The 60,578-nt window shown below is 44.8% G+C and overlaps 2 protein-coding genes and 1 non-coding gene across 3 annotated transcripts; 2 read left to right on the forward strand and 1 right to left on the reverse strand.

Moving 5' to 3' along the window:
* Nucleotides 1-1,589: 1,589 nt before the first annotated feature.
* On the reverse strand, nucleotides 1,590-30,259 carry rcl1 (RNA terminal phosphate cyclase-like 1). Its single transcript, XM_055632214.1, has 9 exons — nucleotides 30,070-30,259; nucleotides 23,670-23,741; nucleotides 20,919-21,094; nucleotides 16,207-16,281; nucleotides 14,430-14,554; nucleotides 11,169-11,294; nucleotides 9,820-9,976; nucleotides 6,859-6,962; nucleotides 1,590-2,122 (listed from the first exon to the last, which is right to left on the reverse strand). Exons 1-9 carry the CDS (start codon nucleotides 30,221-30,223, stop codon nucleotides 1,975-1,977), a joined length of 1,137 nt encoding a protein of 378 aa, XP_055488189.1. The 5' UTR covers nucleotides 30,224-30,259; the 3' UTR covers nucleotides 1,590-1,974.
* Nucleotides 30,260-36,568: 6,309 nt separating this feature from the next.
* trnal-uaa (transfer RNA leucine (anticodon UAA)) lies at nucleotides 36,569-36,651 on the forward strand. Its single transcript has one exon. It is a non-coding gene; the product is annotated as a tRNA-Leu (tRNA).
* A 4,686-nt stretch (nucleotides 36,652-41,337) lies between these two features.
* ak3 (adenylate kinase 3) lies at nucleotides 41,338-59,721 on the forward strand. Its single transcript, XM_055632216.1, has 5 exons — nucleotides 41,338-41,667; nucleotides 48,572-48,691; nucleotides 51,742-51,914; nucleotides 53,601-53,719; nucleotides 55,702-59,721. Exons 1-5 carry the CDS (start codon nucleotides 41,520-41,522, stop codon nucleotides 55,799-55,801), a joined length of 660 nt encoding a protein of 219 aa, XP_055488191.1. The 5' UTR covers nucleotides 41,338-41,519; the 3' UTR covers nucleotides 55,802-59,721.
* The last annotated feature ends 857 nt before the right edge of the window (nucleotides 59,722-60,578 follow it).

Genomic DNA, 60,578 nt, shown 5'->3' on the forward strand with positions numbered 1-60,578 from the left:
ATTAAAGTGAGTGGTATTGTCGATAGTGAAGGTTGTCAAAAATTGCAGCAGTATCTTGATCGGTTGGGCAGGTGGGCTGAAGAATGATTGATGGATTTTGATACAGAGAAATGAGAGGCGTTACATTTCGGGAAGACTAACAAGGGCAGGACCAACACAATGAATGGCAGGACTCTGGGGGTGTTTGAGAGCAGAGGGATCTAGTACAGATACATTGTTTGTTGAATGTGGCGTTACAGGTACTTAGGGTGGTCAAAAATGTTTTTTGGCACATTGGGCTTCAATGGAGTATTGATTTATAGAAGTTGGGAGGTCATGTTACAGTTATACAAGACATAGCTGAGGCCACATTTGGAGTATTGTGCTCGGTTTTGGACAACATGTTAGGTTTAGGACAAAGATGTTGCCAAGCTGTAAAGGGTGCAGAGAAGATTTATGAGGAGGTTTGCGTAGGAAGGAAAGAACTGCAGATGCTGGTTTAAACCGGAGGTGGATACAAAATGCTGGAGTAACTCGGCCAGCCACAGCGCGCCGCTAGCCTGAGTGGATCTTCGAATCTTAGTGGATCTTAGTGGATATTCTGCCGGCGGATGTCACGCGGCAATTGCTGCAAGTAGGTGTACTCGAAGCATCGAGCATCTCGCTCATGAGGGCCAAGGGCTTCCGGTTGCCGAGCCCGCCCATGTTGAGAACCCTCGCCGCTCGCTCCATGCAGCTCGGCCCGTAGATCCCGAGCAGCAGCTCCTTGAGGCCTGCATACTTCCCCACAGCTGGCGGATTATCCAGGTACAGCACGACCCGACCGGCTGTTTCTTGGTCGAGAGCGCTTACCACGTAATGGTAACGGGTCCCGTCGACCGTTACGCCGAGGACGTGGAACTGTGACTCGACCTGACGGAACCATACCCCCGGCTGCGAGGTCCAAAATGTAGGCAGCTCCAGGGCGACTGCGTTGAGTTCGGCCTCTGAATGAAGTACAGTTGAGGTCCATTGCAGTTGTGGGTGAGTGAGACCCGGAGCTGCGGGAGTCAGAGCGAGGGCCTGCTGGTGCCGGCCCATCGCAGCCAGTGTAGAACGCCGGGCATGGAATGAGAACTTGTGAAAAATGGCAGAGCGACTGTCAGAACCTGGAGTCCGGGTTGGGTCCGAACTGGGAGGTCTGGAATCCACAAAGTGACAGATGGAGGCACAGGCAAGCACCTAGAAAACACACGTGGATGTGATAATGGGCTAAGATGTAGTCATAGAATCAGAGGGAAGGAGGAATTTTATGAGGAAGTTGCCAGGACACAAGGGACTGAGCTATAGGGAGAATTTGAACAGGCTAAGACCTCCTTGAAGCACAGGAGAATGAGCGCTTTGCCCAGCGTAGCGGAAATAGAGAACCAGAACAGAGGGAAAGATTTAATGGGAACCTGAGGGGTAACTTATCTTTTATTTTACACAAAGGCTGGTGGGGTATATGGAATGCGTTGCCGGTCTCTCATTGCTGGTTTTTAAAGACAAATTAATTCACTTTCACCATGTTTTATTTTTTTGATTTGGACAAAGGGAAAAAGGATTTTAAAAAATGAGAGAATTGCCATAACTTGAACCAATTCTGTTTACTTCCGATTTGCCAAAAACAGTGCTTCACATTCTCACAAGTGGCTGTGTCTCCATTGAATGATTTGTAATCATTCCAATGTGATTAAAACAAACAGTTTGAAGAGGTTCCACTCAATGGCAAGTACAGCATGATGCAAACATTCTTCATCTAAGATTTAACTGCTTTGGAAAAAAAATGTTGGCTTCGGTCCAGAAAATATCGTATTGAGCACTTGCATTTTGCACACGTCAAAGAGAAAAGGAATGTCAATTTCAGAGATTTTTAAGTTAATAAAATTTTAGAAAAATATTTCCAAGTGAAGGTTTTCCAATGTTTTGATGTAAAAATAACAATTCCAAGCGCATCTAAAGTGGCAGTGGTCATTTCTATGTGACAATCTTGCTGATGTTAGAATAGCCAACTCCAATGCAAGTCATTAATACTTTGTCTCCACCTTTCCTCTCTTCCATGGACTGGGTTTCAATCTTGAACATAATTTGGAAAAAGCTCTTCAGATGACGCAGAAACTCAATCCTTAAACAAATTAAGAGTTACACTTATCAGGTATGACATCTTCACTATCATATAATCACAGAATATGTATCTCAACTTTTCACCCAAGTATGGATGGGTAATGAGTATGAACTTTAGAACCATTTAAAAGTGAACAACACGAGTAAGGACGTCAGCAGGGCAATAAGGCAAAGATAAATGCATTAAGACAAAATAAAAATCATCTTCTTTTACTGCTCAAAAAACAAACTTCTATCTCCATTATATTTTAAGCAGCCCTTCCAAGTATTTAAATGTTCAACATTGTTCAATGTTTCTACTGAAAGACAGCAGAATTAACCAGGCAAACCTTCCTTTGCACAGACATGGACAATTTCAGAAAGCAGGTTTCCTCACACATTCCAAAGACGTGAAGGTTGGTTGGTTAATTGGCTTTGGTAAAGATTATAAATTGTCCCTAGTGTGTAGGATAGTGTTTGTGTAAGGTGTATGGGGATCGCCAGTGGGGCGAAGGGCCTGTTTCCATACTGTATCTGTAAACAAAACTAAACAGCTTTCACAATGAAATAGATATTTCAGCTCTGAGGCAGCACAAATGTTTGCCGCTATAAATCACTAGATGATTAAAAAAAATAAAGGCCTGAAGATGGATCTTTTTCCTCCTGAGATGCTGCCTGACCCGCAGGGTTACTCCAGCACTTTGTGTCTATCTTTAGCATAAGCCAGCATCTGCAGTTCCTCGTTTCTACTTCTGGATAAATAGAGTGTTTGTTAAGTAATGAATTTCTCACCTCCTAGTGGTGAACCTGAAATGAGAACTCAACCATCTGGTCAAGAACAAAAGGCAACTTTGTAGCCCAACATGGATAGCAATAGCAGAAAAAGACTGACATTAGATGGAAATCTTTCATTTGTACCCACAGTAGAGAGCAGAGTCACCTCATCTTGGGCCTGAGCAGAGGGAAGATTGTACAACAAGACCAGGTACATTAGGTTGTTGTCTATCAACTACAGCTCAGCGTTCAACACCCACCCTATGGGGTCTCAGCACATCCCTGAGCAACTGGGTTGTTAACTTCTTCATGATCAGTCGTCAATTAGTATGAATTAGCAACACACCTTCTCCTCTTCACTGATCAGCACAGGAACAGCTGAAGGTTGTATGCTCAGACCCTTGCTCTATTTCGTCAATGCCCATGATCGCCTGCTTATGTGCTGCATTGCTCTATGACGCACAAACTCTGTAACCAAATTCACCGCATTAAACTTCCTTAAACTTCCATTAAAATTCCACCGTGGTTGGGTGAATCATGGGCAACATTGAGTTTGGTACACAGGAGGGAGATGGATATTCTGGTTGAATGTTGCCAGAACAACGTTAGGGTGGCATGGTGGTGCAGCGGTAGAGTTTCCGCCTTACAGCGCCGGAGACCCGGGTTCAATCCCGACTACGGATGCTGTCTGTCCGGAGTTTGTACGTTCTCCCCATAAACTGAGTGGGCTTTCTCCGAGATCTTCGGTTTCCTCCGACACTCCAAAGACGTACAGGTTTGTAGTTTAATTGGCTTGGTATGAATGTAAAAATGATCCCTAGTGTGTGTAGGTTAGTGTTAGTGTGCGGCGATCGCTGGTCGGTGCGCACCCGGTGGGCCTGTTTCCGCGCTATATCTCTAAACTAAACAATCTTGCTCTCAATATCACCAAGCTGATTGGTGACTTCTGGAAGGGTAAAACTGAGGATCTATGAACCTGCCTTCATCAGTGAGATGATTGTGGAGTGTCAACAGCTTCAGGTTCTTGGGTGTGCACGTCTCTCCTGGGCCCAGCACACTGATGCGATCACACAGAAAGCTCATCAATGTCTCTACTTCGTCAGACGTTTGAGGAGAGCCAGCATGTTGCTGAATACTCTTATCGGATTTCTACAAGTGTATGGTAGAGAGCATACTGATTGTTTGCCTGGATTGGTAATGAAAACATGAATGAAAGAGGCTGCAGAACCTGGTGAACATTGCCAGGTCCATCATGGGTGTTGACCTCCCCACCGCTAATATCAAAGACCCACACCACCCTGTCTACACTCTCACCTCACTGCTACTATTGGGAAGGCACAGGGGTCCGAGAACCATCAGTTCCACGTTCAAGAACATCTTCTTCCTATCAGCCATTAGGCTCTTGAAACACACTGCACAATCCTAACCACAACCCAACCTCAGCACCAAATTATGGACTTCATTTAGGCTGGACCACGTACTTTGGCTTGCACTATTGTCGGGTTACACTACTATAACTGACAATTTATTGTATTATTGTATATTTATTTCCGGCGCTCTTGCGTTATAGTGCCTATAAAGATGCAGCAAGTAAGAATTTAATTGCTCCCAGTGCATATGAAAAACAGTCTTCACAATGTTCATAAGATCATAAGTGATTGGAGCAGAATTAGGCCATTTGGCCCAACAAGTCTACTCCGCCATTCAATCATGGCTGATCTATTTCTCCCTCCAAACCCCATTTTCCTGCCTTCTCCCCATAACCTCTGACACCCGTACTAATCAAGATGTATGTAACCGATCAATAATGTTGTAACCTGCACCCATTTCCTTCCTCATTTCTCAATTAAAACACTTGCAAACTGCTGCTATTTGTCGTAACAAAACTGCAGATGCTAGTTAATACACAAAAGGATACAAAGTGCTGGAGTAACTTAGCTGGAGAACATGGATAGGTGATGAATTTGCTGGAGACCCTTCTTATGTTCCCGATGTTGGGGGAGTCCAGAACCAGGGGCCACAGTTTAAGAATAAGGGGTAGGCCATTTCGAACAGAAAAGAGAAAAAACCTTTTCACCCAGAGAGTTGTGAATCTGTGGAATTTGCTGCCTCAGAAGGCAGTGGAGGCCAATTCCCTGGATGCTTTCAAGAGAGAGTTAAATAGAGTTCTTAAAGATAGCGGAGTTAGGGGATATGGTGACAAGGCAGGATTGGGGTACTGAATGTGGATGATCAGCCATGATCACAGTGAATGGTGGTGCTGGCTCGAAAGGCCGAATGGCCTACTCCTGCACCTCTTGTCTATTGTCAATTCAAGGATCTGAAGAAGGGTCTCGACCGAAAACTTTGACCTGCTGAGATACTTGAGAAATGTGTAACATGGTTGCAATGTGTTCCTTTATAATGCAGTAGAGTCTGGCCTATCTTCATTCCAATGAAGAGCTAGATGAATGTAGCAAATTAAAGCATAAATGTATGATCAACTAAGATATTTAACGACACATTAGTGGGTAAAATAAACGGCATGACACTTCAAGGTTCTAACGCAAGGTTCAGTGTTAATGTATGATAGTAGATTACAAATTTCATAATTGCACAGAATATTTAGTTTGAATTTACCAATGATTAACACTGTAATGTGATATGGATTTCACCACAAATGGACTTTTGGCTTTATTTCATTTGGAAGTGTACTGGGAAATAATTTACTCCTTGGTAACGCTTGAGGAACAATGTGTGATCTGACAGTGAATGTTACATATGATTGCTTCGAGCAATATACTGGAACAAAGATCCAAAAATCCTAAAGCACAGATCAAGGGCATGTGGCAAAACGGATTCTTTGAAAAGCTAACCGAATGTCAATATTGACCAGCGTTTTGAATGTTCATTTCTTTCCATTTACCCCATAACTCTTTCCTTTTTAAGCACGTATCCAATTCCCTGTTGCAAGTTACAACTGGCCCTACTTTAATCTCCCTCTCAGGTGGTACATTTTTGTTCAGACTCCTTGCAAAAAAGCAGCTCATTTCTCCTCTGGTTCTCGTTGGGGGGGGTCACTGCATCTCGAGATTTAGTTTAGTTGACTGGGCTCTTTAAGAAAATGAATGCCTATACCCTGCACCTTTGGCTGATCCAGAAATGGTAAACCAACGGTGAGGTTGCCCCAGACTGCTTACGACGAGTGTGAAATCCTGAAGCAACTGGCATACGTGTGGTGTGTTTTGCCATCTCAAAAACAGGGAGGAGAAACTGCTTCATGTGCGTCACTCAGACCAACCTCCCTTCCATTGACCCCATCTATACTTGACGCTGCCTCGTCAAGGCCACCAGCAGAATCAAGGGTCTGCCTCACCCCAGTTACTCTCTCTTCTCCCCTCTCCCATCAGATAACAGTTACAGAAGTTTGCAAATGCGTACCTTCAGATTCAGGGACATTTTCTTCCCAGCTGTTATCAGGCACCTGAACCATCCTCTCACCAACTAGAGAGTGGTCCTAATCTCCCATCTACACCATTGGAGACACTCGGACTATCTTTAATTGGACTTTACCTGGAACTAAACGTTATACATTTATCGTGTAGCTGCATTGTGGATGGCCTGATTGTGATCATGTATAGTCTTTTAGTTGACTGGAATGCCAAAAAACTTTTCATTGTGACACCCGACAAAAATAAACTAAATTAAATGGCTACCACGTCGACACTGCTCCATCATGAGGTGCAGGTTGAGTAACCCAGCAGGGTCAGCAGGCTTGTGTTGGCCCTGTCACCCTTCAGTTATCACAGTACTGTACCTCTTGAAGAAACAGCACCGGTACCATGATAACTGAAGGAGGACAGTTCAGATTGCTGAACCTTCCCATCTCCAGCTGAGGGAACATTTTGAAAATCAACATGACAAGAACACAACAGAAGCAAACTGAACCTTTTGCACAAAGTACACGGCCATATCATGCTTGTGCACTGTTAGGCATTCACTTACGTATAAGGAGACAATGGACCCATTTGAACTTTTGAAACATCCTGCTGACCAAGGGTCATGTACAGCAGAGCCAGACTCTGATTTATTGAATCTACACAGCCACCCTGTACAAGCAGAGAAAAAGAAAGTCAGTCACAAACAACCAATGCTTCTCTGGCAATAAATCAACATTCAAAACCATACGCAGAATCCCACGCTCGATTCTACAGAAAACACACTGCATTAAAACAGACACCAACCCCACTTCATCATCGTTGAAAACATTAGCGACGCAGTGGTGCTGATTTCCAACGGGAACGGTGACGGACGCACCACACATTTCAGTCCTCCAGTTCCTGTGGAATTCCGCCACTGGAAGTATAGGATTTTGGTGTGTGCGCGCTTTTTTTCATCATCCCTTACAATGCTACGTACGACAGTGATAGCAACTTCTACTGAAGTGTGGATGGCCGTTGGTTCACTAGAAGCTCATCCGCCCTTTGACAGGTCCTGCTGGGGCTCCACAGCCCCCTCCTCACCTGGCAAACCAGGTGGGTCCGACTATCCGACCACGGAGCAGGTAACACGGGGATTACATATTACCCATGGCGGGGGGGATCTCCCCTCCCCCCGACATGACCACTCCAACCCTCATCAAAACAGACTCTCCCGGCATTGTTTACTCATGCTGTCAATTCCAGAGATGATAATCAGCAAGTAATACTATAATCAAAGCTACTACCCCCACACCCAATATTGAGGGAGCACTTCTTCAAAGATTCCTATGTTTAGGTGAAAATTGAAGTCAAGGCCTTTAATAGGTTCTAGATAAAACATACCATTGCACAGATGAAGATGCACAAATTCCTCCCAATGGCCACTTCACCCTCTCCTAACAGATTACTGAATAACAGCAAAGTCACTGCACCTGAGGTGTGATAGTGGTGTAGCTGTTATTACCAAATGAGCAACTAGCAACCTAGCAACAATCGAGAGATGCAACCAAATTTCACCATGCAAAGGTGACATTGAAATTCAGAGAATAAACTGGAATCAAAAACAAACCAGAACTAGTCTCAGTAAAAATGACCGCAAGCCGACAAGATTGTGGTTAAAACGGCACTTGCTTCACTCATGTTCTTCAGGGAAAGGGTTCTTGACATCCCCACATAACAAAAGGTGAACTAATAATAAAAAGAAAATCAGTCTGGGTGGCTAGGAATTCTTCCTTACACAGGTAGCTGATCTCAAAAGAGTCCATCAAAGCCCTCTTAGTTCTCAACAAAATATCTGTTCGGATGAGTTCAGATAACTAAAGGACCTGTCCCACTTTCACGACCTCTGCCGAGTTTGCCCTTGACTCATACTCGCAGCATGGTCGTCATGAGGTCGTAGGTGGGTCGTGATGCTAGTCGTAAGTACTCGTGGCATCAAGTAGGTCGCGGCGTTTTTTCTAGCCTGATGAAAAATGTCCATGAGTAAAAAAGGTTGTGAATTAGGTTGTGAAAGTGGGACAGGCCCTTAAATCCTTTGTACAGTTTTTGTCTTCTGACCACAAGGCTCTGATCTCCTATCCACTAATCATCAGATAAGACAATCGTGAAACACCTGGATACATAGCTAAAGTTATGAATTGTAGTGTACAATACTGCGCTCTTAAATTAAAGTGTATACAATGGATGCCACACAAAGATGACTCGCTTTTATCATAACCCCAGAAGAGTAACTGGTTTAAATCTCAAGTTGTAAAAGCAGAGGGGATGAAAACTAAAGGAGGGTGAATGATCTCTTTAGAGGGACACAGGGCAGGCTATACAACACCAGCCTTGTCTGCAATGCCCACAACTGTAGTAATCCACAAAAAAAATCAAAGCACTGCCATGTATAACAGCAAAAAAAACAAAAAAACAAGTCATTCTATACAATTAAACAAATTCTAGTCTGGATCTCTGCTTCAACCTGGAACTAAAAATGTTCTTGAAAGGATCAAGTGCTGGGTTAACTCAGCAGATCAGGCATCTCTGGAGAACATGGATAGCTGAATAATGAACATGGATATGATGACCTATCCTCGTTCTCCAGAGATGCTGCATGACCTGCTGAGTTACTCCAGAACTTTGTGTCCCTTTGTGTATTAGCCAGGATCTAGTTTCTTTCTTCTACTAAAATGTTCTTATGGAAATGCAATAAAATAATTTGAAAGCAAGTCTAGTTGGTTGATTGGATCCAACAGCTTTGCACTCTATGAAATTCCTTTCATAAGGTCATAACAAATAGGAGTAGAATTAGGCCATTTGGTGCACAATTCTACTCCGCCATTCAATCATGGCTGATCTATCTCTTCCCTCCTAACCCCATTCTCATGCCTTCTCCCCATAACCTCTGACCCGTACTAATCAAGAATCTCTCTCAGCCCCAAATATATCCACTGACTGGGCCTCCACCGCCTTCTGCGGCAAAGAATTCCAGATTCTCCACCCTCAGACTAAAGAAATTTCTCCTCATCTCCTTCCTAAAAGAACGTCCTTTAATTCTGAGGCTGTGACCTCTAGTCCTCGACTCTCTCACTAGTGGAAACATCCTCTCCACATCCACTCTATCCAGGCCTTTCACTATTCTGTATGTTTAAATGAGGTCCACCCCCCTCATTCTTCTAAACTCCAGCGAGTACAGGCCCAGTGCCGACAAACGCTCATCATAGGTTAACCTACTCATTCCTGGGATCATTCTTGTACATCTCCTCTGGGCCCTCTCCAGAGCCAGTACATCCTGCCTCAGATATTGTGCCCAAAATTGCTCACAATATACCAAATGTGGCCTTACCAGTGCCTTATAGAGCCTCAGCCTGATTGAGTACAAGCCCTCTGGAAATAAATGCTAGCATTGAGTTTGCTTTCTTAACTACCTTGCCAATATTTAGCACCCACTCCCCTCGCTAATGGCTATCCTGAAAGCCTCAAAGTATTTTTCGCAGGAACTTACCCTGTAGATTTCCTCTAAAAGCAGCTTTGCACAGTTCTTGCCGAGATCCTCAGGCAGGAGCGGGGACCCTTGGCCGGTGGGGTTTGAGGCCAGCTCCGCACTCAGCAGTGTCCCAGTGGTTGTTTCTGCCACCAAAGACAAGCCAAATCCCGGAGACCTAAACATAATCACACACATACATACTGTCAGGGGTTTCAGATGGCACTTCACCTCAACATGAAAACTCAACCACAAAGCACACACAGTTCCGAGAGACAGAAAGGTTTTTTTTTTAAAGTCAAATTAGTTGGAGTATTATATCATTCTATATGTCACAAGAAAGTGAGCATTAATTATCAAATAACATTCTCAATTTAAAGCTTAGTTGAAGACAATGTCAGTTAGAGAATCAATTATTTAATTTTATATAACCTACTTCTCTCTAAATACTCCTCGATCAACATTGATATGTTAAGCTGCTCAGGAGGAAATGCTTTCTAGAGCTTCTCAATGTAAATTACACAGATATGGCAAAGCAGCAGGGATTTAATCCTGCATTTGATTGTTTTCAATTTCCACCACCTCCCCGAATGTCACTATTTTAACAATCTAGACAAAATGGATAACACAAATGCTTTAGACCGGCAGCATTGGAAGTTGATAAGAGATTATAAAATCAGGTTTGAATTGCAAAATCATGTAAATTGGGTTGCAGTCTGCTTCCCATAGGATCAAAACATTGGCTCTGAAGTGATGTATGAAAGAGCTGTTGTCATTTAAGCAATGGAATTAAATAAAGCCAGGGAATGCCTATACACTGAGACAATAAACTGATCCACCTATTTTGGGTAACATACCACCAGAGTACAAATAAAACATGTGAAAATATATAACCAAGTGTTTAAAATCTGTCACGTCAGCAAAATCAGGGAATGATTCCAGTGTAAACTAAAATAACACACAAAACCAAATGAAAAACAGAAGATTTGGAGATAGTAAGTAAGACATGTGTAGTGAGAGGAAAGCATGTTTAATGCTTCAGCTCAATGGCCTTTCATTAGAATTTACACAAAGAACATTGACCAACATTGACATTGACTCAATTTCTCTCTCAAGGATGCCATCTAGTCTGCTCATTATTGCCAGTATTTTCTGCTTTCACCTCAGACTTGCAATATTGGTAGCTATTTTCAGTATTAGATCAAAAGCCATTTGACGTTTCAATTGCACTCCTAATGCGATAATCAGCGGGCATTTTAGTTGTATCATCCACTATATTTTAACAAAAGTCACAAGATACTTTAAAGCATATTTAAAAAAAATCAAACATAGTTGTCAGACCAAGTCCTCACCGCTCCAGATTGACTCACTTTCCTGAATTTGCTCCTTTCATGTGATCAGTGTAGATATAGATGTCTGGTATGAACTTGTTTAAAATGCTTCTGGCTGCATCAACAATTCTATTGGCCATCTGTGGAGATACTCTGGTGCAGTACCTGCGGTTCTCAGTGAAGGAAAATTAAATGGCAGCAAACACTGAAGTAAACCCAGAAGAGATCATTACTTTGATTCGCTCGGGGTAACAAAAGGCTCATCTGTACTCTAAAGTAGTTGATGGTAAGCAAGATATGGTTAATCAAAAAACACTTTGACAGGTACACAGTATAGGGGTATACAGCATAATTGGTACACAGGATAAATATACACACTATGTCTTTCCCAAATCTCTCTGTTCTGCAATACCCGACGGCTCTTACAAGGTTAATTCCCGGGGTGGCGGGACTGTCATATGCTGAGAGAATGGAGTGGCTGGGCTTGTACACTCTGGAGTTTAGAAGGATGACATATATGATTGTTAAGGTTTTGGACACACTAGAGGCAGGAAACATCTTGGTTTTGGGGGAGTCCAGAACCAGGGGCCACAGTTTAAATATAAGGAGTAAGCCTTAGACGAGGAAACACTTTTTCTCACAGAGTTGTGAGTCTGTGGAATTCTCTGCCTCAGGGGACGGTGGGGGCCGGTTCTCTGGATGCTTTCAAGGGAGAGCTGGATAGGACTCTTAAAGATAGCGGAGTCAGGGGATATGGGGAGGGAGGAACAGGGTACTGATTGGGGATGATCAACCATGATCACATTGAATGGCGGTGCTGGCTCGAAGGGCCGAATAGCTTACTCCTGCACCTATTGTCTATTGTCTCTTCCATTTACTGCGAAAGTCTTGCCTTGCTTTGCCATACCAAAATGCAGCACCTCACATTTGCCATTCGTTGGTCCACCTTCCCAACTGATCTAGATCCTGTTGCAAACTTCCATACCATTCCTCACTGTCCACTAAACCACCAATTTTGATGTTATCTGCGGATTTACTAACATCCAAATCGTACAGCGCACCCTGCACCAACCCCTGCGGCACCTCACTGGTCACAAGCCTCCAATGTGAAAAACAACCCCTTGACGCCTTCCTCCAAGTTAATTTGAATCGAAGGTGGACCCAAAATGCTGGAGTAACTTAGCGGATGGGGCAGCATCTCTGGAGAGAAGGAATGGGCGACGTTTCGGGACAAGACCCTTCTTCAGACTGAAGGAGGTCTGAAGATGGGTCTCGACCCGAAACGTCTCCCATTCCTTCTCTCCAGGTGCTGCCTCACCCGCTGAGTTGCCCCTATATGGTTCTTACTTTTTGTCTTAAAAATCTCTGTGTACACACCTTGGCTGAGAGGAAAGGTTTACCACTGTCTATCCCGTCTATGCTTCCCAACCCCCACCCCACCCTCTTCCCCCCTCCCCTCCAATCTTTTCCACTCCCAGGAAAATAAATGCAATCTCTCCGAAAAGACCCAAAGAGCTGGAGTAACCCAGCAATTCAGGCAGCATCTATCTCTCTATCTATCCAGACATTCTTTCTATCCAGGCATTTTGGGTTGAGACCCTTCTGCACCGGCTGCAGTCCCTTGCGTCTACAACCTCTCTCCAGAACTCAAACAATGCATCCTGGTGAACCTCCTCTGCATCCAGCGTAATCTCATAACGCTGATAACGAAGTTGAACAAACGGCACACAATGTTCCAGTTGTGACCTCAATGTTTTACAAAGCTGCGTCAAAACCTAATGGTCCTGTCCCACGATGCGAGTTCATTCAAGAGCTCTCCCGCGTTTAAAAATAAAATCAAACTCGTGGTAAGCACGGAGAATGAAAGTAGCGGGTACATCGGAGCTCGGGGATGTCTCTTAGCGGCTCGTAACGCTAACGGCAGGTACTCGGGAAGACTCGTGAAGATTTTTCAACGTTGAAAAATGTGCACGAGAGCCCTGAGTACCGACGAGCGGCCATTGCCGTAAATCTCCGAGGTCGAATCAGGGCAAACTCGGGAGAACTCTTTGAATTAACTCGTACAGTGGGACAGGGCTTTTAAAGTCTGAAGAAGGGTCTCGACCTCGAAACGTCACCCATTCTTTCTATCCAGCGATGCTGCCTGTCCCGCTGATTTACGCCAGCATTTCGTGTCTATCTTCGGTGTAAACCAGCATCAGCTGGTAAACCTACACATCATAAGTTTCCAGCCCTTCTATTATATAACCCAAATAATGAAAGTGAACATTCCTCCTGTCTTCCTCACCACACCACCTACACGAGCTGCCACCTTCAAGGATCTGTGGACTTCTACGCCACTATAATTCAACTCTCCCTCAGGTCCTATCAGTCATTGTGTGCGTGCTACCTTTATTTAAAATCCCAAAACGTATCACTTTACATTCACCAGGATTAAATTCCATCCATCCTTCATCTCGCCACCTGACCAATTGATCGATAGTTTTCTGCTGCCTAATGTTATTCTCCTCACCATCCACAACACCAGCAAAGTTTAAAGTCATCGGCAAACTTACTAATACCTCCCACATTAACATCAAAGTTGTCACTTCCACTCTAAGCCAAGGTTGGATCCAATATGCCTTGGATGCCACAGGCTCTATCCCTTGGAACCAGCTTTCACATGAGATCGTTTCAATTGCCTTCATTACGTTATTGTTAAACTGGGACCATAATATTGAGGTATGGATGGATATAGTCAGCTGGAATTGCATCGGTGCAGTTGAAATTATCTTGTTTAATGCAAATTAGCTATGTTAGACTTTACATTAGTCTTTAGATACAAGGTTGAATCAGGCCCGACGGTCCACGCTAAGCAGCGATCACCCCGTACACTAGCACTATCCAACACAATAGGGACAATTTACAGAAGCCAATTAACCTACAAACGTCTTTGGAGTGTGGGAGGAAACTGGAGCACCTGGAGAAAGCCCATGCGGTTAAAGGGAGAATGTATAAACTCCATACAGACAGTACCTGACGTCCCGTCAGGATTAAACCCGGGTCTCTGGCGCTACAAGGCAGCAACTCTATCTATTGTGTTGCCCTAAACGTAACTCAACACTAAAACAATGTTCACATTTTAAAGCACCACACCGGTTAGGAAGCATTCTGACAAACTGTGAACAGGCGTGTCAATGCAAGTTTAAAGGATGAACGAGTCTGCATTTCAAAAATTTCCCCACCTCTTATTCCTCAAAGGACTAGCCCCATAAAAACAAATTAGGTTTCGGGCAAGTTTGTCTCCTTGCCAAAGGATACGCCACACCTCTGATCCGTTTTATCTTGCCGGGGTCCATCAACTGAATGGGCTTTAAATATCTTCGCACTGGACACGAAAAGATAATCTCACCTCCTCCACCAGGAGGCATGCCTCTCCGCACTATCTGTTCAAGCAAGCAATAGCACAGATTTAATAACACTACAACCAACTGCATATCATTTAAAAAAAAACATTTGCCGTTTAATTCTCTTTATAGTTAGCTAAGGATTGTGCAGTTGTGTTCAGAAAGAAACAATATTTAGTGCACTTATTTGCACTGCAGCAATATTGTTCTGTTTAACCATTGAGGCAGCTATGAAGAGGGCTGGATACAGGGTCTCAACCCAAAACGTTAAAAATTAAATTTGCTCCACATACACTGCTCGATCCGCTGAGTTCTTCCAGCAGATTGTTTTTAGGCAGTTATCAAGTTTGAACACAAATTTGGTTTTTGGGGTGTGGGGAATTGAGATAAGAAAACACAACTCTTTACGGTAAATTTAAATCAAGAGAATAACATGGTTTTTCACATCCCATAACCAGAAACTATTTTTAAAAGGAGACATTACATTTTGTAGAGTAAGGTGCACACAACAATTATAGAAACCATGGTTTGCGTTTACATGCATACATCTTAAATCAGTATGCACTGGGTCTTTGGACGATTTTCAAGCGAATTTTAATGTAAATATTCTTTCTTGATTTTTGAGTTTGCAAATGCAATGGTAAAGGGCAGCATGGTGGACAGCGGTAGAGTTGCTGCCTGACAGCGCTCACAGCGTTAGAGACCCGGGTTCGATCCCAACTACGGGTGCTGTCTGTACGGAGTATGTACGTTCTCCCCGAGACCAGCGAGGGTTTTCTCAGAGATCTTCAGTTTCCTCCCACACTTCAAAGACGTTTGTGGGCTAATTGGCTTGGTATAAATGTAAAATTGTTCCTAGTGTGTGTAGGGTAGTGTTAACGTGCGGGGATCGCTGGTCGGTGCGGACTCGGTGGGCCGAAGGGTCTGTTTCCACGTTGTACCTCTAAATTAAACTAAATAAAACGTGAACTTAAGTGCATCATCCCAAAGGATAGTTCTTGTTCAACCAACAGCAAAATGCTCCAGCGACATAGCTGTTTAAATTTAGTAATGCAGGTAGCAGCCACTTTTATTCAACACAAAACAGTTGCCATGGCGATTTCCAGAATCAAGCAGGCATTAAAATATCGATGCTGGACATACCATAAATTCTGAGTATATCTAATCCAATGCATTGAATTTATCTTAAAGGATGTTTTTAACCGAAACGGTGTACAGAAATAACCAATGGTATTCTGCACATTTCTATGGTTTAGGTTTTTGTTTAGTTTAGTTTATTAGTTTATTGTCACGTGGACTGAGGCAGGAGAATGGGGTTGAGAGGGAAAGATAGATCAGCCACGAATGAATGGCGGAGTAGGCTTGATGGGCCGAAGGGCCTTATTCTGTTCATAGAATTTATAAACCAATGAAACCGGAACACCTGGAGGAAACCCAAGTGGTCACAGTAGAACTTGCAAACTCCACATAGACAGCATCCGAGGTCCGAATGAAACCCGATCTCTGCCACCGACTCTAGCCGCTGCACTGTCCCGTCAGCAATTTAAAAAAAACATTTAATTGCAGCTGTGTGAACAAATTATCGCTTCAATGATTTACAGTTGTTGCTCCAATCTATCATAGATCAACAAATGAATTACAAGAAACTATATTACCTTGATAAAAAAAACAAACCAAGGAGCTATTCTTACCTTCAGCTCAAGACCTTCACCATCTATACCAAATCTCTTCATTATTGGCAGCGCTGTTGCCTTTAGAGTATCGACCTGAAAAGATAGATGAAAAACAGTTGTGTTAAAATTAATTTAAAAATCATAAATTATACTCGTATTCAGTGATGGCCCATTTTCTTCAAATCAGGAACTCAAATAGTATAAAAAAAAGAAAAAATGCCATGTTTTTAGCTGAATGTTACAGCGTAAGCAACTGATGTAATCTTGCCTCATTCTTTACCATGGCCATCAGCGTAAAACACGGAACAAAAGTACAGGGTGAATGAATTAAATATTTAAAGTTAAGATAATAATCTCCCAACTACATGGCACCTATCATGGTGGAATTTCTCATTGGCGATGCACAAGAATGTCAGTAGTCAAAAACAATACCTTTCTTCAGAGTGAATGTATGCGGGGGGGGGGGGGGGGAGAGAGTGGAGATAGAAGATAGAAGAGAGATGGGGCAGAACAAAGTGCGCAAGGTAATAGGTGAACACAGGCAATGGAGGTTTTGATAAGCAAATGATGGACAAAGGGGCCGGGTGGAAATAACGGCACGAGACAAAAGGGTGAAAGAGTTGTAGATTGGGAAGCCAGACGCAGGAGTGCAGGGGGAGAGGAGCAACAGTCATGAGTCTAGATGGGAGTCTGGAGTCGTCCTACTCAGAGTAAGAAATACCTGGGGAATTGTCCATGTTGTCTGTTACTTGTCAGTGTTACAACTGCACTGGATGAGGCTGGGTCGAGGGACAGCTGCGTCAGGAATACAGGTCTACAGCTGGACTGACATAGGATCCCATAGCCTTTCCAGTATCCTGCACTCTCAGCCATTTTTTGATATCATGTAGATTGAATTACTGTCTAGAGATTTATTTCTGTGATGACGGATCTCCGGAAGAAGCTGAGCTGCTGCAGCCACAGTAACATTTGTTTATCCAGTATCTCGATGGTTTGGCATTTAGCTCGCTTGTTGGTTTACCAAGCCCAGATCCTGCAGGGAACCTGCTATCCACAGTCCCGTGCATTGGCAAGGCTGGCCGCACGTTACTGGCATGCAGGAATTTGGTCAAGCTGAAACTCAATGGCTATATATCCCCAATCTCTTTAACCTCTGCAAGGCCAGCAGCATAATCAAGGATAAGCCGCACCCTGGCCACTTCCTCTTCTCCCCTCTCCTATCAGGCAAAAGGTATAGAAGTGTGACAACGCACACCTCCAGATTCAGGGACAGTTTCTTCCCAGCTGTTATCAGGCAACTGAATCATCCTACCACAACCACACAGCAGTGCTGAACTACTGTCTACCTCATTGGAGATCCCCAGACTAATCTTGATCAGACTTTGCTGGCTTTATCTTGCACTAAATGTTATTCCCTTATCATGTAAGCTTCTTTCACCTAAGGAAGCTGGCGAAGGTGAAGCCCATTCTCGAGCGGCAGCATTTTGAGACAGTAATCCATGCCTTTATTACATCTAGGCTGGATTACTGTAACGCACTCTATTTTGGTGTTGCTCGTTCTTCACTGGCTCGTCTCCAGTTGGTTCAGAATGCTGCTGCTCGCCTTTTAACAGGGACTCGAAAGAGGGAGCACATATCGCCAATTCCGGCCTCCCTACACTGGCTCCTGGTGCACTTTCGAGTTCATTTTAAGATACTGTTATTTGTTTTTAAATCTCTGAATTTCTTTATTTTACATGTCTTTTCCTACTATTTCTTTTCAGATTCAGATTCAGATTCAATTTTAATTGTCATTGTCAGTGTACAGTACAGAGACAACAAAATGCATTTTTGATTATTATTTTTGGTGTGTATTAACTTTTTTGTCAATGATTAGTGATGTACAGCACTTTGTTGCAGCTATGTTTGTTTTTAAAGTGCTCTATAAATAAAATTATTATTATTATTATCATGTATCTATACCCTGTAAATGGCTCGATTGTAATGATGCATTGTCTTTCTGCTGACTGGTTAGCACGCAACAAAAAGCTTTTCACTGTACCTTGGCACATGTGACAGTAAGCTAAACTAAACTGAAACTCACCAGGGCTCAGTATTCCCCGACCATTTTAAAACTCCCCAGGTTTGCCTGCAAATCTATTACATTACAGTTAAAAAAGTGAAGTAAAAGTAATAAGGGGCAATAGACCGAACATCCCATCCAATAGTCCAAACAAGTGTGCATGTCTGACCACCAAGTCCCAAGGATGCTGGATTATGAAGGTTTTACTGTATTCAGCACCATTCTGCTAAACTTCGAGAATCCCATCTATCCATATTTCTTTGCAACTTATTTTCTCTCTCTTTTTCTCTCTCTTGATTTCCCCTACCCCTCTTCTACACCAAGGGTGATATAGAGCGGCCAATTAACCCCACATCTCTGAGACGTGGAAGGAAACGGGAGAACCTGGTGGAAGCCCATGTGGTCGTAGGGAGAACGTGCAAACACCAGAGTATCAGCACCACGTGTTAAGGACTGAACCCGGGTCATTGGAGCCTTGAGGCGGTGGCCACACTCGTTCAACCAACTGTTCACCACTATTCACAACTGGATGTGGTAGGACTGCAAATCGTTGACCTCATCCACTGGTTATGTTCATTTAGGTGTATAATGTCCATTAGGTGCACATTGTTTAGCATGCCAGTAATCCTGTATTCAAGCTTCTCCAGGTTGGTACCGATTCATTTCTTAGGCATTTCTGGTGCTGTTCCCGACATGCCCTTTTCCGCTTGTTCAACCAGGATTGATCGTCTGCCTTCACACTAAGGGCAGAATAAGGGATATGCCAAGCCATGAGAATATAGCTTGTGATAGTGCAGACTTCTCATTTTAGAAATGAGTGAATGTCAACAAGCGCACAAGAGCATGCTAACATATGGCATCTCTGTGTGGTATCTCAGCTGCACGGAGGCGGAGAGGAGAGCTTTTCAGTGCGTTGTCCACAGGGCGCAGAAGATAATTGGGACACAGCTACCAGCCTAGGAGAGCATCTACTATGCACAGTGCCTCAGGAAGGCCGTCAGCATCCACAAAGACTCCTCACACCCTTGTAATAGTCTGTTCGAACTCCTGCCTTCCGGCAGACGTTACAGGGCCTTCTATGTCCGCACCTCCAGACTCAGGAACAGCTTCATCCCCAGAGCTATAGCTGCTCTGAACCGGCCCTGCTGAGTGCCCCCCACCACATGAACTGTCTCCCTCGGATGGTCACGTCGCACATCGACCCGGCACATACCTATTTGCACTTTAGACTGTTTTACTGTTCTTTATTATAAATCATGTTTCTCGGGGTATCTAAATTTTATTGGTTGTTTACGTTATGACATTGGATGGAAGCTGCATACCAAATCTCGTTGTATCTATGTGCAGTGACAATAAAATATATTATTATTAGTTATTTTGAATGTGGCAACCGCTGTGCAAGAAATAACTCTTTCACTTAGTAAAGTTAAAGTAGTAAAATAAAAAGACCTGAAACAAAATGAGAGGGAAATCGTGGATTAAAGGGAAAAATTTGAAGCTTTATCACGGTGTTCGCGTGCAACAAATCAGAAGACATTGCTGCTTTGTAATGACATTGTCTAAGCCAGAATGAATGCAAAGAAAGGGGAAACAAAAATCCCATTTTAACGTGTTATCGAGAACCATAAATTCCTCTACCACACATTCATTTTGACAACAGCAGTGGAGGTTATGGACTGTGAATGATAAACACCTGCATGGCTATGGAAAAGGAGGCTTCCCGTTAAATGAACAAGATGCCATGAACAAACACTGGCACAGCATTATAACAGATTATCATCTCACTAGGAAAATAAACCAAAGACCCAAGCTCATAGTGCAGAGAAAAATTTGAATCATAATATGACAATTTGATCATTTAAATGCATTGGAAATTTGGATATGTTATCAATAACAAGTTAATAATAACAAGTTAATAACAAGTTATCAATAACAATATCCAGAACAAGGGGTCATAGTTTCAGGATAAGGGGGAAATCTTTTAGGACCGAGATGAGGAAAACATTTTTCACACAGAGAGTGGTGAATCTCTGGAACTCTCTGCCGCAGAAGGTAGTTGAGGCCAGTTCATTGGCTATATTTAAGAGGGAGTTAGATGTGGCCCTTGTGGCTAAAGGGATCAGGGGGAATGGAGAGAAGGCAGGAACAGGATACTGAGTTGGATGATCAGTCATGATCATATTGAATGGCGGTGCAGGCTCGAAGGGCCGAATGGCCTACTCCTGCACCTATTTTCTAATAAGCTACACTTGTTGGTAAAATTGTTTGTTATTTCCCTCAGTGAAGACTACCTTACCCATTCTGATCATTATATAATCTTATTACAGCCCATATTGGTAAACACAAGATATGGAAGATGCTGGTTTACAAAACAGATAAAGTGCTGGAGTAACTCAACAAGTCGGGCGGCATCTCTGGAGAGCATGGATGGGTTGGAACGGCCCATATCTGACTTACGAAGTAGTCCAATATGCTATTCAAAACACCACTAGCAGTTTGTAAAGAGCCAACGCAAAACATCTCTCAAGAGCACGTTGAGATGCACAATAATGGCTGATCTTTCCAGCAATACTTAAAAAAAGGCAAATGTTCAGATCAAGACGTTCAAACTATCATTATTGGCAATAGGTCAAATAACAATTGAAAAGTCTCTTAAATGTTATCTTACGGAAGGATCCTTTTGATCATTGGTGACACCTTTCAATATGGCTTTCAATGGTCTCTTACAAAACGGAGCTAGGCAGAGCAGGGCTTCTAGGTAATAGCCGATGGAACGTTGGGGATGGCAATCATGTTCAACGGTCCCTCCGTGAAGAAGGCCCGGTTGGTAATACAGTGTGGTACCTGAAAGAAGCAAAGAAACCCCTTAAAAAGAATCACTGAAAATAATGAACAAAGGATGCGCAATCAAAAATTAAAATGCTTTCATTGACTACTTGAAGGGGCAGACTGGCTCGGCACGTGAACCTGACTGAAACTCGAATTAAGGATCAGATGAAAAGTTATACTTTATAATTTACGAACTTATCTCCAAAGTTGTATTTTTTTAGTAAATTATTCCATTCTTCTTTATTATACTTTTTCCTTTATTTCTCTTTCTTATTTTCTATGTATATATTTAAAAAAAAATACTAGATGCAGAGTTAATATCAATTGATAATATTAGTAATGTAGGAATGATATACATGAAATGTTTTTAATATGATATGTACCTGCCTCTAATAATAAGATTATTAAAAAGAATAATAATAAAATGCTGGATAAACTCAGCAAGTCAGGCATTATCTATGGAAAGAGAAACGAATAACATTCTGAGACTGTTCACCCCAAATTCACCATCACATCAAATTGCTAATATACCAATCTGGGTAAAGTTTGACAACTTGCCTTGAGCTTCAGTAACTAAAGGGTTTGCCAGGCACAACAAAAATTACACTCCATTTTGGACTCTCCCTCAGGGCTTGTAAATATTACAGACGACAAGCAATAAAATAACAATACAAGAAAAAACATGCACTCGCAAGTGGTGGAGCGACCCTTGGGAACAGAAGGTTTGAGTTTAATCCAAAATGGATTGAGTTTGTTGTGGAATTGATTGATGAGGGTAGGGCAATCGATATTGTCTACTTGGATTTGAATTAGGTCAATTCATCAAGTCCTTCCTGGTAGATTGATCCAGACGATAAAGAGCCATGGTGACTTGCTGGTTCAAATTCAAATCTAGTTTACCCATGGAACACAGTGGTGGAAGGATGTAATTCTAGTTGAAGGTGTTTTACAGGGATCTGTGCTCGAACCTCTGCTTTTTATGATATAAATAAACGATTTGTACGTAAACGTGGATGGGTCGGTCAGTATGTTTGAAGACAACAAAATCAGCGGAGTTGCGGACAGTGAGGTTTAGGTCTGTTACAGACAGAGGCAGAAAAATGGCAAATGAAGTTTAATCCAAACAAGGGAGAGCGCTGTAGTTTGGTAGATCAAATGCAAGGAGAAAGTATAACGTTAATGACAAGTCCTTCAAGAATTGATGTACAGAGGGATCTCGGGATCAGAGCCCTCTTTTCAAGTAGATAAGGTGATAATGTTGTATGATTCCTTAAGATCATAGGCTTCCAATTTTGACTATCCTATTAATTCATTTATAGAACTCCTGAAAGTCGATATAGCCATAAATACTGTCTTGCTCTTAGCCAACCTTCCTGCTGCTCTAAAAACTCAACTGTTAAGGATAATTTCAAATTCCTGGGTGCTATCAAGATGACCTGTCCTGGGCATAGTATGTAGATATAATCAAAGGCCACAGCAGCGGCTCAAGTTTAAAGAGATTCTACACATGGACTGCAGAAAGTATCCTGACTAGTTGCACATGGACTGGTATAGCAAGTCCAACGCACACAAATGCAAGAGGTGATGGAGAGTGGTGGACTGTTAGCCTGGTCCATCACAGGAGGAACGCTCCCCATCAAAAACATCTACAGGAGGAGCAACCTCAAGGTGATGGCATCTATCATTAGTAATCCATGCCCATTCGGTAATGCCCTTCTTCTCGTGAGGTACAGAAGCTTGGTCCCACACGACCACGTTCAGGGACAGCTACCTTCCAGCGACCATCATGGTCTTGAATTGACCTGCACATTCCGAATGCTTCCCCAGCGACTGAACGTGACGGACCACCTCTTGCACTGCCATGGACTTGTTTCCTAATCACGGACTTCCTAATCATACTGCAGCAAGGTAAGGCAGCAACTCACCATTACCTACGCAAGGACAATACATGGCGGGCAATCAATCAACACGATGGATCTTCCTCCAGCAGAGAAAGCAGGCTAGATACCCGTTTCATGTCTCGTCCAAAAGCCGACATTCTCTCGGTAATGTTTAAGAAAGAACTGTAGATGCTGGAAAAATCGAAAAATACTGGAAAAACTCAGCGGGTGAGGCAGCATCTATGGAGCGAAGGAATAGGTGACGTTTCGGGCCGAGACCCTTCTTCAGCTCCATGGATGCTGCCTCACCCGCTGAGTTTCTCCAGCAATTTTGTCTACCTGCTCTCAGTACTGATGTGCCAGTCAAGGCCAGAATCTTAAATTGTGTTAGGTTTGGTCTCTCCCAGAACTTAGATTGATGGCAGCATTGAACGGTAAGTGAATAGCCAATCCAACATCATGATGGCTCACACCGAAAGGATACTTCAATAAAGAAAGTATCACACTGTTGTTAAATGAGAGCATAAGGATCCCAAAATAAACTGCATTGTTACAGCCCAACACATTCTACATTTTTCATCTTGACGGTTTGCCGCTTCTGATAAATTATAATGTACACAAATCAAATCAGATCTATGGGTACAATAAGCTCATATCGATCATAACACACTCTAAAGTCCATGTCTAAGAATGGTGAACAAAGAACTCACCAGTTTCATTTATTTCGATTCGGGAGCCATTTGTCACTTTGTCCATTAACCGAATAAAGCTTGCTTCAAAATCTGGAAATATAAAGAAAGTCACATGAAGGTGCCTGCGGCTATGATAAAACATGTCATCAATTTAGATTCCAGGTATTTTTTTTTAATATAAATGTTTTTTGGCCAAAATTGCTTCAATACAATCTACAGACATAAAGGTTCCGAAGTTCCAATAGACAATAGCAGGAGTAGGCCATTCGGCCCTTCAAGCCAGCACCGCCTTTCAATGTGATCGTGGCTGATCATCCCCAATCAGTACCCCGTTCCTGCCTCCCCCCCATATCCCCTGACTCCACTACCTTTAAGAGCCCTTTCTAGCTTTCTCTTGAAAGTATCCAGCTAACCGGCCTCCACCGCCCTGAGGCAGAGAATTCCACAGACTCACTGCATGAAAACGTTTTTCCTCATCACTGTTCTAAATGTCATACCCCTTATTCTTCCTGTAGAAGAGTTTACACGGTGCTCCCAATGCATGCAATGTAAGACATCATGCCTGTTTAATAAACTCTTGCACAGGCCTCGGCTACCAGTGAGGTTATGTCCTAGTCAAGGGAGCTTACAAGTCAGCCAACTGCTTAGATCAACTCAAATAAAAACAGATTTTACAACATTCTTTGCATAAGCACCTTGCAAACCTAGAAAAATAAAACAAAAGCTAATGACTGCAGATGTTGGAAACATAGATAGAAAGAATGCTGGAAATGGTTCGTAAGTCAACCAGCAGATGTGAAAAGAAAAGTAGACAATTAGCATTTCAGGTCAATGATGAACTTCAGAACATACCAGTTCTCCAACATCAATACTAATCATCCTCGGGTTCTTTGGCTGTACATTTCAAATTGCCGGATACGAAGATTTCAAATGCCCCAGTTGCAAGCAAGTGGACCCAAAGATGAATTCAAGTTGTGCAACAAATGCAGAATATTCTCACCAAGAACAGCAAAAGACTCTCAACAAGTTACTTCAAAAATGACTACTTTAAATTCAAGTGACATCTATGTTCTTATATTGCTACAGACAAGATTACAATTTAACATTATAGATTTTAATGTTGTGCCTCTGGTTTGTGCAGTGTTATTGAATGGTTACATACAAATATCTGCAAATCATTCAAATGGCACTGCCTCCATTGGAAAATCTAAGATAAGAATCCAAATATGCCAGAATGCAAGACTTCACAAAGTGATTTTAGACAAAAGCCAAGATCAATAAATATAATCAATTATGTTATGGGCATATTATTTCTGTTGTGGATTGTTTTTGTAATTTAATTAAATGGCAGAGCAGATTTTCGTCAAAGAAATACTTTAGCCAAGCCTGTACATCGCAAGGCCTGCAATCAAGAAATTATATTAACAAGATAATCTTATGGTTGGAAGACAACTGTCTTTTTGTTTTGAAGTAAATAAATGGCATCCTATCAGTACTCATATACAGCAGAGTATTTGATTTAGAGGATTAAAGTCTAACCCTGTTATAGGAAGGGGTTAGGAGGGAGAGATAGATCAGCCATGATTAAATGGCGGAGTAGACTTGATGGGCCGAATGGCCTAATTCTATTCCTACTTTTTATGACCTAAGATGGAAAGAGAACATAGAAGATTACAAGGAAGCTATCAGGAGTTGAGGGCCTGAGTGGGAGGGTCGTTGGACAGATTAGGTCTTATTCCCCTGTCGCATAGGAAGATGAGTAAACTCATCGCAGTATATAAAATTATGAGGGAAAGAGGTACTGGTTAGGTCTCGAAACTCAAGGAAGGATATGCTCGTGATATGGGAACTATAATAAGTTTAATAACAGTTTATTTGCTCATTCCTGGGGTATGCTAACTATCGTACAATGGCAGATTAAACAGACTACGCATACATTCCATGGAGTTTGGAAGAATGTGAAGCGATTTTATTGATTTAATTTAATTGAAACAGACAAAGCTTCTTACAAGACTTGGCAGGATATATGGTGGTTTATTTTCCTTACTGTGTCTGGAACCAGCAGTCAGAGTCTCAAAATGAAAAGCAGTCAAGACAGATGAAAAGATTTTTCTTCACCCAGAGAGTTAGTAAACCCACGCTACATAAGCATTTAAGCGTCTATAGTAAAAGGATAGTTGGTAACCAGAAAACACAACTATATTAATCGGCTAAAAAGCCACAAGATGTTTTGTTTTGATACAGTAAATCATAGGGCCAAGTAAAAGCAACTGGATAAATTGATACAAACAGAACAAAGAGTCATAGAGCTACACAGCATCAAAACTTTGTCCACACTAACCAAGTTGCCATTCTGGGCTAGCTTGCTTGCATTTGACCTATATCCCTTTGTCCACACTAACCAAGTTGCCATTCTGGGCTAGCTTGCTTGCATTTGACCTATATCCCTTTGTCCATTTATCCTACCCACACATTTTTCCAAATGTTTTTCCAAAGTCATACTTGTATCCGCTGCTATAGCCTCCTCTGGCAGTTCGTTCCAGATTCAAACAATTATCCGTGAAATAGTAGCCCTGTCCGTTTTAAATCTCTCTCCTCTCACCATAAGTCTATGCCTTCTAGTTTTAGAACCATCTACCCTGGGAAAAAAGGTTCACTCCATCCATGTTCCTGATTCTCTTGTATACCTCCGTAAGGTCCCCTCTCAGCCTCCCTCGTCCTCATGCACACGTCAATAAGTCTATCCAGCCTGGTCAGTTAAAATCCTGGTGAAGCCAGCAAGACAATGAGTGACCCCTATAACCCCAGCAACAGACTGTTCCAGCTGCTACGGTCCGGCAAGCGCCTCCCCTGCAACGCTGCGAAAACAGAGAGGATGAGACGGAGTTTCTTCCCACAGGCCATTAGGACTGTAAACTCTAATCTCACCAGGGACTAATTTACTGTAGTGTATTTTTATTTTCTAAAATGTAAATATTGGTTCTGTTCAGTTGTTTTCCACAATCCGCAGGCATCGCCACTTTCGTTTCACTGCACATCTTACATGTGTATGTGACAAATAAAGTTGACTTGACTTGAATCTCCTTTGCACCGTTTCCAACTTAATGACATATTGCCTATCGATGTGTGACCAGAACTGCAAACAGTGGGGCCTCAATGGTGAAGCCTTGCGGCGGCGATGTCTCGCGGGTTGACCCGTGCTCGGTGAGAGCGTGGGGGGGGGGGGGGGAGAACAATGGAGGACCCGGCGTGGGGGAACCGCTGTGGGGGAGAGAACAAAGGAGGAGCCGGCATACTTTGTGACTTTGTCTGCGCCGGAGGTGGCCGCCATTTGTACACATTGGGTGTGCAAGCAAAGAATTTCACTGTGCCTTGTCACATGTGACAATAAAGTATTCCATTCCACCCTCCGAGTGAAAAAGTTGCTCCTCACTTTACTAATAAATCTTTCCCCTCTCATCTGATTTCCCTACTCTGGTTAAGTGTGTGTATTTACCCATTTATTCCCTACATGATGTTATACACCTCTATAAGTTCATCCCTTATCTTCCTGTGCTCCAAGGAACATTCTCCCTGCCAGCCAAACCTCTCCACAGCTCACACACTGAAGTCCAAACAACATCCTCGTAAATCTTCTCTGCACTCTTTTCCAACCTAACAACACCCTTACGACAGCAGGGTGACCAAAACAGAACACAATACTCCAAATACAGCCTCACCAACAGCAACATAACTCGCTTGTACAACCAACATTTATATTAAATACCCTGGCCGATGAAGGCCAATGTACCAAAGGTTTTCTTGATCACCCTATCTACCTGTGACACCACTTTCAAGGAAGCGTGTACCTGCAGTCCTAGATCCCTCTGCTCAACAACACACCCCAGTGCCCTTCCATTCACGGTGAAGTTCCGGCTCTGGTTTGACTTCCCAAAATGTAACACCTCATCTGAATTGAATACACCAGCCATTCTTCAGCCCACTTGCTCATCAGATCAAGACCCTGCTGTAAATTTTGATAACAATCTGTCTATGATAACACCCACTTCAGTATCATCTGCAAATGAACAAATCTAGCAATGTCTGCCTTAAAAATATCCATTGCCTTGCCAATGAACTCCACATATTCTTCCACCAACACTACCACTAAATGCCACACCATCTCCAATCATATCCCCATCAGGAATGTCCGACAGAACCCATTGCCAACCACCCAGTCCTGATGCAGGGTTGGTGTCCAGATGCAACCTGGACTATTCCTTTCCTCACCCGAGTCCCAGCATCAGACTTGTTGAGGTGCTGATACATAGACAATAGGTGCAAGAGTAGGCCATTCGACCCCTTCTATGTGATCATGGCTGATCGTCCACAATCAGTACCCCGTTCCTGCCTTCTCCCCATATCCCTTGATTCCGCTAGCCCTAAGAGCTCTATCTAACTCTCTTTTGAATGCATCCAGTGAATCGGCCTCCACTGCCTTCTGTGGCAGAGAATTCCACAAATTCACAACTCTCTGTGTAAAAAAGTATTTCCTCATCTCAGTTCTAAATGGCCTACCCCTTATTCTTAAACTGTGGCCCCTGGTTCTGGACTTCCCCCAACATCGGGAACATGTTTCCTGCCTCTAGCGTGTCCAATCCCTTAATAATCATATATGTTTCAATAAGATCCCCTCTCATCCTTCTAAATTCCAGTGTATACAAACCCAGTCACTCCATTCTTTCATCATATGACAGTCCCGCTATCCTGGGAATTAACCTCGTGAACTTAGGCAGCACTCCCTCAACAATTGGAGTATTGCGTACAGTTTTGGTCTCCAAATCTGAGGAAGGACATTATTGCCATAGAGGGAGTGCAGAGACGGTTCACCAGACTGATTCCTGGGATGTCAGGACTGTCTTATGAAGAAAGACTGGATAGACTTGGTTTATACTCTCTAGAATTTAGGAGATTGAGAGGGGATCTTGTAGAAACTTACAAAATTCTTAAGGGGTTGGACAGGCTAGATGCAGGAAGATTGTTCCCGATGTTGGGGAAGTCCAGGACAAGGGGTCACAGCTTAAGGATAAGGGGGAAATCCTTTAAAACCGAGATGAGAAGAACTTTTTTCACACAGAGAGTGGTGAATCTCTGGAACTCTCTGCCACGGAGGGTAGTTGAGGCCAGTTCATTGGCTATATTTAAGAGGGAGTTAGATGTGGCCCTTGTGGCTAAGGGGATCAGGGGTATGGAGAGAAGGCAGGTACGGGATACTGAGTTGGATGATCAGCCATGATCATATTGAATGGCGGTGCAGGCTCGAACGGCCGAATGGCCTACTCCTGCACCTAATTTCTATGTTTCTATGTAACTCAGCATAGGTACATTTTATTGCATCTCACCCGCAATGCTGGACCTTGGGGGAAGGGACAGAAACCATTGCTAACCATCCAGCACTGACGCAGGGTGGGTGTCCAGCCGAAACCTCAACATCCTAAAAGTGCTGAGCACTGAGAGGCCGAGTGCTGGTACTGTTTACCTCACGTATATTTTATTTGCACTATATTTGTTATTTATTGAACTTTTTCAGGTTTGATGCAGGGTGTGTAGTTGAAACCTCGACCGTTCTGGAGATGCGGAGCACTGAGTGTTGGTACAGTTTACCGCACCCCACCTGCGAGCTGGAGCACAGGTGAAGGGACAGGTCTCAGTATCGCCTCTGCCCCTGGCACTACCGGCGAGTGGTCCCTCACCGAGCGAGGGGCCCAACACCCCCGCAACCTCAGTGGAGGGATGAAGGAAGGGAGCGACCCCCCGGGCCCTGCCCTGCCCTCCGGCTGCAACCTCCATCTGCCCGGATCACCCACTCACTCACTCACCCACAATCTCACTCACAATCTCACTCACCCACTCACTATCACAATCTCACTCACCCACTCACTATCTCACTCATCCACTCACTCACCCACTCACTATCTCACTCATCCACTCACTCACAATCTCACTCATCCACTCACTCACCCACTCACAATCTCACTCACCCACTCACTATCTCACTCATCCACCCACTCACCCACCCATTCACAATCTCACTCACCCATTCACAATCTCACTCACTCACTCACTCACAATCTCACTCACCCACTCACACTCTCACTCACTCACAATCTCACCCACCCACTCACACATTCACTCACTATCTCACACACCCACTCACAATCTCACTCATCCACCCACTCACCCATTCACTCACAATCTCACCCACCCACTCACTCACCCACCTCACTCATCCACCCACTCTACCCACTCACAATCTAACTCACAATCTCACTCACTATTTCACTCACTATCTCACTCACCCACCCACTCACAATCTCACTCACCCACAATCTCACTCACAATCTCACACACTCACCCACCCACCCACAATCTCACTCACCCCGCAGGCCCGGCTCCAGCTCTGCGCCTCTGATGCCGGTGATCCGCACGGAGCGGCCGCTGAGGGTGGCGAGGACGAGCCGCGGCCGCAGGAAGCGGGCACCGTCCCAGTGCAACGCCTGACCGCCGGCACCGTGCCCACGACCACTCGCCATCTTGCAGCAGGCCGCCGCTGCCGCACATGGGACATCCGGCACATGTCCCGCCCCCGGCCCAGCGCCATTGGATGCACAACACGTCCATCACACGCATGTCCCGCCCTCGGCTTAACGCCATTGGATGTAGGATACGCCCATCATACGACTGTCCCGCCCCCGGCCCAACGCCATTGGATGCACGACACGTCCATCACACGCATGCCCCGCCCCCGGCCCAACGCCATTGGATGTAGGACACGCCCATCACACGCATGTCCCGCCCTCGGCCCAGCGCCATTGGATGGAGGACACGCCCATCATACGCCTGTCCCGCCCACCAACCAAAGCGGCCACGTCCATCACACGGAGACCCCGCCCCTCGGTCCCATCCCCGGCTCCCATTGGATGAAACCTACGTCCATCGCACCGAGAGCCCGCCCACTCCACCTTGCGCTCCCACCATTGGTCCGAAGCCACGTCCGTGAGTGACGTCCTCTTGACCCGCCCCCAGCCTCCTCTGGTCAACCCGCCATTGGACGCTGGGGTCCCGCCCACAGCGCCTCCCGGCCACCATTGGATGTATTACACGTCCATCACACGGACAACCCGCCCCTGCTGCCCACACGTCCAACGATCCGCGCACCTGAGCCGCCGATCCGCCCTTGTCCATCGCACTTGGAGCCCGTCCCTCGGCCGCTCCGCCCATCGCCTTTGGTCCCAGGCCGCGTCCATCGCGCTCATGTCCCGCCCATTGGTTAACTACGCACAACGCGCTCCACCCTCAGGCAGCAGCCATTGGTTGCAACTCACGTCCATCTGACCTAGATCCCGCCCACAGCTCTCTCCGGCCTCCGCCATTGGCATACGTCACGTCCATCACACTCATGTCCCGCCTACAACTCTCTGGCCACGCTAATTGGCCGCCAGCCAAATCCATCACGCTAAGATCCCGCCCACGCCTCTCTGATCACGCCCATTGAGTTCAGGTCCCGCCCACCCAGCCACCAGTCAATGAATAAGTTTATTGGCCAAGTATTCCCATACAAGGAATTTGCCTTGGTGCTCCACCCGCCAAGTGACAACATGACATACAGTGACAGGAATGACACATAAAACAAGGTACTGATTGTGGATGATCAGCCATGATCACATTGAAACGCAATGTTACAAAACCTACCTTCAGCGGCGCTGGAGTTCTGCCACTTGCTGTGTGAGCCACTTTGGCGCCTTTGGAGCGGAGGGTGGGAATAAAATGCAATTTTGTACTCTTTATCGGAGAGGGATTTCCTCGGGCTGCGAGTCGATGAAGAAAAATCGATCGGACTTCCGTTCATGTTCTTTTTAAATCGCTGTACAATTTAATAGTTTGATTAAAATAAAAAGCGACGCCTACAGCGTGATGGATCGCAATATGAGGATAAAAGAATGGGTAAGTCGTATATTTTACATATAATCTTGCTTCTTGGGGTGGCTTTAATCTATTTTTACGTTGCGAAAATGTGATTTGGGCCCCATACGAATCGCCAGTGTCTTTCCTGCCGATATGGGGTTTAAATTCATGGCAACGGCAACATTCCAATCGATCACATTCCAGAAACCCACTCACAAGATTATTTAAATGCTCTTTTTTTTGGTCAATCATGTCATGAGAGCATCTAAATCGTCTATATTTTGTGTAATTGTCCATCCATAATCAATATTTTTATACTAAATATACACAACAGCTTTAGCCACATTTATTTTGCAAATAATGATAATTTTGATTATATTGAAAGTGGATATTTCTAGATTAATTTATGAGAATTAAACATTAAATTCCTTCCATCTGGCATAAGTTCATGATAGTGAGATTTAAAAATCTTGTTATATTGTGAATTCTTGTGTGAATGGGATTAATTTGTTATTTGGATACTTAGGCTATTTAAAAAAAAAATCCTTTTCTTAAGAAATTGAATCTACAGGACATTCTTAATGGGAAAGTAGTGGGCAGAAAGGCATGTCATGCGTGGTTTCAAGAGCAAAAACTTGTAGTTTACAGTGCCAAAATTGAAAAGTTGAGGAAAAACAAGGTGTATAGAGTTGCTTATTGTGCCGATTATGATATGCCAATGTACCAGGTAGCAACTGATCTTCTCCATAAAGATTTGGTCTATTGCTAGAAATGTAATTTATTTAGCTATCTGTTGTGGACTTACAGCATATATACAATAATATTAAAGTTCTGATCTTGAGAATATCACATTTTTTAATTTTCAAGGCAGTCTGGGTGTTTATTACTATTTCCGTCACGACGGTCAATTTTGTAATTAGCTACAATTAGGTAACTAACTAATTATATGCTTTAATTTCAGGTCATCCAAGTAAGATGTTTTATATTTGTTTCAGAATGCTTCAATCTATAATAACTGTAAATTTCATTCCGTTCTCTTAATTTTTAAGAAAGTTATGGGCTTTTGACTGTCCTGGATCACAGCTTTTGTGTTAAGTCAATGGAAAAGCAACCGGGAACAAGATGCTAATTTACGAGTATGAAAATGGCCATAACCTTTTTTATACCGAAGATATGAAAGTGAATTAGGTGTCAAAGTAAACTTCTTTTTATGCTTTACTTGATGGGATAAATTGCAGACTTGATCTTTTAAATCTCAAAGTTTTGTAACATTGAATGGCTTGAAGGGCCGAATGGCCTACACCTATTGTCTATTGTTTAATGACACATAAAACATTAAACATTAAACCAAGTGGTCTTCTCTCCAGAGATCTCCTCATTCTTAAGGAGTTCCCCTCTTCCATTATAGATGAGGCTCTCACTAGGGTCTCCTTGATATCCCGCAGATCTGCTCTTGCTTCCCCTCCCTACATTCACAACAAGGACAGAGTCCCCCTTGTCCTCACCTTCCAGCGACCCCATCAGCCATCGCATATAGCATATATTCCTCCAACACTTTCGCCCCCTTCAATGGGATCCCACTACTGGCCACATCTTCCCATCCCCACCCCTTTCTGCATTCCGCAGAGACCGTTCCCTCCGCAACTCCCTGGTCAACTTGTCCCTTCCCACCCAAACCACCCCCTCCCCAGGTACCTTCACCTGCAACCGCAGGAGATGCAACACCTTTCCCATTATCTCCCTCCTCGACTCTATCCAAGGACCCAAATAGTCTTTCCAGGTGAGGCAGAGGTTCACTTGCACCTCCTCCAACCTCATCTGTATCTGCTGTTCCGGGTGTCAACTTCTGTACATCGGTGAGACCCAGCGCAAATTAGAGGACCAGCATCTCATATTTCGCTTGGGTAATTTACACCCCAGCGGTTTGATCATTGACTTCTCTAACTTCAAATAGCCCTTGCTTTTCCTCACTCTCCATCCCCTCCCCCTTCCCAGTTCTCCCATCAGTCTTGAGGGCCTGTCCCACTTGGCGATTTTTTCGGCAACTGCCGGCATCATTGACTGATGTATCAGGTCACCGAAAAATTTGCTGCGTGATGAAGCGGTGACGCGGCATGATGATGTATGACGTGTGGTGTTTTTTCAGGTGTCGCAACATTTTTTTTGTCACCGCTGGATTTTGAAATGTTCAAAATCGTTTGGCGACACTGATATGAAAAAATCGCCAAGTAGGACAGGCCCTTTGCTGTCTCAGACTATTCAATCTTTGTCCCGCCCACTCCCCTGACATTCAGTCTGAAGAAGGGTCTCGACCCGCAACGTCGCCCATTCCTTTTCTCCAGAGATGCTGCCTGTCCCGTTGAGTTATCCAGCATTTTGTCTACCTTCGATTTAAACCAGCATCTGCAGTTCATTCCAACACATTCTCTCCAGAGATGCTGCCTGTCCTGCTGAGTTTCTACAGCTTTTTGTGTCTTACCAAGTGGTCTACTGTATCCACTGATCCACATGTGGACTCTGTCCAGGGACCCCGACAGTCCTTTCGGGTTAGGCAGAGGTTCACTTGCACCGCCTCCGACCCCGTTGTTCAAGGTGTGGACTCCAATGACTTGGCCTCTACAGCCTTCTGTGGCAAAGAATTCCACAGATTCACCACCCTTTAGAAATTAAACCAAATGTAGACTGGTCGATCGTTTCGCTAAACAGCTCTGCTCAGTCCACCTGAACCTACCCGATCTTACTGTTGCTAAACTCCCCCTCCCATTCCCACACTGACATTTCTGTCCTGGGACTCCTCCATTGTCAGAATGAGGCCCAATGCAAATTGGAGGAACAGCACCTCATATTTTGCTTGGGCAGCTTGCAAATCAATTGTATGAATTTTTATTTCTCTAACTTCAACTAACCCTTGCATCTCCTCTCTCTCTTTGTCCCTCCCCCACCCTAGTCGTTGTAATAATCTCACTGTCATCCTGATGGGTTTGATTGTCTATATAACTCCACCCCACAGACAGCAATAGACCGTTCCCTTAATCATCGTTACTGCTTTGCATATCTTTCATTCATGTGTTCTTTATCTCTCGATTTCACCGTCCATATCTTTTGTTTCCCTTTCCCGACTCTCAGTCTGAAGAAGGGTGTCAATCCGAACATCACCTATGCCTGACCCGCTGAGTTACTCCAGCATTTTGTGTCTATCTCTGATTCAACCCATTGGATTCAGGCCAAGTCCATCACACTCATACCCCGCCTGTCAGTCTATGTCCATGTCTATTGATTTCAGGCATCGCCCGCCAGTCTCAAGCCCCATTTAAACACAAAATGCTGGAGTAACTCAGTGGGGCAGGCAGCATCTCGGGAGAGAAGGAATGGGCGATGTTTCGGGTCTGAAGGTGTGTCTCGACCCAAAATGTCACCCATTCCTTCTCTCCAGAGATGCTGACTGTCCCGCTGAGTTACTCCAGCATTTTGTGTCTATCTCCGGTTTAAACCAGCATCTGCAGTTCTTTCCTACACAGTCTCAAGCCCCGCCTACCTATCTGAAACCCCATCTATTGCAACTCCCCCCCCCCCCCCCCCCCCCCCCCCCCCCCCCCCCCCACACATCAGTTTTATACCCCAGAGCCACCACGCTCTGTAGATGCTGATTTACAAAAAGGACACAAAATGCTGGAGTAACTCAGCGGGTCAGTCAGCGTCTCTTGAGAGCTTTAATTTTTTTTGGCCCATGACAGAAAGGTCAGTATGGAAATGGGAAGGGGAGGTAAAATGGTTAGCAACCGGTAGACCCAGCAGGCCTTGGCAGACTGAGCTCAAGTGCTCAGTGAAATGGTTGCATAGTCTATGCTTGGTCTCGCCGATGTACAGGAGGCCACGAAAGCAGTAGATGCTGCCCGACCCGCAAAGTTACTCCAGCATTTGTGGGTTTTTTTTGTAAACCAGTATCTGCAGTTCCATGTTTCTACAGACGAGAAGGGAGCCTGAGCAACTGGGAGAATGGAATTAAGTTCTAACTGGGTGCGCAAGGTTAGAGGGGATGTAGTCAAAATGGCAGTGGTTTATGGTGGATATTAGGCATTTACCCATCCCCTGAGCTACAGTTAGCAAAGTCAAGAAAGAAAAATGTCCTGAATGGATCAAGTAAAAAGTGGGAGAACTTGCAGGAAACTCAAAGACACTTTTGATGTCTGTATGCGAGCAGAAACAGTACCAATGCCATCATTATGTAGGAAGGAACTGCAGATGCTGGTTTCAAACGAAGATAGACACAAAATACTGGAGTAACTCAACAGGTCACAAGTTCACAAGATATAGGAGTAGAATTATGCCATTCGGCTATGATTCCACTCCGCCATTCAATCATGGCTGATTGCTGCCCCCTAATCCCATTTTCCTGCTTTTTATCCATAAACCTTGACACACGTTCTAATCTGTGGCAATGAGTTCCACAGATGAACTACCCTCTGACTAAAGAAGTTCCTCCTCACCTCCTTTCTAAAAGAACACCCTTTAATTCTGAGGCTGTGACCGGGTCAGGCATCATCTCTGGAGAAAAGGTTGCGTTTCAAGTCAGTCTGTAGACATCACCCATTCCTTTTCCATTCCTGTCCCGTTGAGTTACTCCAGCTTTTTGTATCTATCTTCAGTCTGTAGAAGGGTTCTGACTCAAAACGTCACCTATTCCCTTTCTCCGGAGATGCTGCCTGACCCGCAGAGTTACTACAGCATTTTGTGTCTGTCTAATGCAATCGTTAATGTGTCAGAGAAAATGCTGAGGGAGGGAAGCTGCAGAGGACAAATACAAGGACCGTGTCATGTATCCTGCAGAGGCAGGCATAACTTGGCCCCATGGAGGTTAACATATCCATGCCTTCAGTTTGTAGAGTGTGATTAGAGTTAAAGAAAAAAACGATGAAAATGAATTCAATAAATGTAATCAGGTAAAGAGCCTCTGACCAGGATAGCCATCACCAACCAGGATGGCCGAGTGGTTAAGGCGTTGGGCTTAAGATCCAATGGACACATGTCCGCGTGGGTTCAAACCCCACTCCTGGTATTAAGATTTTTGTGACAACCATGGTACCAGTGAACTGATTTAGTGCGGCACGGTGATGCAGCTGTAGACATGCTTGCCTCAGAGACCAGAGTTCGATCCTGTCTTGGGTGCTGTATTTACGTTCTCCCTGTGGGTTTGACTACTTGGGTGTTCTCCAGGTCCCCCGCGGGGTTTCCTCCCACATCCCTACCTTCTTAGCTTCCGCGCCCTCGAGGTCGGCTGTGGGAGGCGGACCCCCGGGGAACAAGGGCTGGAGGTGGCCAGGCTAGGAGAGGGACGACGGTTCATGGGATGACTGGAATGGAGGCGACGGCTGCAGCGGGCCTTTGTGGACAACTCCAGCTGTGACTGGGTCACGGGTCATGCCTCTTGCATATGAACTCAGTGGGCATTTTTACTTATGTACGAGGATATTCTTGCTGAGCTGTGTGCAAAAAATATTTCACTGTACCTGGTATACGTGACAATAAAGAAACCATAACCATAGCTTTTACCGGACTTAGTTCTGTATACCTTGATTCTACCCTTTCCTCGTGTCCATACTCTTCTCACTTACACCCGTGAAACCTCCCATTGCCTTCCACCACCGTAACAGTTTCAGTTTCCAGATTTTCACCATGGATGTCTCCCCATACCTACATTCCACACCAGGATGGTGTGAAAGCCCCCCCGATTCTTTGAACATAGGCCCAACTAATTTGTGTACCCCCTCCACTCCCCTTCTTTTTAGTTTAGAGATACAGCATGGAAACAGGTCCTTCGGCCCACCATGTCGACCATCGATAACCCGCTCACACTTGTTCTATGTTATCCCACTTTCTCATCCACTCCCTACACACTAGGGGCAATTTACTATTTTTGCTTTACATAAATGACATCCATGAAAAAGTCGCAAATACGACCAGACTATTCGCTGATGATTGTTTGCTGTACCGTCCAATTAAGTCAGCTGATGATGAAGATGCTCTCCAAAAGGATCTCGATACTATGGTTGAGTGGTCACAACAATGGGGCATGCAGTTCAACCCTTCCAAATGTGAAACCATGCATGTCACCAGAAAGAGGAATCCAGGCGAAACATCTTACAATATACTTGGTGCCACCCTTGAAGAATCCAAACAAACCAAGTATCAAACCAAGGCATCAAATTGCAGAATGATCTGCGTTGGAATGGTCAGACTCATCATGCAACGGTGAAAGCCACAGGTGTCCTAAACTTTCTGAGGAGCAACTTTCATCATTGTTCAACTTCTGTCAAGGAGAAGCTATACTTCACCCTCGTTAGATCTCATTTGGACTACGCAGTTGCAGCATGGGACCCATACACAAATAAAAACATTTCTTCCATCGAACGTGTCCAAAGACAGGCAGCTCGATTTGTTACCAACACCTATGAAAGAGAAGCGAGTGTCACCAAACTTCTGAATTCTCGGGGTGGAACGCTCTCCAAGACAGACGTGAAGCTCACCTTTTGACCTGTTTTTACAAAATGTTAAATGGTCAGCTGGACATAGATTACAAGACCTACACCAAACCCAAACCAATCAGGAGCAGACGAGGGCATTCGATCCAATTTGTGATCCCAGCTACAAAGACAGATGTATACAGCAATTCGTTCTTCTCCCGCACAATTAAAGCATGGAATAATCTCCACCCTACTATAGTTACCCAACCAGATGCAACTAAATTTAAAGTAGCTCTTTCTTCCCAATAACCCTTTATATCTTAAGTCCTCCCTCCACCACCTCCTGTTTAAATTCAATTTGGAATATTTTGGAGGACCAGGAAACCAAGAACAAGAACCAAGCCAATTAACCTACAAACCCACACATCTTAGGGCCGGTATATTTTTTGCACACAGCTCAGCAAGGCTATCCTCATACATAAATACATACGCCCTGGTCAGTGCAGAACAGCTCACTGAGTCCATATGCAAGAGTGAAAAGGCTTTGGGGCCGTTTCCCAGTCCCAGCTGGAGTTGACCACAGCCGTTGCCTCCATTCCGGTCGGCCCTCTCCTCGCCCGGCCATCTTCAACCCTTGTTCCCCGGGAATACCTCCCGCAGACGACCTTAAGGGCGCGCAAGGTAAGATTCCCCCCCCCCCCCCCCCCCCCCCCCCCCCCATACTGCCCTTTCTGCTCCTGGCCATGCCAGAGTGCAGCCACACGCAAATTGAAAGAAAGGCACCTCATCTTCTGCTTGGGTAGCTAAAACCCAGCAGGAGTAACTCAGCGGGACAGGTAGCATCTCTGGAGAGAAGGAATGGGTGACGTTTCGACTCAAGTCCCTTCTTCTGGTCTGAAAGTCAGGGGAAAGGGAAACGAGAGATGTTTGTGTGGTTGAAGACTGACACTTTCTTTATTGGCCTAAAATCATGCCTGAGCTTCAAAAAAACCTTTCAAAGTGTGATGAAGACACAAGGAGCTGCAGGTGTTGGAATCTTGAGCAAAATTCAAAGTGCTGGAGGAATTCATCGGATCAGGCAGCCTTCCACAGATCTGTAGAGGGGTAGTAAAGAATTTTGACTGGATATTGAAGAATATGACTGGATATTGCCCTGCAGATTAGCATAATTGTCAGATTGCTACATTAAATTTACATGGACAGCACGGTGCCGTAGTGGTAGAGTTCCCGCCTTACAACACCAAAGACTCGGGTTCGATCCTGACTACTGGTGCTTGTCTGTGCGGAGTTCATAGGTTCTTCCCCTGACCAGCTTGGGTTTTTCTCCGAGATCTTCGGTTTCCTCCCACACTCCAAAGACATCCAGGTTTGTAGCTTAATTGACTTGATGTTAATGTAAAATTGTCCCTAGTGTGTGTTGGATGTTAGTGTGCAGCGATCGCTGGTTGGTGTGGACCGGTGGGCCGAAAGGTCTATTTCCGCGCTGTATCTCTAAACTAAACTACCTCTTGCAAGGCATGTGTTCCAAATCATATCCGCAATGGATTTCACATTTCCTTGCATTGGTTCCCCCCCGCAGTGCAGAATCCATACAGTAGTTCGCTTATGCGCTACACTGTCCCTGCACAATCCTGCAGTGCTTCCCTGCTGCACATTCCATGCACTGCTTCCCTGTACATTTGCTTCAGTGCTGCACAATGCCTTCATTGCTACCCAGTTGTGTTTTCTTTCCTTGCTGCACTGCACAAACCCTGCATTGCTCCCCTATTGCACTGCGTACATCCACCGGGTGGCGCCAGCAATGGCTGCCTCACCAACAGTGTCTCTCGTCCCTTCCTTCTTTGTTGTTTTTTTAGTATATGTTAAATGTATGTTTTAGTGTATCTTTAGTTTGTTTTATGCGGGGTTGGGAGGTTGGGGGAACTTTTTTTAATCTCTTACCTCGACGGAGATGCGTTTTTTTTCTGTATCGTATCTCCGTCTGCACTGCGGCCTAACATCATGGAGTTGGCGGCCTTGTCTGGAGACCAACGGGCACTCCAACTGCGGGACTTGACATTGTGGAGCTGGCTATCCCTGTCGGGGATCGACCTTGGAGCTCCAACCGCAGGAGCTTTGGCCGCCCCGGCAGCGGATGGTTCGACTGCCCCGACCGCGGGAGAATAAAGAGGGAAGAAGATTAGACTTTATTGCCTTCCATCACAGTGAGGAATGTGGGGAGTCCACTGTGGTGGATGTTTATGTTAACTTTCATGAAGTTGTATGTCTCATTGCTTTTTTTTTAGTATGGCTGTATGATAAATCGAATACCACTGAACTTTAATTGGTACACGTGACAGTAAAAGACCTTGAACCTTGTACACGTTACTGTTTTTCACAGCGCCACTGTCCATACTGCTTCCTACTGCACCATCTAGGCTTTGCTTCTCTGCAGCACTGCACAATCCCTGCTGCATCTCCTGCACTGCATCCGTTGCACAATCCATGCATTGCTTGCCTGCTTCCCTGCACATTTCCCGCAATGCTTTCCTTGCTGCATTGAACATTCCCTGCATTTCTTCCCTTCCCTGCTGCACGATACCTGCATTGTTTCCCCAGTTGGTCTGCTCATTTATTGCACTGGATGTACAATTTATGCACTGCTTGCAGCACTGCACAATGCTGGCACTGCTTCCCTCCTGCATAATAACATGCACTGCATGATCCCTGCAATACTCTCCTTGCTGCATTGCACAAACCTTGCATTGCTTCCCTGCTGCACTCCATTGACCCTGCATTACTCCCCTGTTACATTGCACACTTTGTGCACTGTTTCTCCGCTGCACAATCCATGCACAGCTTTCCCTGCTATTGCACTGGACATTCCCTGCATTTCTTCCCCGCTGTGCCGCACAATATGCAGTGTTGTTTCCCCGTTGGTCTGCTCATTTCTTGCATTGGCTGTACAATTTATGCAATACTTGCAGCAATGCGCAATGCTGGAACTGCTTCCCTTCTGTACAATCCCTGCAATACTATCCTTGCCGCACTGCACAACCCCTGCATGGCTCCCCTATCGCACTGCACATTTCTTGCACCGTTTCTCCGTTTACACAATCCATGCGTTGCTTCTCAGCTACACATTGTCGCCCTGCATAATCCATGTACTTAGTGTCCGATCCCCTGCAGCACTGCCTAATCCCTGCACGGGTTTGTGGGCTGCATGATCCTCCGGCAGCGATTGCAGATTCCTCGCACGGCTATCTCGCACCGCTGCACAGCGCATCCCGCTGCATTCACGCCCCGCGATCCCTCCTCCCCGCTTCACTGTCACTTCCTGCGTTGCGGAGCCGATGCCGGCTCCTGCAGGGTGCGAAGTCCACGCGTCCCGGGCGGCGGCGGCGGCGGCGGTGGGGCTACTGCTTCTGCCGGGCTGAGAGAGGCTGGCGCCGGGCCAGGGAGCAGCCGCAGCTCAGCCCCAGCCATGGCGAGCCGCCCGCTCTTCCGTGCGCTCATCATGGGCCCTCCCGGCTCTGGAAAGGGAACAGTGTCGGAGCGCATTGCCAAGAGTTTCGGGCTGAAGCAGCTCTCCAGCGGGGAGGTGCTGCGCACCAATATCCGCGGCCACACAGGTAGCGGGGGGGGGGGGGGGGGGGGGGTGGGGGAGGTGGGGGAGAGAGGTGGGGAGGGGGGGGGGGGTGGTGGGGAGGGGGGGGGGGGGGAGGGGGGGGAGGGGGGGGAGGGGGGGGGGTGGGGGGGGGTGGGGGGGGGGGGGGGGGGGGAGGGGGTGGGGAGGGGGGGGGGGGGGGGAGGGGGGGGGGGGGAATGGGGGGAGGGGGAGGGGGAAGGGGGAAGGGGAGGGAGGGGGGGAATGGATGGAAGAGGGGGGTGGGGAAGGGGATGGATGGGGTGGAAAGAGAAGTGGGATGTGATGGTGAGGGTGGGAGGGTATGATTGGAGGTGAGAGTGTGGGAAGGGGTGAGATGGAGGAGGGGGTGGAGGGAGGTGGTGGGAAAGGGAGGGAAGAGTAGCATATCTGTCCACCCTCCTTCCTCTGGGCTCTATTCCATCCCCCGCCGCCTCTCACCCCCTAATCCCCGGCTTTCATTCCACACCTATCTACCCCCGGATCTATCTCCACCACCCTCGGGCTCTATCTCCTACCCCCGGGTCTCTATCCCCGCTCATCCCTCAGGATCCCCCAGCTCCGGGCTCCGTCTGAGCTTACATCTAACCCTACCCCGCTCCATCCAACCCCGAGCCCGCACCGTCTCGCTGCCGGGCTGAGTGGACAGGTCTCACAATGCGCGGAAACGGATTCCGTGCACTGAACAACTTCAGCAGTTAGCGGTGGTCTGGCCTCATCTGGAGACGACGGAGCCAGAGAGCAAAACAAAACACCAACGCCAACCTGCTGGAGGCACTCAGAAGGTCGCTCCGGCTCAGGCTGATGAAGGGTCCCGACTTTAGACGCCCGCCAGTGCATCCCCCTCCACTCATCTTGCCCGACCTGCCGAGTCCCCCCAGGCGCTTTGTGTATTGGCCTCGTTATCTAATCTATTCATGGTGTCAACTTCTCCCCGCGTTGTTTATACTGTGGCCTTTGAATCCGAACAGTGTAGCCTCAACATCCACTGAGGAGACCCGAGTATATTTCTAAAGTGGAGAGACTCCCGGTTCGCGCACAAAACCGAACAGTGGAGTTTTTGTTGTTGTTATGGGGAGCCTCAAGTTGCAGTAGTTAATCTTCACCAAGGCCGACAAAATGCATTGTCTATCTGCAGTGTGTTTCTGCACATTGTCTGCCCTTAGTGTTTAACATTAGTGATTGATTACCAGAAATAGATGTTGAATACCAGAAGTACCTCACTGGTAACAAAGCACTTTGATTGTGGTGAAGTTACGAAAGGTGCCAAATAATTGCAAGTTCACCATTTTCATGGAAACTGATCAGACCTTACCCTCGCCGGATAGAATATCAGTCCAACCCCCACTCGTTTAAATGTGTAAGAAAGAACTGCAGATGCTGGAAAATTCGAAGGTAATCAAAAATGCTGGAGTAACTCAGCGGGACAGGCAGCATCTCTGGAGAGAAGGAATGGGTGACGTTTCGGGTATGAAGAAGGGTCTCGACCTGAAAAGTCACCCATTCCTTCCAGCTTTACTCCAGCTTCGGCCCAACCTGCCCACACCAGCCAACATGTCACAACTACACTAGTCCCTCCTGTGTGTGTTCGGTCCATATCCCTCCAAACTTGTCCTATCCATGTACCTTCCGGTTTCTCGGCGTCCATATCGCTGCTGATATCTCCTGGACGGACAACACGACAGCGGTCATCAAGAAGGCTCAGCAGCGGCTGCACTTCCTGAGGGTCCTCAAGAAGCACAACCTGGACTCTAACCTGCTGCTGACCTTCTACCGCTCGTCCATCGAGAGCCTGCTGACATACTGCATTACAGCATGGTATGGCAGCTGCACCATGGCAGACAGGGAGAGGCTTCAGAGGGTAACTAGGACAGCGCAGAAGATCATTGGTTGCCCTCTCCCCTCCCTGATGGATATCTACACCTCCCGCTGCCTTAGCAGGGCAAAGAATATCATCAAAGACAGCTCCCATCCTGCGTTTGGACTGTTCGACCTGCTGCCCTCTGGAAGGTGCTATAGGTGCATCAAATCCAGGACAAATAGACTCAGGAATAGTTGCTTTCCGAAAATTATAACTACTCTTAATTCAAATTCACACATGCACTGACTTCACAGCCCAACACCCGGACTTCCATCTGTATATATGTATATATGAATGTAGCGCCGCAGAATTGTGCACCTATCCCCCCCCCCCCCCCTCTCCCTTCTGTTTTTGTTTTTCTGTTTCTTGTTTTTTGTACTAAATTATATGTATGCACTGAGTACGAGCAGCTTTTAATTTCATTGTACATGTATAGTGACAATAAATGGCATATCTCATCTCATACCTGGACATCTGTTTCTCAAACATTGGGATAGTCCCTGCCTCAACTACCTCCTCTGGCAGCTCGTTCCATACACCCACTACCCTTTGTGTGAAAAAGTTACCCCTCAGATTCCTATTAAATCTTTTCCCCTTCACCTTGAACCTATGTCCTCTGGTCCTTGATTCCCTTACTCTGGGCAAAAGATTCTGTGCATCTACTTGATCTATTCCTCTCATGATTTTATACACCTCAATAAGATCACCCATCATCCTCCTGCACTCCAAGGAATAGAGTCCCAGCCTACTCAGCCTCTGCCTCTAGTTCAGACGCTCTATTCCTGTCAACATCCTCGTAAATCTTCTTTGAACCTTTTTAAGCTTGACAATATTTTTCCTATAACCTGATGCCCAGAATTTGTGTCAGCCTTGCTCTTCACTTCAGTTAAGACTGATGAAAGCACGAAGGGTGACGGCTGAAGAAGGGTCTCGACCTGAAACGTCGCCTATTCCTTCGCTCCATAGATGCTGCCTCACCCGCTGAGTTTCTCCAGCATTTTTGACTACCTTCGATTTTTCCAGCATCTGCAGTTCTTTCTTAAAGCATGAAGGGTTATATTTATAATGAATAGCAATAATTAGTATCTTTGAGAAGGAGGTAATGTGTACATGTTTAATTGCAACCTCTGTAATAGGTGGTTGGGAGGTTTATTGCCACGTGAAAGATCGGGTTGCTTGAGTATTTTTTGCACAGCTTCTTTGCGGCCTGTTTTGCATGCACAGCAGTTCTGGTAAGGGAAAGGCATAAACTGGCTGAACAGTAGGTCCTTGTATCTAGAACAATAAAATTGCCGTATCAGCGTAGTATTGAAAAGTTCAGTAAAACATAACCTTTTTTGGGCATACAGTGTGTGTCCCCGTTCAGTTGATGTGAATTGTGTTGGGTTTATACACTATATGTTTAGATCTTTGGGCGGCACGGTGGTGCATCGGTGGAGTTGCTGCCTTAGAGCACCAGAGACCCGGGTTCAATCCTGACCTCGGGTGCTGTCTGTACAGAGTTTGCACGTTCTCCCTGGGGCCACGTGGGTTTCCGCCGTGTGCTCCGGTTTAACCCACACTCCAAAGACATGCGGGTTTGCCAGTTAATTGGCTTCTGTAAATTGACCCGAGTGTGTAGGATGGAACTAATTGGTCGACGTGGACTCGGTGGGCTGTTTCTGCGCTGGATATGTAAACTAAAGTAAATAAGGTCCTGAAAAGGACACAAAGTGCTGGAGTGATTTAGCGGGTGAGGCAGCATCTCTGGAGAACATTTGAATAGATGACGTTTCGGGTCGGGACCCTACTTTGGATCTTTAAATCATTATTATAACGGGACCCAACTGGAAACGTTGTTTGTATATTTCCGTCCACAGACGTTGCCTGATCCGGACCTGCTGCGTTCCTTCAGCATTTTGTTTAATTTGGCCTAACTCCCGGCAGCTGCAGTGTCTCGTGTCTCTATATTGAGGCTGCATTTAATTTGCTGATCTTGCAGCTGGCTGAACTGAAATGCTGAGTAATGAGCTTTAATTTGCAGAGTAATCTTGTGACATTCTGAAGCATGGCACAGAAAGCCAGTTTAGAGATACAGCGTGGAAACGAGCCCTTCGGGCCACAGACAACTGATCACCCGTTAATCCAGTTCTATCCTACACGCCAGTAACAATTTACCAGCTCATTAACCTGCAAATCTCTACGTCTTTGGGATGTAGGAAGAAATCGGAGCACCCGGAGAAAATCCACGAGATGACAGGAAGAAAGTACAAATTCCACATGGACTGAGCTCATTGTCAGGTTCAAACCCAGGTCCTCGGCACTGTAAGGCAGCAACTCTACCACCGCGCCACTGTGCTGTCCAAATGAAGTGCTGTTGAAATGAGTTCACTTTGATAGCGTAGGACAACGCCTATTATTTAGATTAATACCATTTGAAATCTATGTTTTTTTGGAATAGAATATCAGTACCACCCCCACCCTAGTCGTCCGACTAGTTTAACTGTTGGAAGGAAATGCAGATGTTGGTTTAAACCAAAGATAGACACAAAATGCTGGAGCAACTCAGCGGGTCAGGCAGCATCTCTGGAGAGAAGGAATGGGTGACGTTTCAGGTTGGGTCTGAAGAATGGTCTCGACCTGAAACGTCACCCATTCTTTCTCTCCAGAGACGCTGCCTGTTCCGCTGAGTTACTGGAGCATTATGTGTCTCTCAGGTTTAAAGGTTAATTGGCTTCTGTAAATTGTAAATTGTCCCTAGTCTGCCGGATAGCGTTAAGGTGCGGGGTGATCGTTGGTCAGAACGGTCTCGGTGGACTGTTGCTCTAAAGCCAAAAGACTATAAAAATCGACAATGTGATCAATTATTCCCATATCAACAATTGCAGAATTGTCTGCTAACTGTGAGGGAAAAAGCTTGGTCGGACATTTTCTACTGTCTAATCCTTATCTAATGTTGGCTGTTAATTCACAAGGTAAAGCCTATTGTTGAACTGGAACCATGATACTTTATCACTTGTTTGCTGAACCTTGGACCTGTCATGTCATGAACAGTAGTAGCTGGGGTGCTTCGAGAGGCAATAAAGTATGCTCGGCGATCGTTTCGCTGAGCCCCTCCGCTCAGTCCGCCTGAATCTGCCTGGACTCCCGGTTGCTAAACACTTTAACTCCCCCTCCCATTCCCACACTGTCCTTTCTGCCCTGGGCCTCCTCCATTGTCAAAAGGGAGACGTCTCCCTCTCCCCGACTCTCAGTCTGTAGAAGGGTCTCAACCCGAAATGTCACCGATTGCTTTTCTCCAGAGATGCTGCCTGACCCGCCGAGTTACTCCAGCTTTTTGTGTCTTTATCTTTAGTTTGGTGGATCAGATGGCTGCTCTAAATTGCCTCTGTTGTTTAGGTGGATGGTCCAATCTGGGAGGGATTGATGAGAATGTGAATAGCTTACAGTGGGAGAATGGGATTGTTCCCTGAGCCAGCGGAACATTGGGCTGAACGATCGCCATCTATGACGTGAGGAATTATGGAAAATATGGGTTGATGGCCTCCGTGACATATAAACTGGTGAAGTTATGCACTTGGCCAGCACTTTATCCACATTTGTGAGTCCTGTGTGTCTGAAGAAGGGTCTCGACTCGAAATGTCACCTATTTATGTTCTACAGAGATGCTGCCTGACCGGTGAGTCACTCCAGCACTTTGCGTCTTTTTGTTCGTATAGTCTGAAGAAGGATCCTGACCCGAAAGGTCACCTATCCATGTTCTCTAGAAATGCTGCCTGACCCACTGTGTCACTCCAGCACTTAATACAGGTTCAGACAGATGTGGAGCAAACTCGGGCAGGTGGGACAAGTGTAGATGGTGCATCTTAGTCAGTATGGGCAAGTTGGGCTGAAGGGTCTGTTTTCCATGCTGTATAACACCAAGGCTCTTTGTATCTTTTTCTTTATCCAGGTTTACAGGTTAGATAAGCTAATGTGAATTTTACAACCATTAATAAATTAAACATGACCAAAGTTCAGCAGCTATGAACCATGTTGAACTGTGCTGCGACTGAGTGGATTATTTTTAATGTCTTGCTCAGGGCTCTTTTGAATTTTACTCAAAAATGCACCCAGTTTGTGAAGAAAAGTGAAATTTCATGACAGAATCAACCACACACGGTGAATAATAGTTTCTCAGACTCTCACGGGCCTGTCCCACTTGGTGATTTTTCCGACAACTGTTGGAGTCATTGTCTGATGAATCAGTGTCGCCGAAAGATTTTGAACATTTCAAAATCCATCTGCGACAAAAAAAAAGTTGCGACACTTGAGGAAACACCGTGCGTCAATACGTCCTCACGCCGCATCTTTTTCTGTGACCTGATACGTCAATGATTGATACCGAGGGTTGCCGAAGTTACTCCAGCATTTTGTGTCTATCTTCGGTGTAAACCAGCATCTGCAGTGCCTTCCTACACAAGATGAGTAATTGTTTCACTTTGGGCAGGTTGGGGCACCTCCTGTCAGTGTTGCGGTGCCAATGCTTGGGCCTTACGTGACGTTTGCTTCTCTCTCCCCACCCTAAAACCCCTCACCAATTCCGTGCGGTGACCATGCCATACAGCAAGGGTGACACAAAATGCTGCAGTAACTCAGCGGGGCAGGCAGCATCTATAGAGAGAAGGAATAGGTGACATTTTTGGGTCGAGACCCTTCTTCAGACTGAGAGTCAGAGAAACGATGACTCATCGTGTGTGGTTGATTTCGTAACCAAATTTACCATGGAGTAAACTTGCTGCAGAATCACGTGGAACACAGAACAGTACAGGAATGGGCCCTTCGGCCAATTTTGTTTTTTGCTGAACGTAATAGACATCACCTGCAGGGCGACACTTAAGTCCCGCTGAGTTGCTCCAGCATTTTGTGTCTGTCTTCGGTGTAGAACCAGCATCTGCAGTTCCTTCCTACACACTCTTATCATAAGACAGCATCTCTGAGAGTCAAGGTGGTTAAATTGGACCTTACACTTGTCCGTAACAATAGTAATACGGTGTTCCCTGTGTTGCAGAGGTTGGATCGCTCGCCAAGTCGTTTATTGACAAAGGGAAACTGGTGCCCGATAATGTAATCACTCGGCTAGTACTGCAAGAACTAAAGAATATAGATCAGTACAGCTGGCTGCTGGATGGTAAGGCACTAACGGACCTCTGACTGGGCACTAACAATGCACCAAAGTATGGTGCTCGGAACCAATACTAGAGCGCTCTATGATCTTTGCTCGGAAGTGACTCACCAATTTGTATCAGTGTAACACAAGTGTAATGCCTTATCTTGATGTTTGAATTCTTGCAGTCAAGGCAAGATATCATGGCTGTTTAATTGGGATAATCTGTACGTACAGAGGTCAAGTTTACATGTAGGTAGATCATGATACAACACAGCAAATTCACACCTTAAAGATAACCCCTTATTTACTTAGCTTGGTTTGGTAAAGCCAGCTAGCTTGTGAGAGATAAGACTTGGAGTGCTGGCAGCTCCCAGCTTACGACAACGAATGAATGAATGATCCTTATTGTCACATGCACCTAGGTACTGTGAAATGCTTTGTTTTGTAGACAAGCTCGGCAGTACACAAGTGTTGCCACGTGCCTGGCACCTACAATGTACCAAATAGTCCAACCTGCTGCCTGCTCGGTGTTGTGCGTTAATGATGTTGTCTGAGGCTTGTGTGGAATGTATTGTGTGCAGTTTTGGTCTCCAAATGTGAGGAAGCACATTCCAGCTATTGAGGGAGTGCAGCGCAGGTTCACGAGGTTAATTCCCGGGATGGCGGGACTGTCATATGTTGATAGAATGGAGCAGTTGGGCATGTACACTCTGGAGTTTAGAAGGATGAGAGGCATTCTTATTGAAACATGTAAGATTATTAAGGGCTTGGCCACGCTAGAGGCAGGAAACATGTTCCCGAAGTTGTGGGGTCCAGAACCAGGGGCCACAGTTTAAGAATAAGGAGTAAACCATTTAGAACGGAGATGAGGAAACAGAGAGTTGTGAATCTGTAGAATTCTCTGCCTCAGAAGGTAGTGGAAGCTGTCTCTGGATGCTTTCAAGAGAGAGTTAGATAGAGCTCTTAAAGATAGCGGAGTCAGGGAATATGGGGAGAAGGCAGGAACGGGGTACTAATTGTGGATGATCAGCCATGATATTATTATTATTATTATTATGCCATTTATTGTCACTATACATGTACAATGAAATTAAAAGCTGCTCGTACTCAGTGCATACATATAATTTAGTACAAAAAACAAGAAACAGAAAACAAAAACAAAAGGGGGGGGGATAGGTGCACAATTCTGCGGCGCTATATACATATCTATAAAGGCAAAATGGTGAAGGAGATGTTTAAAGATTATATTAAAAATGTTTTTAAAAAAATGTTAAAAATTACAGTTACAATACACATTACAGTTCCGAATTTCAGTGATCACAGATGACAGTGAAGGGCTGAATGGCCTACTCCTGCATCTATTGTCTATAATGTAGTTGGTTTATGTACAAAGGGCACAAAGTACTGGAGTAACTTAGCAGATCAGGCAGCATCTGTGACCTTTCAGGCCGAGTAGGGTCTTGACCCAAACCATCACCTACCCATGTTTTTCAGAGATGCTGTCGGACCTGCTGAATTACTCCAGCACTTTGTGCCCTTTTGTGTGAATGTTGCTCCACACTAGCAAGAAAACTATCTGTGCATAACTGATCATCGCTTTCAATCATATTAACGTGTAGATGTCAATGTAACGTCCTTCTGTTTTATCATTTATTTTTGTTCAGCTTGAATACAAATTATTTTGAATCTTGACACGTGGCTTATTCACAAACAAATTTAGTCTTTAATTTGCGTTTTAAATAAAGATGGAATACTTTCATTTTAAATGGGGGTCATTGTTAGTGATAGACGCAGGACCAGTCAGAGTGGAGATAAATAAGGTGAAACTGTTTCTAGTAGCATGAGGTACCGTGAGGGGAATTGTTAATCAAAGACTTGTGATTAACACTTAATGCTCCCTGTGGCCTCATAAAACTAATCTTCATAGACGCAAAAAGCTGGAGTAATTCAGCGAGTCAGATAGCATCTCTGGAGAAAAGAAACAGGTGACGTCTCGGGTCGAGACCCTTCTTTTGCTTTTGCAATCTTTTGCTTTTATGTGTGAACACAGAAGGACTTGTTAAATTAACTTCTACAAATTAATATGATAGATAGTAATGAACAATTTCTCACTGATAATTTTCTTGCTAATGTGGAGCATGTAGTTTTAGTTTAGAGACACAGCGTAAAAACAGGCCCATCTACCCACCGAGTCCACACCGACCAGCGATCCCCGCACATTAACACAATTCGACACACACTGGGGACAATTTATCCTTAAGGGCCTGTCCCACTTGGCGATTTTTTCGCCGACTGCTGGCATCATTGACTGACGTATCTGGTCACCAAAAAATTTGCGGAGTGATGCCACCGTGACGCTGCGTGATGACGTGCAACGCGTGGTGTTTTTTCAAGTGTCGCAACATTTTCTTTGGCGCCACTGGATTTTGAAATGTTCAAAGTCTTTTGGCGACACTGATATGCTGTAAAAATCTCCAAGTGGGACTGGCCCTTTATACCAAGTATACAAACCCAAGCCAATTAACCTACAAACCTGGACTTCTTTGGAGTGCGGGAAGAAACCAAAGATCTCGGAGAAAACCCACGCTGGCACGGGGAGAACGTACAAACTCCGTACTGACAGCACCCGTAGTCGGAGTCATATCCGGACGTCTGGCACTGCAAGTGCTGTTGGGCAGCAACTCTACCGCTGTGCCACCCATAAAAGAGGTAACATTCACTCAAAAGAACACAAATGCTTGAGTAATTCAGCAGGTCAAGCAGTTTCTCTGGAGAACATGGATAGACGACTGTTTGGGTCAAGACCCTTCTCTACCTGAAAGGTCACTGATCCATAGATGCTGCCTGACCTGCTGAGTTACTCCAGCCCTTTGTGCCCGTATGTACATTAACCAACTACATTCACACATGTCTCATGCAACATCCTTAGCTCACGACAGCTAGCTTTGTTTGTTTGATTTTTAGAAATTAAACTTCGTTAAACAACATTATGAAGGAAAGCCTTTGATGTTGCTTCGAAAAAAGTTTATCGCCATTCACTACATTGTTTGCTTCTTGCCATTGTTTACCAGGGTTCCCCAGAACTGTCCCGCAGGCAGAAGAACTGCACAAAATTTACCAACTGGACACCGTCATTAAATTGAACGTTCCCTTTGAGACCATCAAAGAGCGCCTGACATCCCGCTGGATCCACCCTGGCAGCGGGAGGGTTTACAACACGAACTTCAATCCGCCCACAGTGGCAGTTGAGTATCCCACATTAATGGCTTCATCAGCCTTGAGTTTAGTTTATTGTCACGTGTACCGAGGTACAGTGGAAAGCTTTTTGTCGCGTGCTAACCAGTCAGCGGAAAGACAATACATGATTACAACCGAGCCATCTACAGTGCACAGATACATGATAGATGGATTTACGTGAATGATAATGAGTGCAAGATAAGTCAGTGAAGTCTGATCAGAGTTAGTCCGAGGTTCTCTAATGAAGTAGATAGTAGATCAGGACCGCTCTCTAGTTTTTGCACTTCTATACCTTTAGCCCGATGGGAGGGGCGAACATAGTGACAGAGTGACTGTGGTACAACTCGTCCTTGTTTATGCCGCTGGCCTTGCCGAAGCAGAGTGAGGTGTAAATGGAGTCAGTGGAAGGGAGGTTGGTTTGTGTGATGGTCTGGGCTGCGTCCACGATTTTCTGCAATTTCTTGCGGTCTTGGATGGAGCTGTTCCCCAACCAAGCTGTGATGCATCCTGATAAAATGCTTGAGAAGTTGGTGAGGGTTGTTGGGGACATGCCGAACTTACTAATGGGCCCGTCCCAATTAGGCAACTCTTTGGCCGACTGCCAGAGACTCATTTTTGATGGAATTCACCTACGACACCTGGTGACAACCTATGACAACACTTACGACAACCTACAACAGCAAAAATTGTTGCTAGTCGCCGAAAAACTTTCAACATGTTGAAGATTTTGTGGCAGTCGCTTCTAGTCGCCCAATAAATCGCCTAAGTGGGACAACTCCATAAACCTACTAAGGGAGTAGAGGTTGTGGGCACCCTGAGGAAGTTCCGGGACCGCTGGGCTCCGCAGGGTGTTGAATGTATCCTCAATAAGGATTGTATCATAATTGTATAATAGTTTATTATGGATATATGTTTGTATTGTATTTATGGTGGTGGGTTCTGGCTTGTTTTATTGTAGCGTAAATATTATTTTTTAATAATTGAATAAATATTTTGATAAAAAACAAAAAAAAAGGGAGTAGAGGTGTCGGGGTTTAAAATCGCATTTAAAAACTTAAAATACACCCACGGAGGCTTGTTTCCCTTCCAGAACCTTGTCATTAAGACTGTTGTCATGTTTGCAAAATAGTTACTTAAATGTATTTACTTGGAAGTGTGGTATTGTTTTGTTTTTAATCCCTCTAATTTACAGTTTAAAAATAAAACTCGGATTGAGTGGACGTAGAAATGATGCTTCCAGAATGAGAGAAGTGTAGAACCAGTGGGCTCAGAATACAAGGACGTACCTCTAGTGAAGATCAGGAGCATTTGCTGCAGCCAGAGGGTGGTGAATCTGTGGCTGTGGAGGCCACGTCATTGGGTATTTGTAAGTGAGATTGATAGGTTCTTGATTGGTAGGGACCTCAAAGGTTATGGGGCAAAGGCATCGGGTTGAGGGAAAAATAGATCAGCCATGTTTGAATGGCAGAGTGATACAGTGAGGAAACAGGCCCTTCGGCCCAACTTGCCCACACTGGACAGCATGTCCCAGCTACACTAGTCCCACCTGCCAGTATTTGGTCCACATCACTCCAAAACCTGTCCTGTCCATGAGCATCTCTATGGAATTATGGTAGGGTGGGGTGGAGGTGGGGGTGTTGATGAAACCCAGTTTCCTTCACTGATTTTATTCTCTGAATTGATCTGAACCAAGGGGATTGATGATCTCACAGGAGAACCTCTGGTTCAGCGTGACGACGACAAGCCAGAGACGGTGACATTAAGACTCCAGGCCTATGAAGAATTAACCCATCCGGTTCTGGAATACTATCGGTGAGTGAAGAAACAGCAGTGCTTAACTGTTGGTGATGGCAAATTTTATTTATTGAATTTTGGTTTTATATGGAATCAACATATTCGACAAAAAGATTTTGGGTCAGATTGTCCGGGTGGTGTTGCGACCAAATTTTGCGCATGACAAGTGATGAGCAGCATTCGAGCTGCTGCGACAGCGCCAGAGACCCCGGTTCATTCTTGACCTCGGGCGCTGTCTGTACGCAGTTTGCACATTCTCCCATTGACCATGTGGGCTTTCCCTGGATGCTCCAGTTTCCTCCCACACTCCACAGACATGCAGGTTTGTTGGTTAACAAAGGTAGACAGAAATGCTGGAGAACTCAGCGGGTGAGGCAGCATCTATAGAGCAAATGAAATAGGCAACGTTTCAGGTCGAAATCCTTCTTCTTTGTCGGTTAGTTGGCTTCTGCAAATTGCCCCTAGCATGTAGGCTAGAAGTGGTGTACTGGTGATCGTTGGTCAGTGAGGACTGAAGGGCCTGTTACCACGCTGTATCTATAAACTAAACTAAGGTGGAGGCCATTTAAGACTGATTTGAGAAAAAACATTTTCACCCAGAGAGTTGTGAATTTATGGAATTCCCTGCCACAGAGGGCAGTGGAGGCCAAGTCACTGGATGGATTTAAGAGAGAGTTAGATAGAGCTCTAGGGGCTAGTGGAATCAAGGGATATGGGGAGAAGGCAGGCACGGCTTATTGATTGGGGACGATCAGCCATGATCACAATGAATGGCGGTGCTGAGTCGACGGGCCGAATGGCCTCCTCCTGCACCTATTTTCTATGATTCTATGATACCGCCTAAGACAACGGGGAAGTTTAAATTCATGTAATTAAATAAATCTGTCATTAAAATTACCAAATTGTGGTCTGTATGGACTTCAGCAAGCCTTTGATAAATTGGTAGGCTGCACTGGAAGGGGAGATCGCACGGGATGCAGGGAGATCTAGCTATCTGGATACAGGAACAACACCAGGTCTTGACACAGCAGGTCAGGCAGCATCTGTGCAGCACATAGACAGGTGATGTTTCAGGTCGGGTCCCTTCTTCAGAATGATTGCGGTGCGTGGTGGGGGGGGGATACTGCATTCAGAATGGGCTTTAATGGTGGGAAACTAGAGGGCGGTGGTGGTGGAAGGTGTTTTTCAGACTGAAGGCCTGCGGCTACTGGTGCCTCAGGCTGGGACTATTGGTGTTTGTCATCTAAATCAACATTTGGATGAGAAGGTGTCAGGTATCATTGCCGGGTGTTGCATTTGGGAAGTGAAACCAGGGAAGCACTTCCACAGTAAACGGTAGGGCCTTGGGGAGTGGTGTAGAGCAGAGGCATCTAAGAGTACAAGTATGTCTTCACACAGCGTGGTTGTGTATGGAACAAGCTGCCAGAGGAAGTGGTTGGGGCAGGTGCTTAAATTTGGACAGCTACATGGATAGGAATGGTTTGGAGATATTGGTCAAGTGCATTAGGGTTAGGGACTAGCTTAGAAGCACATCATGGGCCAGTTGGACCATATGACTATGAGGTATGACTATATGACTTTATTCCTAGGAATGTCGGAGGCTGAGGGGTGACCCGATAAAGGTTTATAAAATCAATGGGGTGAATGCACACATGCACAGTGGAATCAAAAACCAGAGGACATACATCAGGTTTGAAGTGAGCAAGGAAAGATTTAAAAGGGACACGAGGGGCAACTAATTTTAAAACGGAGGAAGGCGCATATATGGAACGAGCTGCCAGATGTGGTGGTGAAAGTGGATACAATTACAATATTTAATAGACACTTTAGACAAGTTTTTGGATAGGGAAGGTTTTAGGGGGGGGGGGGGGGGGCGACGAGCTCAACATGGCCAAATGGGACTATTCTCAGATGGGCAATCTGGGTGTCATGATTGGGTTGGGCTGAAGAGTCTGTTTCCGTCTCTGTGATTCTAAGTCTGCTATTTGTGCTTTTTATAGGAGTAGAGGTGTTTTAGAGGTCTTCTCGGGAACAGAAACCAACAAGATCTGGCCTCATGTCCATGCCTTCCTCAGTAAGAAGCTGCCAGTGCTGTGTTAACCGGAGCAACGACAAGAGGACGGAAAGCAAGGTCTCTAAAATGACTGGTGCTGATTGCATAACTAATAGAAGGGGAAATGTTGTGAAAATTATCTTTTGATATTTTAAACAGAAATGATATAGATTTTTCAATGTATTTTTTGCAGAAATTTTAAGGAAACATTTTAAAAGTAATGTTCGTAGCTAATTAAACAACAAAAGTTAGTGTTGAGAACTAAAACACAAATCCCTGTTTTGTTTACAAGGTTGACAACGTGTTGTACACTACTAGTATTAATTATTTCACACGGACCAATAATTTGTGGAACAATTTGTGTGATGTCCAGTTGAGTGAGAACCCTATCATGGGCTACTACAAAAGATAGGATGAGGCAGTTTTTCCAAATGGACGAGGATAGAACTGGTTATATGTGGTTTTAAAAAAGGCCAAGTGCTGGTGTAACAAAGCAGGTCAGGCAGCAAGTCTGGAAAACATGGATTGGTGACGTTTCGGATTGGGGCTCTTCTTCAGTATGAACAAGGGTCCCAACACGAAATGTCAGCTGCCTATGTTCTCCAGCGATGCTGCCAGACCCGCTGAGGTACTCCAGCACTTTGTGTGTTTTTCTTTCCACGCCAGCATCTGCAATCCACCGTGCCTCCGAGGCCATACGCGGTGTTGCTCAGGGACTGCACGTTGGCCGGCTGGTTGACACCAAGCTGAGTCCTTCAGTCACCGACCAACGTTTCCTGTCACTGACACAGTATGTGCAGAGGAAGATGTACGATGACCGATTGCAGGTCTTTTTGAAGTGTCCCCAGTCATGTTGATTAGTATGGCGTTGGAGTGAGTGAAGACTGGAGAAGTGGAAGCCCTTCTCTGAAACATTGTCACTGGCCTTAATGGGAAGGGAAACTAGTTCACAAATCTGTTTGCAGTTTTTGAAGCAAAGAATGTCGTCAGGTGTTTAAATATAATTGATGGCACCCACACCCATGGTTGGGCAGTAAAACACAGTATGAAAATCAGAAAAGTTAACACCACAAGAGTTCGTGACCTTTGGTCTGAACTGGGGAGGGGTGGAAGGAGATACAACAGGTTTTAAGGATGTGCAGATGCAGGGAAAAGATAAAGAAACAAACTAAATGCTGGAAAAGTGAACAACAGGAGAAACAAGAATTGGTAATAAAACCAGAACCAGCAATTACAAATATGAAAGGTTGGAAATATTCAGGCAGTGACGTAGAATCCATTGAGAGGAAGGCAGAATTTATGTTTCAGATCAATTTTTCATCAGAACACGTGTAATTTTATTCGCCGATTCTTCATTGCCTATTTACAAGAGGCCGCACATTGCTCCTAGTTTTGAACAGTAGTGAAAGGGAATTTGATTTAGGACAATCCCAAGTTTATTTTAACATTCAGTTTTGTGGCTCTTTTACATTTCAATGTGTGTCAGTTGTCAGAATCAGGGCGAGGTTCTGCATCTTTGAATGTTTAATCTTAAACGTTTAGTTGCTTTCATTGACCACGGCTATTTTTGTTGGTAGGTGTGCTATCTGCCGTCAGGGTTGTACAAACTGTATCTGGCAGGCATTGCATTATTTACTTAGCATCGGACTGACCCGTAATCTTTTAACCCATGAAAGATTTGTTCAGTTTTGTTGGACGGTCTCGGTCTCGTTGGATAGAAGTTTACCCTGCAAAAATCCAGACTGACCGTCTTATGATTCTCCTGCACTGGTCATAGAGCTAAATGGAACTGAAACAGGCCCTTCTGCCCACCTTGCCGATGCTGGGCTAGTCTAATTTGCCTGCATTTGACCCCTAGCCCTCTAAACCCTTCCGATCCATACGTTTGTCCACCAACATTAACTAATTATATTTTATAATAAGTGGTGAAATACATTCAAGCTAAAAAGCATTAGAGAAGTATATTGCTAGTTTGTTTTTTTAAATATGGTGTTTTAAAGATCAAGTGATTGAAATTTTTGACAGAAGTTATATTTCTTGGGAAGAATTTACCTTTAAGGCATCTGGCTGCCAATTGTCAGTTCCAGCTGGTTGATTGGAATTTTTGCCACGAGTCAAAAGAATGCGCATTTTAAATTCTGCAGAGACAAAAGCAAAAAAAAAAAAAAAATAGCTAGGCTGCCAGACCAATAGAGTCCCGAGGGGGTGCAGCACTACCACAGGAGTTGTCTTTCGGAGGAGACACTAAACCAAGACCTTGTCCGCCAGTTCTGGTGGACATTGTTAATCCTGGTGCCCTGGCCAATATGCATCTAGGTTAACAATATGTTTATGGGAGTACAGTATAAGCAGGTTAACAGTTTCCCCATGTTAGATTCTCCCAAACAGCACTTCATTTTCTTCAAGAGGACATGGGACTGAGGATGGTATAGACCAGTGCTTCTTAAACTATTTCAGTGTCATTCACCCTTGAGTCTTTATCACAAAATTTCATTCACCCTCGACTAAATTTTATTATGTTTTTTGGTAATTTTCGTCTCATTCTCCCTTGTGTATAATTTTATATATAATTTATTTTGTCACGTGAGCAAAAAAACATAAATGAACTCATTCACCTCAAAAATAATTTAATTCACCATAGGTTTAAGAAGCACTGGTCTAGACGTTGCATAAATAGAAACCTTTATTTCAGAGAACACCGACCTGCATTGTGCATTTTAGTTACAGCATGGAATCAGGGCCTGCAGCCCACCGAGTCCACGCCTACTATCGATCATGAGTTCACTCTAGTTCTATGTGGTTTAAATCGAAGGTGGACACAAAATACTGGAGTCACTCAGCGGGACAGGCAGCATCTCTGGAGTGAAGGAATGGGTGACGTTTCGGGTCGAGACCCTTTCTTCTGACTGAAGGGTCTTGACGCGAAACGTCACCCATTCCTTCTCTCCAGAGACGCTGCCTGTCCCGCTGAGTTACTCCAGTATTTTGTGCCCACACACTGGTTCTATGCTATCCTACTTTGGCGTCCACTCCCGACACACAAGGGACTAATTTCACAGAGGGCAATCAACCTGCATACATACACATCTTTGGGATGTGGAAGGAAACCGGAGCACCCAGATAAACCCCACAAGGTCACGGGGAGAACATACAAACTCAGCAAGGGCAGTAACGGAGATGGGGATCGAACCCGGGGCCCACGCTGTGAGACAGCAGCTCCATTGTGTCACCCCATTGTCTGCTAAGGCAAGCGCCTGTTAAACAGGTTTGAAGTAACTGCCAACCTTTAGCTGACACTGTAGGTAGTAGCCAGTTAATCCCAGGTGATCTGGATACTTGCCCAGAACTGCAGAGTCTCACAACAGTGAATATTGTACGTTCTCCCAGTGAAGGATGAAACTCTGGATAATATGTGAATTAAAATACACAGATGGGCAAGTTCATTTTCTTCCTTCATACCTGTTTGAAAGGCAGTTGTTCAATAATTTCACACGAAATATGAACAAAAATAGATCTAAACGATTCAAATCCCTTTAATTCTGCTTCCTCCCAATAGGTTAAGCAGATAGAGTGTCCATCTGAATCTTCATTTTTTGACCTCCCATTTGCTTTTACTGCTGTGTCAAGTAAATAATCTTTTATTTAAAATGCTTTTAGAAATGCTTGGAGAAAGCCTAGCATCTGAGATCAAATGATTTGCTATTTATGAATGTCACAATAGTATTTTGTGCAAAAGCAAAATTTAAGTCAAAATCCAAAAGTATAATTCAAAGGGAAATATGTTTTTCCTGTTTTCCTGGAAACTGTTACTAACATGGGAGAAAGTTGAGGTTTGTCAGATTCATGTTTTCCGTTTGCTTTGCAATTATTCCAACATGTAATAAAACTCAAACATCCTTGGCCTATGCGGCTGTGACTAAATATATTGTGCAATGAGCAAATTAATAAAATGCAGATGTAGACAGAATTGTGTGTATTTTGTTTGCAATTTTGGTTACGGAATTTAAACATTTGTGACCTTGAATTACACGTGCATTTACGGAATCATTACACAATGTACACATGAAGAGTTTAGAGTTACAGCGTGGAATCAGGCCCTTCGGCCCCACCGAGTCCAGGTTGACTATTGATCACCCGGGCACCAGTTTTACGTCTTGCACTCTATGGACGGTTTACTGAAGCCAATTATATTACAAACCTGCACATCTTTGGAACGTGGGAGGAAATTGAAGCACCCAGAGAAAACCCACACAGTCACAGGGCAAACCAAAGATCTTATAGCTTTGGGGCAAACTGTACAGACAGCACCCGTAGTAAGGATCAAACTCGGATCTCTGGTGCCGTGAGGCAGTAACACTACCACTACGCCACCAAATGGCCAATGAAAATATTGCACACAATGAATGTAAATTATCAATTTGAGCTTATTGTTTTCACTTATTACAAGCATATTATAAAACTTATTTTATAATATGCTTATTATAAGCATATTATAAAACTGCTGCTGTGATTGTGACAGCTTTTGAAGCGTGGGAAACAAATTTAGAACAAATGGAAATTACACGGTTTAAGGACTGGGTTCCGAGTTTTAGATTGTTAATTATAACAATGCTTAGACTCACCCATCAAAGTATGCACAGCATTGACAGTGCCCTTTAAGAGATAAAGCCAAGGCACCAAGTGTGAAAAATAATAAATTTATCAGGTTAATAATTAAATACTTGATTATGAGAAATTCAGATTTTTTTTTTTTAAGTGAGGGATGTTGAGGGGCAGGTGCAGAGCAAATAAGCCCATTGCACACAAGAGCAGAGATAGGCCATT

The sequence above is a fragment of the Leucoraja erinacea genome, chromosome 3, assembly GCF_028641065.1.
Source record: "Leucoraja erinacea ecotype New England chromosome 3, Leri_hhj_1, whole genome shotgun sequence".
Lineage (NCBI taxonomy): Eukaryota > Metazoa > Chordata > Chondrichthyes > Rajiformes > Rajidae > Leucoraja > Leucoraja erinaceus.

Bases quoted from the DNA above. Each gene is read 5' to 3' on its own strand.
- ak3 (XM_055632216.1), top strand. From the start codon at position 41,520: ATGGCGAGCCGCCCGCTCTTCCGTGCGCTCATCATGGGCCCTCCCGGC. The intron at 48,692-51,741 runs GTAAGGCACTAA...ATTGTTTACCAG, and splicing joins GTACAGCTGGCTGCTGGATG to GGTTCCCCAGAACTGTCCCG. The intron at 51,915-53,600 runs GTTGAGTATCCC...ATCTGAACCAAG, and splicing joins TCAATCCGCCCACAGTGGCA to GGGATTGATGATCTCACAGG.
- rcl1 (XM_055632214.1), bottom strand. From the start codon at position 30,223: ATGGCGAGTGGTCGTGGGCACGGTGCCGGCGGTCAGGCGTTGCACTGG. The intron at 23,742-30,069 runs GTGAGTGAGATT...TTATATTTCCAG, and splicing joins GCTGGAGCCGGGCCTGCGGG to ATTTTGAAGCAAGCTTTATT. The intron at 2,123-6,858 runs GTAAGTGAATGC...AATTTGTTTAAG, and splicing joins GGTCCATTGTCTCCTTATAC to GATTGAGTTTCTGCGTCATC.